General features: G+C 35.5%; 2 protein-coding genes across 2 annotated transcripts in view; one reads left to right on the top strand and one right to left on the bottom strand.

The window, feature by feature from the left end:
• LOC113309239 overlaps positions 1-462 on the bottom strand; it is a 1,379-nt gene extending 917 nt beyond the window's left edge. Inside the window, exon 1 of the mRNA XM_026557644.1 lies at positions 1-462. This exon is cut by the window's left edge and continues 917 nt beyond it. Within this exon, the coding sequence (XP_026413429.1) occupies positions 1-34 (34 nt within the window). The 5' untranslated portion in view covers positions 35-462.
• Positions 463-40,011: 39,549 nt separating this feature from the next.
• LOC113312719 lies at positions 40,012-42,085 on the top strand. The gene is made up of 3 exons (XM_026561455.1): positions 40,012-40,840; positions 41,026-41,731; positions 41,836-42,085. Exons 1-3 carry the CDS (start codon positions 40,012-40,014, stop codon positions 42,083-42,085), a joined length of 1,785 nt encoding a protein of 594 aa, XP_026417240.1.
• The last annotated feature ends 30,004 nt before the right edge of the window (positions 42,086-72,089 follow it).

Here is a 72,089-nt window from a genome sequence, read left to right as displayed (position 1 = left end):
CTTGTTCACTGAAACAAGAACCAATATCTCTCATTCTCGACAGAACAAAACAAGAAATCAGACGAGGATTTGTTTGGATTATCAAGAAAAGATCTGAAGATTTAGAGAAATGGGTTGTTCTGAAATCTGAATTCCTTACTTGGCTAGAAAATGGAGGAGAGGAAGAGAAATGAGAGAAAACTTGGTTTTAGAGAAACTCATGTGTATTAAATAAGATGCTCTATAGGCTTTAAGAAAATGGAGGTTTTGGAATGGAAATTAAGTGAGAAGAGAGAAAGATTGTAATAAAGGTTAAAACCTTTTCAAGGTTGTTAATTTACTTTGACAGTTCATAATCTTAGTGAGACTGTTGAGATATTAAGGCAAATATTTATCTGAAGTTGGACCAGGTCTGTTATCAATCAGATTTTCTTATTCGCTAATTCTAATTAATAAAGAAAGTTGAGTATTAATTTTGAGCTTCTAAAAACAAAAAAGATACAGACAAAAAATAAGAATTAGGGAGGGGGGGTGTTATTTATGGCGATTTTTATGGCGATTTTTAAATACGAAAGTGGGCATGACTTAGCAGAGTTCATTGTCATTAATGGCCTAAACAAAATTTATATTAATTAATTATGTATCTCTTTTTCTTTTTCTTTCTTCTGTAAAGGATCGTGTGCGGAGAGGAGATTCGTGGTGGGAATGGAATTGGGATCGGTAAAATTGAGAAGGATATTTGCTTAATAAAATGTTTATGTTTTAACTGCTGGGTATTCCCGTTTTGTCTGTTTACCCTTTCGTCCAGCATTTAGTTCTATATTACTATTTCTCGTCTTCTATGGCAGAAGTTCTATCTACCCGTCTTCTGTGGTACTTTACTAGAGCTGTCAAACGGGCGGGCCGGGGCTTGCCCGTTGCGGGTTCCACGGGTTCGGGTTAATACGGGTTGAAACCCGCGGGTTGAAATTCTTCACGGGTTGTTATTTCTTCAACCCGTGCCCGTAACGGGTTTAACCCGCGGGTTCACGGGTTAGCCCGCCCGTTTCAGAAATAAGTTAAGACACCACAGTGACCGCACGTGGTGGAGTTCGGAGATAACTCTTATTTTCTTTTCTATTTCTTCTTTATTCTTCTTTTCCTCTTTCTTCTCGTTTCTTCCTTCTTTTCTTCTGCTGATTTGAGAGACGACTGTGAGGTTTGATTTGAGAGTATCGATTGAGGAATTTGTATAATCAAAGAACTCGTGTTGATGTGTACGATGAGGTAGGTGGTGTTGTTGAATGTATTTGAACTCTGGAAGAAGAAGAAAGAAATCAGTTAATTAGGGTTACAGAATTGATTATGAGATTGAGTATAGAAATGTTGATGGACGAAGAATTATGGGTCTTTTACTTAATTAACGTTTTGATTCTTTTGAAGTTTTGAAGATGATCTGGTAGTGAATCGGGGAATTTGGGTTATGGTTCCGGAAAGATGAAATTCATTTAGGATTTGTGTAAAGATGGGGATAAAGTCGAGTAGTAGATGAGGGGTTTTCATTACTGGGAATTAAGAAGTGGAATTGATAGTTGATTTTCAGATTCGTGGAAGGTATGTAGAAATTAGGGTTTCTGTGATGAAATTGAGAATTAGGAATTCATGTAAAAGCTCAGGGAAGGATTTAAAGATGAAATTGATGTTTTAGGAGGGTGATTACTTCTTACTGTAAATTGGAGGAGTCTGCTCATGCTACAAAATCAGTAAGTTGATATAAAATTAATTCCTTATTGTTTCTTAATTTAGTTCTGTGATGGATTTATAAAAAAAAAATGTGGAAATTAGACTATTTATTCTTTTCAATTTCAATGAATTCTTTTTTGGAGAATCGGAATTGTTCACGGATGTATTTGATTGTTATCAGTAAAAATATTCAATAAGATATCGATTTTGTTAGCTCCGATCGAGTTCGATCGAGATTTTCTGATAAAATATGGAATTGGACCAACAACAAATTGATTGATTTTCTGGGTTGTAGAAATTGATTAAGAAAATGATTTTCATTTAACTTGATTCAATTTTTATGGCTTTTAAATGATGTCTCTGGGGTGCATACTCATGGTGTATCATAGTTTTGATAGTAGAGATTAATGGAGTTGAAGAATGGTTTTACTAAACTTTGACAGAGATATGAGATAGTGCACGGAGAATTGGAGATAGAGAAAGAGAATAGTCTTCACGGGTTTACGGGTTGTACCCGCGGGTTCACGGGACGGGACGGGTTAACCCGTTTACTCACAAGCCGACATTTCTCCAACCCGAACCCGGCTTGTTTTGAAACAAGCCGAGCCGGGTTCGGGTTTCCACGGGCCGGGCACGGGTTAACCCGCGGGTTTTGGCTTGTTTGCCAGCTCTATACTTTACCCTTGTAATGACTTGTTAAACCTAAACGGTAAATCATGTTGTGTACTTCCCTGCTTCTTTTGCTGATTTGTTCCTACAGAATACCAGAATAATTGGTAGAACTGCTTTCACCGTGTTTGACCATTTCTTACACAGAACAGTGCTATCCTATTCTGATTGGTGTCGGAATGGGTTTGAGTATGAACAAGCGCTATGCTATGGTGCTATTGTTTTTGGCCATTTCCTTACCATCTAGCCATGGAGAAAATCAATCACTATGGCCCTTGGCCATAAACATATATAGTGAGGGGATGTTGGCTGAGAACAAAAATGCAAGGTTGCTTTGCATTTTCTAAAAAACGCGAATAGCGCGATAATTGGCATCACTTGCTAAAAATCATGTGAATAAGGCCAATGTCAGAGACCCATATGCATCATATGGCCCGATGGTTTTTGGTCGTTTTTAGTTGGTGGAGCGATTTGTCTGGTTAATTTCGTTAACGAGTGAGACCTCAGCCTGTTAATTAGCTATGCGGAGGATTCCCTCCACGACCAGCTTCTTAGAGGGACTATGGTTGTTCAGGCCACGGAAGCTTGAGACAATCTGGTTTTTTTCCCCTTATTCGAAATAGAGATAATGGCCGACACAGTTACTCACTAACAAAGGTCGGAAATACAGAACTAAGATTAGCCTCATGCAAAACCATTGAATTACTATGCATCGAATTGGTGTGACCAGTAATGCTTGCAAACTCTAAAGTTTGAAATAAATACATCAAGTTTGGACATTTCCAAATTAAGTTTCCTAAAATGTTTTTGGAGGCTTCTAAGTCGGTCGGCTTAGATTTCCAAGCAAAAAAATAATTTCCTCAAAATATATATCATTCATTTGATGGAACCCCGGATCAAATTTGTCTTCCACTTCCATCTAGTACGGATCATCCTCGGCATGAAAGTTTATATTTGCTCTCTTCAATTCTTTGGCCCATGCTGACAGCTAACTCAACTCCTTTTCTTTGCATGGTTTCTGCTGCATCCATAGATTGTAAAGCTCCTTACTCTCACATAGTTTCCTGAGAAGGACATAAAAAATTAAGGCAAAGTTAGTACAAGGAATAAAAATAATATTGGCATTTCATATGATGGATCCATTGAACAGATGTTAATGGCGATGCCAAAATTCTCCTTATGATGCCTAGTAATATTTTCGCCGGTGTCATCGGTATGACTTTGATAATACATATTGTTAATAGACTTTGATTATGCACGACTCTGTCAAAGGAACAAATGTGTTGTCTGATGTTGTTAGCAGTAGTCACAACAGAAGAGTGATTTTCTAGAAGACCAAATCACAATTGACTTTCCAAAGATATGATAATCCTCTCCAAACAGCTGAGACCAAACAAAGGAAGCATAAGACAGAACATGAGGGTACGAAAGATGTCTCCAGTTACACTTTTGCAAAGAGTACATATGGGATCAATATAACTGAGAATGCTAGCAGTCTTGGCATTTGTAGGGAGGGTACCATGAGCACATTTCCATACGAACATTAGAATGAAGAGAGAAGTATCAAGCTTCCAAATATCTTTACAGGCAGAATTTGGGGTCTCATCCTTATATTTTTCTTGTATTTTTTTGTTATACAAAGATTTAACAGTGAACTCACTTTTGGCGAAGTAAGTTGGCGTACTGACGAAAAGAAAGAGTTGAAATCGGACTGAGTTGGGCTCTGCAAATCAGCGACTAACTCAGTTCAAAAAATTTCTCTCGATCTTCATCTTTCTTCATTAAATTCAAGCTAGTTTCAGGTGAATCAGATAGATCAGGTGAAAAATAGTCTCTACTTTCAAGATTGATTGGTAATAATGGATCTTCAATAATTATAATGGAAAGTGATATGGCAAAAGAAATTTTTGCAAGTGGTTCTAGGGTTGTTAACATCTCAGAACCATCTGAAAAATGTCCTTTGATTACTTTGATTGAGGATAACAATAATAACAGGTATGAATCATGGAAATTTTAATTGATTGGTAGATTAGATTTTCTTCGAATTAAATTTGTTGATGCAATGAAGATTTTAAGGAATCAGTGGAAGTTAACAGGAGATTATCATTTAATTCCTTTGGGTAAAGGTTTTTCACTATCAAATTATCTAATGAGGTTGATCAAAATTATATCAAAAATTATAGATGGGATGTTCAAGATCAAGTGTTGAGAATTCGTAATTGGATTCCTAATTTTAGACCTGAAAATCAAAGAACTTCTCATGCTTTGGTCTAGGTTTCTCTACCTGATTTAAGTTTAGAATACTAGGATGAAAAAACTTTGTTCACTATTTGTGATGCAATTGGTAATCCTGTTAAAGTTGATGAAGCTACTCTCAAGTACTCAAGTGGATATGCTGCAAAAGTTTTGGTTGAAGTAAACCTAGCAAATCAAATTCCACACAAGTTATGGATTATTACGAAATATGGAAGTTTTTCTTAGGGTGTTGTTCTTAATAATCATCCAAAATTTTGTTCTAAATGCAAAATAATTGGTCATTTTTTATCAGAATGCAGGTTTCAGAAGAATTCTTCTATGGATCATCCCACTGAATCTCCTCTAGAGAGTATAGAAAAATCAACTGATAAGTCTCAGGTGAACAATATTCAAGAACCTTTTGACATTTGTCCTCGTCCAGTAGCACCTAACATGATTAATCCAGCTACTGATAATGAAATTCTTATAACAAATGGAATATTTAGTTATTTACAAGATGAAAAAATGATTGTGGAGGATGTTAGTGGTGAAAAACAAGAACAAGAAATACTAACTCCTACAAAGATTCTAAAAGTGGTAGAGGATAATTCTATAGAAAAAAGTGAAGTCAAGTTCATTAATGGAAAGAATGGTACAGTTTCTTCTGAAAGGATTCCTGTAACTTCCTGGTCAAGAGTAGTGCAAAAACCTCCTTCTTCATCTACTATTTCAGGAGAAAAAGAGATCACAACTGGTCAGGTACCCTCTAATCAAGCTGCTTCTAGTTCTCAATTACCCAGTAAGTACAATTTTAGGAAAAATCAAGGAAAGGGAAGCACAAAAGGCCTCCAATCCAAACCATGAGAGTTTTATATTGGAACTTAAGAGGCCTTAGGAGAGCCATGTCTCAAAATAAATTATGGGCTCTAATAAATCAATTTAATCCTTCTTTTGTGTGGGTTGCAGAACCTAAAGTTTTTTGTTCTTCTTCATTTTGCAATAAATTGAACCTACCTGGTATGCAAAGTATGGTGATTCATAATTGAATCTCCAATAAAAAAGGAAATATATGGCTTTTTTGGAATAAGAAATTGTCTAATCCTACAATAGTGTCTATGTCAAGTCAAATGATAACTGTTGATTTTGGAGGGGTTCTTATATCTGGTATTCATGCTCATGTGAGTCTTGTTCAAAGAAGGTATTTGTGGTCTGAAATGGAAATGATAAGTGGTTTAAATCAACCATGGCTAGCTATTGGAAACTTTAATGCTATTACTTCAGCTGAAGAGAAGATTGGAGGTAAGAGTCCAAGTAGAATTTCAATGATGGATTTCAATAATTGCTTAGATACATGTGAACTAATACAAGCTCCTAGTACTGGTCTTCAACACTCTTGGTCTAATTGCCAACATGGAAATAAAAGGATTTTATGCAAGCTTGATAGAGCAGTTTTCAATCTTTTGTGGTTACAGAAATTTGAAGGTTGGATTTATAAAGTGGGATTAAGAATTGCATCTGATCATGCTCCTTTGCTGGGTGGTGGTGCTCAAATTTCTAAACCAAAAAATGCCCCTATGAGGTTTCAAAAGATGTGGATTTCACATCCAAATTTTATGGAAGTGGTACAAAAGTGCTGGCCTGAAGAAATAGTTGGTGATCCAGCTTTTATCTTGCAACAAAAACTAAAAAAATTAAAGAAGATTCTTAGAGATTGGAATTGGAATGTGTTTGGGAACATAAATGTACAAGTGAAGGAGGCAGAAGTAAAAGTACATGAAGCAATGGTCAACTCTGATAATAATTCATTTGATGAAGCAGCTCTCAACACTTTAGTGGAAGCCTAAAATTTATTTAATTCTAAAGAAGTACAACTCAACACTTTTCTAAAACAAAAATCTAGGACTAGATGGATAAAAGAAGGAGCAGCTAACACTGGTTTCTTGCATGCACAAATTAAAATCAGGCAAGCAAGAAACACGATAACTGAATTGAAATATGGTAATGGGAACATAATTGCTGATCAAGAGCATATTCAAAGTGAATTGGTGAAACATTTTGAAAATAAGTTTAAATACAAGGAAGTTGAGAATGTTGATCATATGCTAGAAGGCATACCAGAGGTAATTACACAAGAAGACCAAGATATGTTAGAGACAATTATAGATGCTGATGAAATAAAGAAAACCTTATTTGATATGGATCAAGATAGTGCCCTTCGACCTGATGGTTTTTCAGGTTGTTTCTACAGAGCATGTTGGGATATTATATATCAAGATGTAGTTGGAGCCATTCAGTTTTGCTGGAGAAGAAAATTCATTCCCAAAGACCTAAATTCCAACTTTTTAATACTTATTCCTAAAACTGGAGGAGCTAGAAATCCAAATCAATTTAGACAATTGGTCTAAGTAATGTCAGTTTCAAGATATTTACCAAAATTTTAGCTACAAGAATGGGTACATTGATGCACAAGTTGGTGTCTCCACAACAAGTAGCTTATGTTAAGGGCAGATGCATTCAAGATCAAATTTTATTAGCTTCAGAATTAGTGAATGAAATGACTAAAAAGAGAAGATGTGGAAATGTAGCTCTAAAATTGGATATTTCCCAAGCTTATGACTGTGTCAGCTGTGAGTTCTTGTTTAAAGTATTGCAGAAATTTGGTTTTTCAAAAAATTGGTGTGAATGGCTTCATATTCTATTTCAATCTGCAAAAATCTCAGTAATGGTGAATGGGGTCCTTGTGGTTTCTTGTCAGTGGGTAGAGGGTTGAGACAGGGTGATCCTCTGTCTCCCATCTTATTTATGTTAATGGAAGAAGCTTTGAGCAGAAGATTATCTCAAATGGTGCAAGAAGGCTTACTATGTCCAATGGTTGAAAGAAAATTGCAGATGATGTGTTTATCTTCATTAATGGTGCTAAGAAAAGTATTTTAAATCTTATGAAACTTCTTGAGGATTACCAAAAAAGCTCAGGTCAAATTATAAATAAGAGTAAAAGCAAGTTGTTCATAGATGGTACTTTAGATTTAAGGAAAAATCAGATAAAGGATATCATTCAGATGGAAAGAAGTGCATTTCCTGACAAGTATCTTGGAGTGATTCTTACAACTGGAAGGATAAAAGTATCAACTGTTTGGCCAATGGTAGAAATGATGCAAAGAAAGTTAGCCTCCTGGAAAGGTAAGTTACTGTCTTTTCAAGAAAGCTTAATTTTGATTAAGTCAGTACTTAGTAGTATCCCAGTGTATAATATGGCAGTTTATAAATGGCCTGCATCAGTCATTAAAAACTATGAAAGAATCATGAGGAACTTTCTTTGGTCAGAGGATGGAGATACTAGAAAGTACAATAAATTTTCTTGGAAAAAAGTTTGTACTCCCTTTAGTGAAGGTGGATTAGGCATTAAAAGACTTGTTGTTATTAACAGGGCTTTCCTTATGAAGATGATGTGGAAATTAGCACTTCAAAAGATGATTGGGCTTTATTTTTTATGCAAAGTAAAAGGATAAAAATGGTCAATGGAGCACTAAGTGGCAGAAATCTTCAGTTTGTCCAGGTTTAAAAGATACTAAAAATGGTCAATGGAGAACTACAATGGAGCACTACAATGGAGCACTTAAAGAAGATACTAGATGGATTATTGGTAATTGAAACAATATTTCTGTTTGGTTTGATTATTGGTTAGAAGAAGGTACACTTTTTGATAGATTCAAACATCATAGTTGCTTTACTGAGAATATAAACTTGAAAGTTTCAGATATATATTGTCAAATGGTGTGTGGTCTTATAATGATAAGCTTCATCAGATTTTTCATAATCTTAAATTGCCTGAAGTCCTTGGAGGTGAGGATATTCTAGTATGGACAAGAAACTTAAAAGGAGAATTCTTAATCTCAGATGCAGTGAACAAATTAAGACATAAAGAACAGTTAGTTAACTGGTCAAAGTACTTATGGACACATTTTCTTCATATGTGTGGAAGCTTATACAATGAATATATACCGATGACAAAACATGGTCAAGAATGGATATGAAATAGTCTCAAGATGCTGCATTTGTGAAACTGAAGAAGATAGCATGAATCACTTACTCTGGGAGTGTAATTTCAGTACTGGAGTTTGGAGATGGATATGTTCTATATTTCAGTTCAAAGTGCCAAAAGCTCTTGAAGACATATGGAAATGTACCTCTAGTTGCAGTCCACTAGTTAAACAGGTTTGGATTTCAGCAGCCTGTGTTATTCTAAAAGAGCTATGGTTCCAGAAGAACAAGAGATTTTTTGAAAACATTAAGCCTAATATGCAAGGATTCAAGTGCAGAGTGATGAAATTAGTGAATGAAGGTGGACTGAGAATTACTGGTACCAAGTGGAATCAAAATTATGACAGTGAGATTATTCAAAATTTTCAGTTGGGTCTTAGACATTCCAGGTTCCAGCAGATTAAAAAATGTCATTGGTTACCACCTGCACAAGACTTTGTAATGTTTTGTTGTGATGGCTCATCATTTGAAGACCCCGGGCCAAATGCATCTCACTATGCAAAGGAAGCTTTGGATGAAGCTTCATCTCAGGCCATGGCGCATCTTTTAGCATGCGCCATGCTAAAAACACGGGGTGTTACACTCTTCACCCCTTTAAAGAATTTCGTCCCCGAAATTCAAAACCAAACTATTGTGGACAATCTCTTCAGTTTGGATTTCCTGAGCAAAAGTCCCATACCAGATGCTCAGAAATCACGGGTTTCTTCAAGTTGTCATGAACAAAAATTTAGACCTTCTGATCACATGTCCCATACCACCTGCCCAGGAATCCAAAAGTGTCCACAACAATACCAAGAATCGCAACTAGCCAGTGCCAAGAGGATATCTCGACCAGGTGTCCTAGATGGCATTCCCATACTACCACCCAGGAATCCCTAAGGTTCACAAGTTTAAAGATGTCAACGAAATGACCACATTTTAGCACAGTACTGTGTGGAACAGTTTCCAGTTGCCCACCGTCCCTGACGGTCATCCAGGTTGCCACTCGTAAGTGGGATGCTAACCGGGTCTGACAACGCACACCATTGGCCAGTTGCCAATGTGTGGGGATGATCAGTCCCATCGTCCACCCACCTTCCCAGACGGTCTTCCGGATATCCAACTCGTAAGTGGGGTGCCACTTAGGCCAGGAAAACTCACAGTACTTGAACTAGCTCAACTCGATTCGCATAGTAACTGGAAAAGTAGTCCCATTCTCTTTTCGCGCAGAAGTTGGCCTACTCTCCAACTTTAAGTTTCCATTAAGGAAAATACTCTCCAATGAGTCCACTCCGCACAAGTCCCTAGAGTTTTGTCGGAACTTGCTCTGATACCAACTGTGACGGACCGGAAAATTACGCCTTTGGAGCGTTGCCCCGCAGGCCGTAACTTCCCTGGGTTTGCAGGTTTTGGTTTTGTAGTCAGAAATTCAGTTTGTCAGGTATTAGGTACCCTCTCTGGTGATATTGGTGTTGCTTCAAACTATCTAGATGAATCTTATGGTATTATGTGGGCATTGGAGCTGGCAGTTCAATGGAGTATGCAGAAGATAATTATTATGTCAGATTCAAAATCTGTTCTTGCAGAATATGCTCAGGGGAGAGTTCCATGGTTTCTAAAGGGCAGATGGCTTTTGGCTACAAGAAAAATCAAACAGATTAAGTATCAACATTGTTACAGGGAGATTAATTTTTCTGCAGATTGTATGGCAAAGAAGGGAGCATTATTAGCCGCAGGTGAAAGAAAAATCCATATGGGGAGACCTCAGTGTTTGCCAAGAGTTGAAATACCAAATGTTGATTGCTTTAGATTTGAGTGAAGCTTGTTTTATGTTTATTAATGGGCATGTTCTTTAACAAGTGTACGAGTCTGTAGTTTTGCTTTGAAAGTTTAAGTTTCCTTGTAATTGGGTTGTATCAATGTTGTAAATTTTAATAAAAGTTATGTGATTCAGAAAAAAAAAACTCACTTTTGGCAGTTAAATCCCCATATGATAGTGTCCTTCTATTGGAAATTAAAAGGAGTAGCATTAAGAGCTGCTTGATCTTATGCAGGAAACCAAAGGGATAAAACATCGGGGACCCATTCCCCTAAGTTGTTAAAGACTTGATTAACTGAATTCAGATCAAGTGCGCATAATATGGGTCTGACGAAAATAATATCCTTGACAACGATCCATCTACCCTTCCATATATGAATATTATGACCATTACCCACTTTCTATTTGTGATACTTTTGGATATTTCCATCCCTTTCGAGGATACCTTTCCAAATACGGAAATCAGTTTTTTTTAGATTGTTTGTCGGTTCTGATGACTTCCTGACCTTCAAAATGTTTAGTTTTCATAATTGAGTACAATGATAAATTAGATTCCTTAATGAATCTCCGTCCTATTATAGAGATGATAACATTTTTGAAGAATTCCACATCATAATCCTTAATGAATCTCCAAACTAACTCTTTGGAAATGTTTAGGTGGATATTTAGTTTTCGCGTAAATAGTACCTGACGGATACTGAGTTGCAGCCTAAGTCAAACGACCTTAATCAATTCTACAACATAAGATCTTTATCTTTTTTTATTCTTCCTCTTTACAATCGATTTTGAAGAAATTAATTAATTTAAAGAAGAAAAAAATTGGCTATGAATCACATCGTAACCTTCCCATTTCAACCGATAATAACACTCTTGATCTTTAAATCTACCTCTCTGTTTTTGTAATTTTTTAAAGTAATTAATCTTAGTGAAATTGGTAATATGTGATTGAGAAAGTTTTTTCTAACTTCTCCCCTCCATATAAAAAACTAGAGAAATCTTTGCTCAGATTTATTCCCAAAGTATTTTGAAGGTCAGGAAGTCAATGACCTCAATATAGACTAATCCAAATTATTCTGGAAGTCAATAATATAAAAAAGATAAGTCAAAAGACCTCAATATAGATGTTATCTTTTTAAAACATTACAAGGTCACACGATGTGCGAACAGTTTCATTGGATTACACAAACGAGAATTTATGAACATTAAGGTCATGTCGGAACATTTAAACGCAAAACAAGCCCGATTATAAATTTAACGTTCAAAAAAAATGATGGTGATATCTATGATTACTAATTTATGATCTTTCCATATATATTCTTTCTCTTCTCTCTCTTTTATATAAAATAAACATATACTCTCTCTTCTCTGAATATTCTCTCTGGTTAGCCTGATTTCCTACAGTTAGGCCTCTTTTCCTATATAGCGAAAAAACAAATCTGCCAGAAGTTCGTCGGAATTCTTTGAATAATTTTCTGATCATGGATACTGATGGGAATCACTTGATCTTCTACAATCAAAATAACAACTATAATCATCTGAATCACAATCACAACCACGTTCAAAATCACAATCACCTGAATCACAATCAAAATCACATTCAAAAATCAAAATCACCTGCTACATCTGGATCATTATAATCTCAACAACCAGCCTAAATCTTCAGACAAAATTTAACCCATAGGAAACACACTTCTTGCAACATTCACAAAAAAGGGAAACAAGTATCAAGGCATTCATATGATGATGATAGCTCTTGGCAGCCACTTAAAATCGTCTCATGGTTGGAGTTATGTTTGCACAAAATCCCTTAGTGATCCAAGATAGTATCTTGGCCAGTAATCTTAACTTTATAGAATCAAATTTCTAGAAGAGTCCTTAAATTTTAATGGAAAAATCCAAACCCTTGCTTACCTAAGATATTAATCATTACTTCATTGGATATATTTCTACAAAATGACCTAATTACCAGCATTCAACTCCACACAAAAGATTTACATTTATCAGAAATAATTGCCAAAATCCACCGCTTAAACAAAGTTAGACTAGCCATGGATTTTCTATCATTTGTTCTTTGTCATAACCAACTTGAAATCAAATGGAAACAAAAAATATATACTACCCACAATGATAAATCCCACACTTACAATGTTCATTATCAAACCCACAAAAAGACTGTCATATATCACCAACATGGAAAATAGGAACGTGAATCATACATGCTTGAAACGCTTATCCCAAAATAAGACACCCATTGCGTACTACCCTCTCAGAATGAATTCCTTGCCTTCCCTGGTTAAACTGGTATCACGAGATTTGACTCTAGGTACCCTGACTGACGGTGCGATCACGGCTTCTTTTCACATGTAATGGAGTTTTCTAGGGCCCGATTACATTAGCATAGGGTTGGGGTCGGATTGGAGTCTGAACCGGCTATGACTCTGGTGAATCATTGGCTCGGGAATACTCAACATCTGCATCTCCTGCAACAACTCGTGCTACGACTTGGCCAACAAAGGGACAAAGCAAATCAAGAATGGGGAAAATAATGTCTCACAAGGAAACCATGGATACAATGCAAAAAACCTTATGACAACTTTCACATCGGCCGAAAAGTTTAGTTATCAACTTGAATCCAATTTAATCACCATTTTCAACCGCGACACTTTCATGCACTTCAAAAGGATGGATGGATGTCAAAAAGATTTCATGCATCATCACCAAAGCCTGGTTGGGTTACTTTTGGACCATGATCAGGATAAGCGAAATGATGAGGGTACCAAGTACACCATAATCTTTTCAATATCAACCTATAAGTCTGATACCTTGTGTGATTGTCTATAGACAAAGAAGTCGAGACAATACAACAAAAATATAATCACTTGATAATAGTTATGGTACAAGACCGATTTAACTATAGAATCAAAATCAAGTTCCCATTTAACCTACAAGTGTAATTTACTTTATTATAACCCAACCAGAAATTATAATGCGGAAGTAAAACAAATTACACAACAATTATAATGCGGAAGTAAAGTAAATGACACAACAAAATTTTGTTAACGAAGAATCCGAAAATGGAGAAAACCCCCGGGACCTAGTCCAGTTTTAAATACTCTCAGAATTAATCTGCTATACAAAGACGTCAACTTCGTATAGTTGAGACCAAGTAAACTACACCTAGTTACCTAGTTTCCTCAGTATCTCTGCGCCTACAACCAATCTAGCCGACACACGAGATTCTTAAGATATAGTTCAATATCATAAGTTGTTTCAGCCTCTTTGAAGACTTTAAGCGTACTCAACCCTTTTGATTGTCTTCTAAATATTAAAGGACTAATATGTTTGGTAACCACTTTCCTACCTAAGGAAATCAATCAGAGATATGTATGTTGAGTGTGACAAAGGCTTTTGATTAAAATCAATTAAACTCCTCCGTCGGGTTTTGGATCTTTCAAGATTTTGATTAAGAAAGTTAACCACATCGAGTCAAACAGAACTACCAGATTCAGATACTGAAGAGTACCACCAAATAATAGCTTGTCGATCCAAATTACGACTAGCAATAACAAGTCTATCAAAATATAATCTATATCTAGTTGAATCCCAGACGATCAAGTTTGTGCACGAAACAAATCACGAAGATACAAAACCAATCAGAAAAATTTTCTTGTCTTTAATCTTCAATAGTCTTATGTACCTGCACAATAACAAACTTGATTCCTGACTTATGATCAGTCACGCGCAGAGCAGAGTCTGTTAACAATGGACGATTACAAGTCAACGTTAATCCCTTGATCGAGTACGAGTGACCTTATTTCAGAAGAGAAGTCTCTCAAGAATAATCAAACTAGGTGCAATGAAGAGTTAACAACCGTTAGTCAATTAAATCAATAATCAGAAACTAAAATAACAATGCAATTCTAGTTTCCCACCAACAGTACTAGTAGACGGTTCTTGATCCCAAAGAAGTCTTTAAACTAGCGGACGTAATAGATTTCTTCTAATTAGGTTACTTTCCTCTCCAAGATAGTATTATGAGAATACTATTAGTTGGCTACCCCAGAAACAATAAAGATGAAGTTTGCGTGGCTCAGGATAAGTTTGTAAAAAGAAAAAACTTAACTATTTATGGACCAAGTTAGTTTGGACACCAATGAATTTCCATAACCGAAGATATTCTTAAGATGTGCAAATAAAGCGCATGGATTCGGTTTTATAAATTCCAGCCAATATCCAACTGTGTAACCGAAATCTTCGTGGAAAACTCAATATTAGCTAGCACTTAACTAATATATCTTTCCAAATATATGTTTTGATTGCTGGTAAAACAAAACATATTAATTTCGAAAATCTCGAAAAGATTCTCTACTATTTCGGTTGAGAAAATTAGTATTTGGGTCTTAAGTTTTGGTACCATTTAGTGTTTGGGTCCTAAGTTTGCCCGTTGATGACTTTGAATTTCTTGATCGTGAGTTGGCCGGTCAACTTTTAACCTTTTTGACTGATTAATCTAAAATCATATCTAAACCAATCAAAGTTAACTCCATTCAAACCAACTGATGTATTCTTTCTTCTCAACGAGATTAATCTCCCTAAAATTATTAGGCATCATACCTGAAACCTTAAATTAAAAAGAAGTTCTTTCATAGTCTAATTCGATGATACGGGAATCAATTTTTCATGAATTACCCACAAAATCTCAGGTTGTTCACGATGATGAAATTGTTGCTAGTTCAGGGATTGGTATTAGAATTAATAGAGATAGGAGATTAAATAGGTTATGAATGTTGGATTCAAGAACTTAAAGTAACTACCAAGAAGAACCAGACATGTTAGAGATTTTGTATTGGATTTTTTTTTCATTTTTTCTTGATGATTTACATACTGTGGGATCTCATATTTTCTTGTTATTTTGGTAATTTTCCATCAGGAATTGAGATTTTTACTTTTATCAAATTTTCAAAACAGACTTTGTGAAATGGGTGTTCTTTAGAATTTTATTTGAATTATTGAAATCGAGGTACACAGTAGGAATTAGACTTGGTTGACATTTCCATTGGTACTTATTTTGATCATCTTGTTGTAGCTGAAAACGAATTTTTGTTTTTAACATTTATCTATTTCAATTTTGGGTAAAGGATAATATCATAATCGTACTATTACCGATTTGCTACAAAATTAATGATTTCTTGACGGAGTTAACTTGGTTAGGTTAGAAAGACATAATGGTGTCTTTATAAATAACTAGTCAAAATTGTTAACAGTTGACCGGTCATCTCATGGTCAAGCGACCCAAAACCATCAACGGACAAACTTAAGACCCAAACACTAAATTGTACCAAAACTTGGAACACTAATTTACTCATTTCGGTTTGGGATTTCACCTTGAGTATCAAGGAATATACTTGAAAAAAATAAGAAATAGGATTTCAGCACATGTTCAAATTACTCATTATGTCGACATCTTAACCTTTCCTATTTTGTAAACCCAGTTTCTAAATCATACAAACCCTAAAGCGTACGTGACTTAGAGAAATTGGTTTTGCCTACTGGGACTGGTTCTACGATAACTCCTAAAGCAAGTTAGGATAGGTTCTACCTTGACTCCAAATATAGGTAGGGATCCGTTCTACCTTGACTCCCAACATAAGCTAGGATATACTCTACTTTGATTCCCTATATAGGTTAGGATCGGTCCAAACTTAAGATCTTCAATGAAAACCGAACCATCAATCCTTTTGATTTCCTTTCGACTACGAAACAAGTTCGTACGTCTACTTCCTTAAACTCATGTAATTAAACATAATTTTCTAGGTACGAAATCAAATCGATGTTCACTACACAATTTAGTAACGAGTTAAAAAGATTATGTTGATGTCGCAGTTACGAAGTCCAAAAGATAAGTATTATATTTTGTAATTCAATATAGCAATATAAAGCACTTATCACTATTGATATAGATATTGTTCTTTGACACTATGATCACAATATGATGATCAAGTCTATTATACTAGAGTTTCATATATAATATATATATATATATATATATAACTTCGCATGATATGTTTTCAGTCAGAAACCACTTGAAAGCTTACGATATATATTTGGAAACAAGTTAAATCATGTATTATTAACCTCAAGTGGAAGGATGATGTATCGTTGATGTCGATACATCTTTGGAATCTTCAGGTCTTCAGAGTAATACTTGTATGTCTCAAAATTTCTAGACTTCATAGTCTAACCGAACGAAATTGACTCTAGTAATCTAATCAAGCGACTTATGAGTTTTGATACTAAAATATGACAACCAACATTTACGCACCAATACTTGGTGGGTTCAACCGAGTAAATCCCTAACAACAAAGATTTTGGTTTATTGGTGCTTTACCTTTGTCATAATCCTCTCTTCCTTTGCAATTCTGTCCTGGCTCATCACGGCCGATCCACTATCTCCCTCATTATCAACACCAACATCAATTCGGATGCTACCATCAACTTCATAGTTACTACTATGAATCTGAAATAGATGATTAGACAGTATAATCGTAGCCCTGGAATCCTTTACACAATTATCAGAATCTTCTTCAATTTGTCTTATCCTCAACAAAGGGTCAACAATTCATGGTGGACCTTCACTCATTCTCAACCCATCAATCTTCACCTCCTGATTATGTTTGAGTGTATCCCAACGCCAATTTCCAATAAACACATAATCAGATGATTCACAACCTTGAAGGAATGCAATCCCACAAGGCACCCATTTAATTGCAAACTCTTCTGGGAACCGATGGATTCAGGTTTATTTTAATTTATTTATGGAAAATCTTTCAAATTCTTGTTATTTAAGCTATTATTTCCTGCCACGTTTTGATGGGTTTGGAAGGAATTTGAGTTTAGTTGATCGATTTGTCCTAAATATTTCAGTTTTTGAAAGTCTGACGAGAGTTTATGAAAAGATGGAAGTTGAAATGGGATTTAAAAGAGAAATTAGGGTTGATGAGAAGTTTCTCTAGACTTAAACCTGTTCGAATGAATTCCCACAACAATGCAGTTGGTCTTGACTTTGCTCTCTTGACAGGTGGCCAAAAGAATGAAAAAAGAAGTACATGTGGGAGAACCTTATATCCCGCTGGACCTGTTGAAGTGGAAGAAAAATCCATAGAGGTCTACATTGATGGTCAAACCAGCGACCAGTTTGACCAAATTCAATCTCTTACATGTATAAACATCACACATGATTCCTGGTTATTGCATGACCTAACCCATAATGGGTCAGCTTATCACGTAAATTCATCTAGACTGGAGTTATTATCAGTGTTTTAATGCAATTATAGTGTCACGAGCCGCAAATGCACATCATGGTTAATAGGCCGACCAAACTATCTCATGCACATATGTTTGGATCGTTACCATGGAAGTTTGGCAAGACTCAAGTTACTACAGCTCTAACCATAATTATGTTATCTGGTAACAACCTTAGGATTATAAGCATGTTAACTCGAATGTGTACCAGTCACCCAGTATTCTTGTGCTTTTTTTGACTAGATTTTACAAGTACCATTCCATGATATGGTCAATTATCTCCACCAAGACAAACTGCACTTCTTAAATCCCTGTCAAGAGCAAAGTCAAGTCAAAAAGAAAGAATGCTTCTACATCCTGTGATACTAGAACCTGCATGAGATGGAATCACCTCATTGGCCATAAGCAATAGAAATCACGTGCCATCAGGAACCCTTTTTAGCTTACCACAACTAATGAACCCGGGATTCAAATTCAAATAAAAACAATATACTCAAAAACATCCGTCCACCATACTAGTTCACCAGACCAAAATCTTTCAAGACAACCCAGATCTGCAAGAAAATGAACAACTTTTATCGCTCAGAGACCAAAATCACGTCGAAGACCAACTTCTATCGCTCTACAAGAAAATAACCACCTTAACTCTATCCTAGATGTCATTAAAAAAATGTCATTTTCAGTATATAAGGTGACAAAAGCCTTGGTCCTAATGGCTTCTCACCAAACTTCTTTCAAGCCAATTGGGATATTGTTGGTGAAGATATTGTTTACATGGTTCAATATTTTTTCGAATCTGGTTAGATGATCACAAAAATGAATTCACTTTCATATCCCTCATTTCCGAAATTAATATACCTACCTCCTTAGGTCACTTCAAACCAATCAGTCTTTGTAAACCTACAAAATAATCTCAACTCCTTGCCAAAAGAATGAAAACCCTTTTAAACAAAATCATTTTTCCTTTCCAACCTGTTTTCATCTCAGGGAGACAAATTTCTGGTAATGTGGTTATTTCTCACGAGGTCATCCACAACATAAGCAGTAAGAGGGGTAAAAAAAAGAAGAGGAAAACGCATGATGGAATTAAAATCGACATAGCAAAGCCTTTGATAGAGTTCAATGGGAATTTCTTTTAGCCATTTTGATAAAAATGGTGTCAAAAAATTAAACAGTGTATTGTTACCACTAATCTAGCAGGGTTAGTAAATGGTGTGTCTGGAAAGTTTTTCAAACCATCTAGAGATCTCAGATAGGGAGACCTCTATCCCCTTATCTTTTTATTCTACATGGAATCCCTATCAAGAACTCTCGCACATGATGAAGAAATAGACAATGTAACTGGTATAACAATCTACAAAGAAGCTCCTTCAATATATCACTTACTTTTTGAAGATGATTGAATGGTTTTCTGTCAAGTCAACATGCGTAACTGATATAATCTGATGGAACTCTTCAAAATGCTTAGTAATACTTATGGTCAACTCATCAATTTCAATGTCTGTTATTTTCTTCAACAGAAATACTGATGAACAATCGAGTACTAGCAATAGCAATGCTATGGGAATCTAAATGACTGATACTATAAACAAATATCTGGGTACACTACTTTCCACCAATAGAAGAAAAATCATCGCATTCAAACCTTGTATGAACAAATTAAAAAATTGATTGGCCGGTTGGAAAACTAAACACCTTAACCTTGTAGGAAGAACTACTCGTATCGGCTCAGTTACTTCCACTTCATGCATATATCAAATGAAATGTTTCAAGCCTCCTAAGCAGACATGTCAAGAAATAAATAAGTTCTAGATAGATTTCTTACAGGGTAAGGGCCCTTAGAGCATCCACAGTGGGCGAGTATAACCAAATTTATGGGATGAGATCGTAACACAGTGGGGCGGAGTAAAGATCAAATTTGGACCAAAGATCAAATTCCAGACAAAATATGGTCGCGACCAAATACCAAATCCTAATATAGTCGGGCGTAAATTTAAAGTACGCTTGTTGCTGGACGGACACCCAACCATCCGCCCGTTCACTTACTCATCAGGCGGGCACCAAACCATCCGCCCCATTCAAAATGAAATTCATCAGGCGGACACCCAATCATCCTTCCGTTCACATTTCGTCAGGCGGACACCAAACCATCCGCCCCATTCAAAATGAAATTCATCAGGCGGACACCCAACCATCCGCCCGTTCACTTACTCATCAGGCGGACACCAAACCATCCGCCCCATTCAAATTTCGGGCGTAAACCAATTTTACGCCCCATTCAAGCGTACACCAAATTTACGCCCGTTTTCGTGCGGTGATTAATTTTACGCGCGACCAAATTTGGTCTTCTCCCCATAACGTCACAGTACAGATTAAACTCATATTTAGTCTTTTTTTTTGGTCTTTGATCTTTGAGTTTAGTCGTACCATTGCAGTCGCTCTTACAATCCAAAAGGTTACTATCCAAAAGCTTGGTATTCTATATGCAAACCAAAAGATTTAGGAAGTCTGGGATTCATGAATATGGAAGCTTTCGATAGTACTATGATCACAAAGATTGGATGGATATTCTCTCAAGATTATAAGTCTTTATGGTCTGTCATTATGTCTTCCAAATACATAAGAGACAATAATATACTAAATAGGGATATTAAACCACATGCAAGGGATTATTGGATCTGGAAAGGAATACTGAAAGGGATAGAAAAGTATCGAAAAGCATAGTTCTTGGCAGTTTGGATATGGTGGTGATATCGAAATCTGGGACTAAAATTGGATTGGAGATCCAAATATATAACTTACCAACCAGAAAATTACCCTGAAGATTGCATATTGGTGAAACATCTCATCCCTAATGAAGAAGATTGGGAGGATAGTAAATTTAAATTGAAGGAGTGGTTCATTCGGAGAGAAATTCCATCAACTAGGGATACTAAGATACACACAGGCGAGAATGGTCAAGTTAGATGAGATTTAACAAAAAATGAAAACTTTTAAGTAGAATCTCTCTATAATTTTAAAATGAAGGAAAAATAGGATCGGGATACCAAACTTGTAGATTGGAACATGTGAAAAATTGACATTGTTCCATCTTATAAAGCTCTTCTCTGGAAATGTGCTCATGGAATACTCCTCACAAACGCAAAGACAACAAGTATCCTGCATTATATTGATCTCATATGCAAATCTTGAGGTATATATGATGCATCTTTTGATTGAGTGCTCCTTTGTTGTCCACATGCAGCTTGGCCTATTAGATACAGTCGTCGTACCACTGGAGAAACTCCAACTACCCTCATTGATTGGCTAAACTCTTTGATAGGGAAAAAAAACAGCAAACTACAACCCATGCTACTACTTGCTGATACACTTTGAATACCAGATGTGATCTGATATTTGAATTTGCTACCGTTAATGTGAAGCAAACCCTTAAAACTATCAAGAGTCATCTCTGTGACCATAACAAGGTGCATAATATTCAGAACCATATTTTGAATGATCATTATTACAAGAGATATGACACTATAAAACCAATGATTCAACTAACTTGGGCACTATGGGATCAATATAAAGATCTGTAATTCTCTAAACACTAAGAATCACACTAACTATATTGCCTGAACTGCTTATGACTTTGCAGGACACTTTATTGAGTCTAGAGGATATTCAGGATACAGTTGAATGGATGTAACAAGCAGATGATCTCAATTAGCTTTGAATGGGTATAGGAAATGCAAAGAATAAATGTGACAATGGAAAGTGAAGAAATATATACCTTTGACAGTTTCAAACTTCTCTACCAGAATGTGGTGCAAGGGCGTTTCCAGTCTGCTACTACACTAGCTATCAAGGGAACATAGAAGAAAGATTGCACCAAGTTTCTTTTGTGCTTACAAATCTCCGGCTTATCCATGAAACAAACAATTCTGATACTTTAAAGTTAGCTTTATTATGTAATAAATTGAATTTTTAGGAGACTATTACTTGTACTTAAAACTTAGACTCCTTTCTTTTAAAATTTGGGAACCAAACTATTGATGGCAGGGAATTTATCCCTGAACCAACTCTACTTATGAACCAAGGTAATCCAAGTGCCTGACCTCTGTATAATTGAAACTACAAAAATAAAATAAAATATAATTTTACACAAAGAACCCATAAGGTGTACATAGTGATACCATAACTTGGTATGTATTCTTGGCTGATACCTTTCCTTATTAAAAAAATCAAATAATTTATGAAGTCATAAAATGAGGGAGGACCCATGGACACTCTTATATGCATACTATCATACATGATTTGTTTCATTTTCTCCATAAAACTTAAACGACAATGAATTTAAATCTAATATTTTGATTATATGTTCCTCTTATAAAACTTTATATTCCTCTTATAAAACTTTATATTCCTACCTCTTTGAAAATCGGTCTTTAAAAGGTAAGGGTTGTAATTAAGATCGGCAGATGGTGGGGTTTCGTATCTTGCATCATATTCATTTTTAGTAGGAATTTAAAATTTTATAAGATAAATGTATCATTAAAATATTAGATTTAAATTCATTGTCAGTTGAGTTTCATGAAAAAAAATGACACATATTGTATATGATAATGTGCATGTGAGAGTATCCAGGGATCCTCCATCATCATGAATAACTAGTTAAATTTATAAAATTTTACACCCAAGAGAAACCTATCTCCAGTCTCCACTCGTAATAGTCTGTTTCCTTGAGCACTATTAGATTTTGACCACGCTCGAGCGAATGGCCAGTACTTTCATCTAAATTCTAACGGTTAATTGGTTGTTTGGAGAGCCACGTTTCTCCACCGTTAGTTCATGTTCATGAAACCCTATGATTGAGAAAGCTCACACACCCAACTGCTAAAAGTTGATGAAACAGTTTTGTTTTCCTTTTTGTTGTTTTTTATATGTCTAGCAAAGGCGGGTTAGTGGGCCAACAAAGAGTGAAGCAAATGACGTTTTACAGGGGTGTTTTACATCATTTTCATTGAAATCAGCTTTGTAGCTCCTTAGCTAGTAATGGAAATATTGAAATCAGCTTTTTATCTACTTAATCAATCAGCTCCAAGAAAACTGATAAATTAGTGTTAAGATTGAGGAAAATGTACAAGCTAGCGTATAAAGTCTCGCAAGAGATTTGGAAGCCGATGATGAAAGTGATTGTCGGGACCAAAAATTAAAACCAACGAAGATAGAAAGACCCACCAACTCTCAACCTTACAAAGACCACTGATATATATGCACAACAAGAAGAATAATGTGATCAGCTAGAAATGACTTTTGTTCTTCTCCTTTATCTATCTTCTTTCAGTGCGATGGAGTAATATAGTATTTTGTAGGGTAATCTAATCTATATAGTAGTATATTGTTGGGTTGGGTATTCAAAACCAGTCTTCATCAATATTCTTTCACACATCCTTAAATACAAGCCAATCCATCATCATCTCTATAGAGTTTTTGTAGTTGGGAGAAGAAAAGAAAAGATATGAACAAACAATAAATTCATTTAAAATATAGCAGTAAGCAAAGTCCTTTCTTCTTTCTCCCCCAAAAACTCTATTTAAAGATCATGTGGGAGAATAAATGAAGTAGTCAATAAACATATACTGTAACAACTAACAAGTACAGAGTTAGCCATCTTATAAATCCTGTAAAAGCTTCTACAATATTAGAAGAAAAAACAGAGAAAAATGAATCAAAGTAAAGACTAAAGAGCATATTCAACTTTTAACATACTGTAAGTATCTGAATTAGTATCTCTACCTAAATCAAATGTACAGATAGAAAGCAATGGGGTCATATACTCAAATGAGCAGTGGGGAAAAAATGTAGAAATCTGTCACCAAAATGTGACTATGCTAAAGCAATAATAATACATTACTGAACAGCATCCTTCTACTTTTTCTTAAGTATCCACGAAGCTTTATCTTGAAATATGTGCAACGTCCCATATTTGGTTAATTTTGATTATCCTGAAAATGCTTGTGATAATTGCTCAAACCTGCTGGAACTTAATTAAACATATTTCGGAAACAAAAAAGATGGGGGAATCTCTGCTGTAACCGGAAAACACCACGAGTTTTTCAGCCCTACTGCATAAAAAATTTAGCGCACTTGTAGAAAAGAAATGAATCAAGAATTCGAAGAAAGATATGATTCCCCGATGCCTTTCATTTAGTGTAATTAAACAGGAAAACAGCATCTTCTGGTTCAACTTTTTGTCCATTTAACAAAGTATACGTTTGAGTTGTACTCTTTCAGATGGCAACTATGTTTTCGACTACTGACCCACTCTGTATGTATCTTTATGTAAAAGCTACTGTAAATTGATGAAAAATGTTGTAAGGGAAATGAGAAGGTGATCACCACATTTGAGTTCACAGCTCATAGATAAGGCCCCCTTGCATTTCCCTTGGTTATTTTTTATGGATACAAAGTTGATTTTGGATGGAAATAAATCCATGTAGCTTTTGCAACTTGCACCCGAGCTTATAAAACTAAATATGCCATGGCCAAAACCCAAATTTGTTTGGTTTGTTTTTACGGTGTTGGTGTTTATCCTAAATAATTGAGCATGTAACTTCTTGTCACGTTCTTGCACTATATCAGTATACTTGATCAATGACATCTGACCAAGAAAGATGTTTATTATGGTGCTGTTAGGCTTAGTCCTATGGGCTAGATATCTAGCTGTTAGATTGGTCATCCACGTCCGCATGGGCAACCTCCTAAGTCCTATGGATTATGTTGAGTTATACTCACATCTTTAGGATTCTTGGTATTGGTATGGTCTGAAAAGTTTGCTTTCGGTAGAACTATCTTGTTAAAGATGTTCGTACCACCAAAATGAGAAAGAAACTAGTTTCCTCCTATCTTGTTTTTTGACAAGATTGAGATTAAAAATTTTGGTGAACTTGATCATTATTGGAACAATTGCTGAAAATAGCCTGCAAAAAAATCATAACCAAACAAATAAAAAATATTATGGCTGAGTCACGACCAGGTCGCTCTCTTTAAGACGTTTCGCGGTTCTGCCCAAGATTGTGCAAGCAGTTCTTCCATGTCGCGTCGTCCCCAGGATAAAACAGCCGAGTTCGATCTCTTACACAATCACTCTTGCACGGTGAGAGGATGTGAAACATTTACACTTCATTCTTGCTCAGAAAATCTCTTAGAAAAACCAAGGATAATCGCACCCGTTTTTCTTTTTTAAAAAATCATTTTTCTTTTAGACTCAAAAGACATAGAAATGAAAAGCTCTCACCCTAGATAAAAATTGTTTCAACAATTCTCTAAAAAAACTTTTTCATAAAAATTCTTATCTTTTTTTTCTAATCAAGATTTCAATAGAGTTTAATGAAAAATTATTAAAGTGCAATTACCACCATTAACACAACAAAGTATGAAACGGTCAAAATCAATTATAGCAATAAATAATTTTCATTTAAGAAGAATTTTATTGTTACCAAAAATATTTTATTTGGGAAATAAATTTATGTTTTAAATATATATTCCCAACAATCCCCCACTTATATTTTTAAAACATTGAGCAAGATCATCTATATAGTGATGTGCAGAAGTAAAGGTATTTTTCGATTTTGAACCTTTACATAGTGTTATGCTCTCAAAAAATCAAACCATAGAGTGAACGTATGTCTTTGAACTCTAGGAGATAAGAAGATTGTCTAACACACACAAAAATATTCTAGTGTAAAGTCTAAAGCCAGCACATTACTGCCCTGTGCTTGAATCCCAGTTTAATGAATGATCTAGAGAACTGCCCATATTCTCATAGAAAGCGGCCACACTTTCACATTCATATAGGTGAGTCTATCAAGAGTAATGTTGTAGCTAAGTACCCCACTCTAAATAAGGATATAAACATCATTAAGAGTTTTAGAAACAAAAACTCAACCTTAACTCGCTTCAGGATATCATGCGTGGGATGAATTCTCAAAAGCATGATTATGTGTCTCAACATACTACTCATGACTTAGCCCCATTTGAACCTACATTTGGGGATTTCCATTCATAGATAAGGATTACCTTTTGAACCTACTTCTTGAATCTTGAGTTGTAGGTTGGGTGTCAATCACGAACAACTATGTCCATATCATTTGTGAATCGTTATTCCCTTTGAACCTAATTCTAGGTGGATATCCATCACAAATGACCCAATTCTCAATGGGCATCAAACATAAGATGTATTCACACAGTCTTATTAATCCTTTCGTCAAAGGATCAACGATAACTCTTTTCAGACCATATATAATCCACTCTCATAGCATGAAAAAAATGCTTTCTATCACTTTATATGTCGACTCTACCGTTGTAATTAACGGTTCTCAACTCTTGCAATAGGCGCGGTACTATCACATTGGATTAATATGTCTGTTCTTCCTCTATCTAGTAGAGGACTGAATCACTTCATCCCTTGGAGGATTCATTTGAGAGGATATCTCAATCAACATCGCAATAATATCCTTAAAGGATTGCGGTAAACATTTTTAGATAGTGTATTTCTAGGTTTAAGGTTCTTTTCAGACACCTCATAACCTTCTCAATATTTTACTAATTATCCATACATGGATTATTAGTAAATCTGCATATATGTAACCCCCACTACAGAAGTAATATGCATATAGTCCATCATGTAGCAAAAAACAATTCCATGCTGCCATACTCATTTTCATTTTCTAGTTCAATCACACACAATCACAAGCACTATAATACTAGAATGAAATGAGTGAAAACTAGTTTACAGTTAGACTATATATATATATTTGTATTTCTTTCCATTGTATTAAATATATTCAAGAGAAGAACAAATTCAATTCAAGCATATACACTATCTTGCCTCAAGTCTTTCATGTCAAATAGTAAACTAAGCATGTTCTCATCTTCATTAACATCATATAAGTTAGAATTTAAATTCCACAAATCACTTATGCATATACAACAACGAGCGTTAGTTCATTTTCAAAAAATCTGAAATTATTCAAACTAATCAAAAAATTAATTTTGTCTCATTCAATTGTTTCAAAGTTTGTTTCAGAATATATATGATGATGACTTATCTAACTTATATCCATTTTGTTCTTGTAGAAACTACTCAATTTTCATGCTTGGCCTACATAGATTCTCATCTTTAATACATTCCATATATTTTTCTACATATGATACACAACAAATCACGCATCGTAGAAACAACATCACCAATCAAGAATGTAAATCCAGCGACATGAAAGAAAGTATTAGAATTAATTACCTTTTTTTTTTCAAACTAAAATATTTAGTTCATAAAACCTTTTTCCAAAGATTAAACTTATGAGGAGCTAATTATCTCAAACAAGGTAATAATTAGCACTAAAATTCTTTTTAGTCTTACTACTTACACACCCGTTCTTAATGATCTTGTGATCTCCATTTCTAACTAGCTCTTCAATTTAAGTTTAGTGTTCAAACATACATAGGGTAAAGAACCCCCACTATTTCTCGACTCAAAAGAAATTTCAAATCAACACCAAAATATCTAAAATTGAGAAGTTACTTATGCAAATTGCATTTCTAGCCACGTTCATTCAAAAATTTCTATACACTTCGTTAGACGTCAGATTTTAGTGTTTAATACCAATTCAAAAACTAGAAAGTTTCTTCATTCATACAAAAAAATAGAAATAATTTTTAAGCGCAAATCATTTCTCTAAATTCATATTTTACGCGCTATGTGTTCTTGCTCATTACTAATAAAGTAATTATCCAATTTCAAAATCCTTTTAGGACAATATAAAGGACGACCAAACAAACATTTTTCATGAAGACATCATTTCATTATTCACTACTCAAAATATCAATTTTAGTCACCAAGTTAGACTTCGTGAAACACCAAAAATATCTTATAAAATTATCAAACATTTTATTTCATCCGATGCTTTTGTAAACTAGTAAGATTGGGAGTTTACATGCTTTGAAGACTTGGATAAAATTTGATACATGTAATTTTTTAAAATTCTTAGAAATTTTAGAGGAAAACACAATATGCTCATACTCATCACTAACTCAAAAATTCCATAGAAGCAAGATAAAATCACATATATCAAGAACTCCAAAGCTTCAGTCATATCATATAAATAATACAATATTGGGTTCAAACATTCCATTGATAACATTTTTATTGTAGTAGTGCAATGATCAAGTTCACCAAAAAAAATTAATCTCAATCTTGTTAAAAACAAGATAGGATGAAACTAGATTCTTTCTCATTTTAGTGGTATGAACATCATTAACAAGATAGTTCTACCGAGGAAAACTTTTGAGACCATACCAATACCAAGAGTCCTAGAGATGTGAATATAACTCAACACCACTTTCTTTCAAACGATTTGGTTCAACTTTTGAACCATAATCTATCAAAACAAATATGGTGTAAAACACCAATATATATCACCTCTCACCATATCCACAATTCACATTAACTTAGCTTGAAAAGCTTTGTTAACAATATTTTATATTCTTGCAATGCCGTGTATTGCAAACATATCAAATAAACTCATAATTAAAATTATGCTCATTTCTTGGTGAGAGTTGGTATTCATATTTGTTTGACTAGGTTTCTTATTCTTTCGGTTTTGGTTTGGTGTCAAATTCTATCTCATAAGTTCCGAACTTGTATGATCGAGTGACACATATATTGTCATAAACAATAATTCTCAATATCTAGTTTCCATATAACTCATTCTAAGACTGAACAATCAATTTATTTCAATCTAGAATGCATTCGTTTGATCATCACAATAACTACAAATAGTTCATCAAACATACCTCATTTGCTTTGGAAGCTCAATTGGTCATAAACCATTGTCCACTCTTTCGGCACCGACAAAGAAATCATCAAAACCATTGCTCGACAAATTGATTAATCCGCGCTCGCAATTTTTATTTCAGTGGAAAATAAAAACTTGCTCAAGTAAGTGAATTCTCACCTGTCATAATCATTTACATGTGAGTATTTGAAAGCAAAAAAATAAGTAAGGTATGCACTTACATAATTACTTAAAAATCAATACTCCAAGTTGCTCGTATGTGTCAATCAAAGATTCAAACTTCTATAGTTATAACTTTCTATCAAGCATATTATCAAACGCATGTGGAGCATTAGTTTGATTTCTAACAATGATCTTCTTTTTCATTTCCAAAACAAGTGTATGAAGTAAAAAATGAAAACTTGAATTTAATGTAATCTATTACATCTAAATCTCCAATCTCTAATGTCAAGTATCATTTCCTATTTGGACAAACATACACAACTATTTTGAAAGCACCACATCTCTCAATCTAAAAATCCAAACGGGAAATTTCAAAATGGGTTTCCAAGATATGCTCATGATTTAAAAGTTTCATGTTACACGCTAACCCAAAATATCATCACAAAGATCAGAAAAACTAGATTAATCAATACTAAATTTCTAATAGTCAGAAAATTTTTCAGCAACATTATTCAGTTTTGTGAAATACTCAAAAAATACTTTTCGGCCTCCAAAAATTATGAAATTTCGAAGAGATAATCCTCATGATGTCTTATATATGTGGTTAAAATTTCAAAACCCAATTCATTTCCGTGTAGGAGATAAAAATAAAACTCTACAACTTGTTAAAAACCAATTGTTTAACATCAACTTTTTTTTTTATATTTTACATATTCATGATGAAAAATATTATCCTTGTTACAATCCTAATCCATAAAAATCAGACATAAAATATACTTTAGGTATCAAGTAACCTAATTCCAAGCATCATGGTTTATCGCAAAAGTAAAATTATACTGTTAGATAATTCTATAAAACGAATCAAACAATGATACTTATCGGGTTTCAACAATCGTTTCTTTTGATATCCATGGCAGAATAAATCGTCTTAAAATTGTTGGAACAATTGCTGAAAATAGCCTGCAAAACAATCATAAACCAAACAAATAAAAAATGTTATGGTTGAGTCACGACCAGGTCGCTCTCTTTAAGACGTTTCGCGGCTCTACCCAAGATTGTGCAAACAGTTCTTCCATGTCGCGTCGTCCCCGGGATAAAACAACCGAGTTCGATCTCTTACACAATCACTCTTGTGTGTCGTCCCCGGGATAAAACAGCCGAGTTCGATCTCTTACACAATCACTCTTTCACGGTGAGAGGATGTGAAACATTTACACTTCATTCTTGCTCAGAAAATCTCTTAGAAAAACCAAGGATAATCGCACCCGTGTTTTTCTTTCTTAAAACATCATTTTTCTTTTAGACTCAAAAGACATAGAAATGAAAATCTCTCACCCTGGATAAAAATTGTTCCAACAATTCTCTAAAAAAAAAATTTCATAAAAATTCTTAAGATTTCAATAGAGTTTAATGAAAAATTATTAAAGTGCAATTAACACCATTAACACAACAAAGTATGAAACGGTCAAACTCAATTATAGCAATAAATAATTTTCATTTAAGAAGAATTTTATTGTTACCAAAAATATTTTATTTGGAAAATAAATTTATGTTTTAAATATATATTCCTAACAGATGGCTAATCTAGCAGCTAGATTAGCAGCGGGACCACCATATAACGCCGAACCGTTCGGCGCTCAGCGTTGAACGGTTCAACGCTTTAAATCTAAGCCGCTAGATCAGAAAATTTTCTCCCAGCGCTGAATGGTTCAGCGTTTAGACCACTTTTTGCTGAACGATTCAGCATTCCAATCTCGCCGATAGTTGAATTGCGAGCAGTTGATAGGAGAGAGAACTATCAACTAGCAGCGTAAAATTTTTTCCCACGCTTCATGATTTGCAACACTTTTTGGCCAATTTAGGAGTTCAATCTAGCCCATAGGGATTAGCCACTGTGAACTGTTGAGTCTTTCTATTTTTTTCTTTCAGTTCAGTCAAAGTCTAAACTCATGGACCAATGTTACCCATTAATGATCATCAGAAATCCAGAACATTTAGTACTGTTGCAGATTAACTGTTAATTACACCTACAATCATATAAGATAAGACAAAATAAATATTCCCACGATGTAAGAACTTCTCCAATGGAATGTATGTGAAGATAAATGTTTAAATCCACATAGGATAGACATTCATTTTTCTTAAAATCCTTCTCCAATCCCAACTTCTTAAATCCATGTGAAGATGACATGACTTAGTTTTTTATAGACATTGTCAAGGTGAATGTCTAAAACTTGACATTCACCTTGACAATGTCAAGCTATCCTAGTAAGCTTTTACTTCACTAAAATTAACTCTAATATACAAAATAACCATTTTTAGTTCTAATAAAATATTTAAATTACTAAAAATAAAATTTACATTTAATGAAAAAAGGATCACAAGCAACACCATTGGAGATGAATTCTTTTTTCACCTAAACTTAAGAAAAAATTGGAATGAAAATGGCTAAATGTATTGCCACCTAAGAATCACACACAACAACCATTGGAGAAGCTCTAAGGAATCATCAATCCTTCATGTTTACTAAGCTATACAGTATATACATTTTCCCTCGCAATTAAACGCTCTTTTGCCCTCCAAGTTCAACCACACTATACGCATTTCCAATATATGACCTAGTCACTTTGTTGTTCTCAGAATGACCCGCAGGTGGCCAAAACTAACGGTGTTCTCTTAGCTTTTCGTTTGGCAAAGGATTAGGGGTTCACAAGATTTGTTATTGAGGGCGACTATCAACAAATAATCAGTTTTCTCAACCCCGAAAGTTCTGCAATTCCTTGGAAAATTAGGCGCATTTATGAGGATATTCAAGCTCTTTCTTAAGAGTTCATTGCAGTTACATAGTCTTTCATTCAACCAGCTGCCAACGACATGGAGCCTGGGTAGCACGGACGCGTCTAAAATGATCACGTGTCCGTGTCAGACCGTATGGACGCGCGCGTCTGCAGGACAAACACATCGATGACATTACATGCACATGTCCCACACTATAATGATATAAATGTCTACTAAAAATACCTGGATTTTTTGTATATGTATTGTTTTATTAGTATATAGATTTATCTACGTTATGGAATACGGAATCCAAGAGGCAAAGATTTCTCAAGAACATGATGAGATGTTAATCAGTAAAGAAATGAAAACCCAATGAAAGAAATGTAATGAAAACCTAACCTATGAATCCGTTTCTTTTTTTAATAAGCAATTTATGACTCGCTTTTAAGACACAGAATCAATACGCACACAGTGGGACGCGATGGACGGCCAGCCATCGGATTAACAAAACCCAGTACGTTATTCGAGGAGGGGGAAGATCACAGCCAGTAGTTGGAAAATCCAACATATCCTGATCGCTGAGTGACACACCAAACCCTCCTGTTATATAACCATTGATAGGTTTATCTTTATATAAATTTGCTATTTACCGATAATTTATTAGCAATGTTGAGAAATTACATTTATAATATATATGATATCACTGGTTTCATAATGTGTCTGCATCCTAATTTTTTGAGAACTCATTCGTGTCCACGTCTGCATCGCGTCGTATCCACGTCAATGCAACCCAACATGGAACATGATCTCGCACAGCACGTGCTACTAAATCATCTTCCCACCGTGGAGACTCCTCCAAACCTTTTGTCCTTCATTACTACTCTTGCATGGAGCTAGTGTAGTGTTTTGTGTTTGTTTGTTTTTTGTTCCTTTGTTTTCTCTTTTGTGCTCCGGCTATCAATATATATGACTTCCTCTTCAAATCTGACCTCGTCGAAGGAGTTGAGGAAGGCAACGCCAAAGGCAAGCAAGCCAATGCAAATCTGAGTTCATGCAGAGACTTTTTATTAGCGATATTTGTCTTTATTGTCTCATTCTTTTCATGATAGCCAACAAGCGACATATGGGAGAATCTCATAGGAGTCCTTAAAAGTATAGGTATGCTACATTCATATTTTTTATTCTATTTTATTTTGATCATCGAAAGGAAGATTCGTCGAAAAAAGAAGCACTTAAAGGGGTATCTAACCCAATAAAATATCACCGAAACAAAAAAGAAATTGACATGAGAATCTCATATCACCCAGAAAAACGAAAAAGATACTCAAGAGCGGTAAAAGAGAACAAATCCTCTTGCTTCTCAATAAGGACAATAGATATTTGAATCCCATAAATAAATTATCATATTAGTCGTTAAACCTATCATCTTAGTGTTTGATTTCGTCCCAAAAAAAACTTGAATCTTGATATCTTGAATACCTGTTAAATTTTTTTTGTTGTTGTTAAAGATACTTGTATTTCTTTCCTTTCAAATGCACCACCATATCGTAACCGGAAGATTGCTCCAAATATTGAGCTGCTCATCACCCAATCCAAAGATTAAAGAGTTGTAGCAATGTGAGTACTCTCAACAGAAACTATGTTCTTCGACAAAACGATTCCAAATTTTTTTAATTCTCCCGTACTCATAAAACAAGTGAGAACATGTTTCATCTTCTTCTTTACAAAACTGACATAAGCTATCTACATCCACGCCTCTTCTAATAAGTTTATCCGTCGTCATCAACCTTTCATATGAAAGAAGCCATAAAGAGAAATTGTCTTTATAAGGATATAACACGAGTACCCCAAATAATTTCGTTTGAGAAATTTATATCACCCGACTCACTAAGAGAGATAACTCCATTCTTTACCGTAACTTACTATCATTCCCAACCATCCACATTTTAGAATTCATAACTCCTTATTGGATACTTGCCAGTATAAAGGAGAGTTTATAGAATCCAACCCCTCATTATAGCTTGTGGAAGAGGGTTTCTTTTTTCAGGATATATTTCTGATGTGCACAATTTTAGATGGGGGCGTGATGGACAAATATCAACCTGCCATATGTCTTTTTCCTGTTAACGGTTCTAACAATGATTATTCAATGGAAGGGTATTTTCATATGTTCAAAATACCCACGAAATCTGCTAAATTCGTTTAATTTTGACTCTAAAAAAACTTTCCTAAAACCTAAAACTCTCTTTTCATATCTTAATGAAAGGGTTTGGACTTTGGATTATATTTTCCATTAAAGCTCAGTTTTATTCTTTTAATCCTTTCTTTTCATGTCTTAATGTAGGAATCGCCATGTCGGAATCCTTTCAATGGCTTGAACCTCTCCGTTGATCCTTCATTTACCAAAACCGAAAGGTGGGAAGACGAGACACACCACTTTATCCAAGAAATCCATTTATCACCAAATCCATGCTTATGAAGAATGCGAAAAACATTATGCCAATTAATGTTATCGCAAGCTTTCTCCATATCAATTTTACAAGGATTCCATGTTTCTTCGACTTAAGTTTGCAATCAACACAGTCATTAGCAATTAAAACTCCATCTAAAATATGCTTTTCATGAATAAAAGCACCTTGGAAATCGTAAATAAGCTCTGGCATTACAGTCTTCAATCTTTTGGAAAGAACCTTAGAAAGAATTTTGTAAACACTTTCAATAAGACTTAGTGGTCTATAATCCTTTGGAGTGCACAAATCTTCTTTCTTCGGAATAAGAGTAAGAAAAGAACAATTTAGCCTCCAGTCTAAGAACCAAAATGATGAAAATCATTAAGCATATTCATGAAATCTACTTTGATAACATCCCAACACTTCTTATAGGATTCAAAGTGAAACCTTCTGGACCCGGGGCTTTATTAGAACCCATTTTCTTCAGACATCCCAAACTTCTTCCTCCGTAAAACTTCTCTTCATCCAAACTTTGTCATCTTCTCCCACCACCGGAAAGGCAAGTCATCTAAGGAAGATCTGATATCAGTATTAGTCGAGAAAAGATTACTATAATAATTCATTATCTCCTTTTTACTTAAATTATGATCCAAACAATCAACTCCATAGATTTGCAACTTGGCAGTTGTGTTCCTTTTCTTTCGCGCAGTTTCTATTCTGTGAAAGTACCCAGTGTTGGAGTCGCCCCATCTAAACCCATTTAGTTTCACCAGTAGCTGTCATTTCCTAGCTCCAATCGTTCGATATCCCGAAGCTTGGTCTTGCATGGCAATCTAGTCACTTGTTGATTGGGATCTAACACAACGGTTTCTTCAAGAATATTTAACTCCCCAATCTTCTCTGTTAAAACAAGCTTTTCTCGTTTTACACCTCCAAACTATTGTAAATCCCATTGTTTAATGAAGAACTTCAAATTTTACATTTTCAAAAAGAACACTGTACTCGCACCTCCTTGATACACCATTGTTTCCCACCACAACTTCACCTTCTTGTGGAAATCTTTATGATCAATTCAGCTTCGTTCCAATATAAAATATGGTTTGCTACTCACAGATGGGATACGTTATAACCATAAGAGGATTATGATCAGAGATCATTCTTGTGAGAGCTAATTGAAGAGCACCAGGGTAAGCTTCATGAAAACCAATATTGAAAATAAACTTGTCTAACCTACAAAGTAAAGGATCAGACAGATTGTTCGACCACGTATATGAGCCACCTATGAGAGGTTGGTCAGTCAGTTCTTGTTTCCGAATAAACTGATTCAAAAAGCTTGTATTCCTACTATCACCCACACCTTTATTTCTTTCATTATCGGATCTTATTGAATTAAAATCACCTGCCACTCACCAAGGGCCATTCCACCAGTGACCAATCTCAGCTAAATCCTCTGAAAACAAAGCTTTCGGATTATAATCGCAGGGGCTATATACATTTGTAATTTCCCACTTAAATCTGTCAGTTTTATTTAATAGAACTTTAGAGATATTGTTAAAGCCAAGTCTTTCATCCTCCTTCGTGAACCTACTGTTATCCCAAATAGTTAGTAAGCCACCATTGGCACCAACTGAAGGGATGTATGTCCAATCAAAATTTTCATCATACCATGATGCTTGATAAACCAACTAGTGATTCTCATCATATTTGTTTCTTGAACGAGGAAAATCGCACATCTCTGGCTAGCAATCAAATTCTTAAATGTTGTTATCTTATCAAAATCATTCAAGCCCCTCACATTCCAATATAATATTTTAATATCCATCATCACCATTCTGCTCCCGTACTTACCCAACATCCACATTATCCTTTTCACGATTCTGGTAACCGACAACTTCAACCTCATGTGGGCGATTATCACAGAAACTTCTTCCTCCACATCTTCACCATAACCCTCACACACCAATCCTGCATTCTCCTAATTGTCCAAATTCCGAAATATTTCTTTATATCTAAGCACCAGATCGGTCATCTTCTTCTTCAAAGAAGCAATTTCCTTATCACATAGATGGCCTTAACTACAGGCCAAGTTGACTAAGGAATCAACCGTCTTCACAACTACCGCCCCCCATCATCTTCGAAAGATTTAGCATCCGTTAAATTATGCATAATTGCATTCTCCATATCATTCATGTTAGTTCCACCAGGTGAGCCTTCGGAGTTGCTACTCGTTTCTATGTTATACAGACTCTCCTATAAATTGCTACTTGGGATTTCTTGATGGCCGAGGCTTGTGTCTTTCCGTAACTCTCCTGTATGAGTCTTTGAGATGTATATCTGATTCCCTTCTTCATCCTCCTAAATTACCTGACTTGATCCATGCATGATTAGGTCTTGAACTACATGTGCATTAACTACCCTTGGATTTGTTCCATCTTGGAATTCCACATCTCCCCTTAAACTTCTCGTAGAGGAAACAGATTTGGAAGTTTCCGTATTTTAAAAATCCGAGTCTCCTTAAATTGCTCATCAAAATCCTTGACTTGCCCAAGATATGAAGTATTCGTTAGCTGAGAATTCGGGTAATAATCTGTATCCCATTCAATTTTCAGCACTACCTTTTCACCATCAATCTCAGTCATCAACACCGCAAGCATACCTTCAAAGCCACAATCAATGGCTATACAGAAGAAGTGAAAGTTTCTTCTTGACTTGATTTGTAAAGTCTCCATGGATATCCTGACCATTCCCCCTAACTCATTTCCAATTTGTGTAAATGTTTTGGAATTCCACCATTTTAACGGTAAACCTTTTACCTTCAGCCACTTTTTGTTCAAGTTAAAGGAATCCACAGGAAAAAATTTCTCCGTCAGTTCTTCTCTTCTAATCTCGTTCTTTTCCTTATGAATAATACCATTTTCTCAAATACATCTGCATATTTTGATTATGATACCATTATGAACCCGAATAATTGGTGACCATAGTCTTTTCACTCCTCCTCTTCTAGAATAATTGATGTAGTAAGAATTTTAACTTTCTTGAACTCCAGATATCTTCTAGTTTGTAGCTTCCCCTTAATCACACCCGCCAGCCTGTTCCAATTTGTCTGATGGGATATCTTTACCAACCCTGTTCTGACTTCCGTGTAATCTTTAGAGTGTAGTCTTGGATAGTCCTTTTCAGAGGAAAAAGAGACTAGTTCATTATTGACAACTGTAGTTTCTGTGAAGTCTTCAAGAACTTCTGCCATATTAGCCCAACATTCTCTTTTTTCTCCACTAGGTAAACAAATGTTGTACTTCTTGCCATCTCCATCTCTTCTGAATCTTGAAATCCTCATATATTCTCCTGCATCATTAGCTTTAATCTGAGATAAATAGACATCTTCACCCAATCTTTCTGATTGTTTGTTCTTCCCGTCTCCGTTAGCATCTGCGTTTTCCAAGGTACTCCTTAGCCATTCCATTATCTTTGGACTCAAAGCTAACCACGATCTGAAACCTTCGTTCCCTCTCTCTATTAACTTAATGATTTTTATGTTTCCGACATAATCTTCTTCGATGAAAAGTGATTTCCTCTCTAACTGAACTATTCTTCTCAGAGGCTGCATAACTCCATTATTGTTTCTTCCTTCTCCGGTGTTAGATCTAAATTTAGAAACCTTTGCGCTTTCCTTAGATTGTGATATGTCCAACCCCTTCATCATCTGATAAGGTTTTGAACGGATCTACCGGTAATCATGGTAAGAATAATCAAAAATAATCAAAATCTAACCTAGGCGAAAAGCTATAACTCCACTAAGCAATAAATCTCGGCCCCAAGAGGAAGGATCAACCATCCGTCCTTGGACAGCGAAGAAGTTCAATTAGCATTCTTACAAAATGAATTAAAATCCTAAGATTGAAACGATTGTGAGGCTGAGTTGGCAAAGGAAAACCGTCATGAGAGAGAAAATAAGATAACCATAAATGGAAAGGTTTAGCATGTATGGTTTCCAGTTAAAAAGACCAAAATCAACAATTCCTGGGTGAAATGGACAATTAGATTTTGATACTGTTTAAATGGACAAAAATGTAAAAATAGGCAGAATGTAACCAGTTTCATCGTGCCCATTTTCTAATATTTTTTCTTATTTTTAATTTACACAGGATGTATCCAATTTCATCCTTGCTATTTTTTGGCTATTTCACCCAAACTATTTTTTACTTGTCCATTTGAACCGTGATTTAAAAATATTTGGACAAATGACCCATTTTCCGATTTGTAAAAGTGTCTCGGCTATTTAGTCACGAGAAGGCCTGCATTGTAAATTAAGCTTTTGATAATACGAAATTTTCGTCTTCTCTATGTTGTCGCTTTACAAGCCAATCATAAAGTAATTTATTCATTCATAATGACTAGAGTGCACGTCTAAACTTAGTTTCCAAACACCATGTTGGATGGGAAAAGAGCTTCACAAAATTGGTCAAAAAGACCAAAACACAAAATTCCTGGGTCATATAGATTCTTAGCTTTTGATACTGTTTATATAGCCAAAAATCAGAAATATTCTGTTTATATAGCCAATTTGGATATTTGGCCCAGGAAAATTAAAAAAAAAAGTCTCTTACCTAAAATACCCCCTAACCTTTTAAACCCTTCTTTTCAAAGAGAATTTATTTCTCTTCCCTTCCCGCAGAGCTCTGCAGAACCTCCTCTTCCCTTCCCGCAGAGCTCTGCAGAAATCGGCAATTCAGAGCTCGTTTTTTTTCTTCAGATCTCGTTTATCAATCATGATGATTAGCGATTGTTTAATACGTTTGTAGAATCCAAGTTTCATCTAATCGAAGTTTCATCAATTGGAGTTTCATCTAATCGAAGTTTCTGAGTTGGTTTTGAAGCAATTGAAGTTTCTATAATAGCATCGAATCGGTAAGTTTCAATTTGTCCAATTGAAGTTTCTCTGTCGATTTTGAAGCAATTTTTAGTTGTTGATGATTAATTTTTGATTTTAGTTGTTGATTTTGAATATCCAGGGTTTAGTTGATTATGTGACTGGTAAATTTTTCAATTTGTCCATTATTTCGGTTTGTCTCGAATCATGTTTTCTAGGGTTTAGTAATCTAATTTTCAATGCAATATACACAAATGTGAAGTTTGTGTGTTCAATTGTGATGTGAACTGAATTAGTATGTACTGCTGTTAATTTGTTTACATATTATCAATTGAATACATCCAGATTCAGAAGATTTGTTTTTATATATTCCTTTTGAAGATGGATCGTCATTTTCTCTGTGTGGTTATCCGGGGTACCGATGCGTGTCCATACCAAGTTACTACGAAGTCAATAGTTGATGAGTTGAAGGCGCATGTCTGTTCTTATTGGAATAGCATTTTACCGGACTCAATTCAGTTTTTATTTGACTATGAGGGGAGAAGCAATGTTGTTGACAGTGATGTGAAGCTCTGTTCTTTCTTGTCATTGTGTATTGTTAACCAGTTGTCTTTCTTGGAGCTTCGTTTATTTGAACGTGTTCCTCTTCGTGCTCCTGATTTTGTTCGTGAACCTACTACGAGCGAGTTTAGTTTAGCACCAGACCCTAGTAGAGATCAGTTGGTTAATCCTTGTCATCTTCCGAGCAGCAGTAGAATGAGCGAGTTTAGTTTAGCACCAGACCCTAATAGAGATCAGTTGGTTAATCCTTGTCATCTTCCGAGCAGCAGTAGAATGAGCGAGTTTTGTTTAGCACCAGACCCTAGCAGATCTCAGTTGGTTAATCCTTGTCATCTTCCAAGCAGCAGTAGAATGAGCGAGTTTCGTTTAGCACCAGACCCTAGCAGAGCTCAGTTGGTTAATCCTTGTCATCTTCCGAGCAGCAGTAGAATGAGCGAGTTTCGTTTAGCACCAGACCCTAGAAGAGCTCAGATGGTTAATCCTTGTCATCTTACGAGCAGCAGTAAAATGAGCGAGTTTCATTTATCACCAGACCCTAGCATAGCTCAGTTGGTTGATCCTTGTCATCTTCCGAGCAGCAGTAAAGTTACTCTTACACCTACAATGACGGAGTTGCTTTTAGCTCAGTCACCTATTCCTTCCTCTCAAGAGCTTGTTTCTTCTCAAGATATGCCCATGTCTCAAGAACGTACATACAATGGAAAGTTGGCAATTAAAATATCTTGCAAGGCGGCTGAATGGGAGTTTATTATAAAAGGTGTTGGTCAAGATTTTTATGGAGGACGAGATGAAGCTCGTCTTGTTGTTGAGAAATATAACCATTTTTTTGGTCGCAGGGTGAGAGTCGTCAAGAGCAATCCAGAACGATATACGGTGGAATGTTATTACAAGGAGAAATTGGAATGCGACTGGATGTTCCATGCAGCTCCCAATACTTCCAATGTGAAGGGTCACTTATTCCTCAAGGCCTATAACGGGGAACATAAATGTTGTGCTGGTTATAGTGATGGAACAAAGGCTGATCCGGTTACGCGCGAACTTATCAAGAGTTTGATATTTGAGCAGATTGAACAGAATCCCAACAAGAAAGCCAGGGATATTGTTAGAGAATTCAAAAGTGATTATGGGTTGGAAGTGAGCTACGATCAGGCGCATGCCGGGAAAGAATTATGTTTCAAGGAATTGTATGGCGAGGACATTAAATCATACACTGACTTGAGATGGTGGTGTGAAGCCGTGAAGAAACACGATCCAGGTAGTAGGGCTGATTTAGTTGTTGAAGGTGGCGAGTTTAAGAGTTTGTTCTTAGCCTTCGATGCTTGCATCTCTAGTTTCGAATATTATCGCCCGGTACTGTTCTTGGATGCAACTTTCCTAACTGGAAAATTTAGGGGTTGTCTTATGGCGGCTACCGGGAAGAATGCGAATAATGGTACGTCTTCTTTTATTTTTGATGTCATAAAAAAAAAATTATGTCAGATTATCACTGGATGAAACCGGTTTCATCCTTAACTGGTGAAGTCATACTAGAGAATGAAACTAGTTTTATTCTGTACAATAGCAGTTTCAGTCAGTTTGATATGATTTTTTCTTTTTGTGTTTGTTTTGTTTCTATAGGAATATTTCCTATGGCATATGGTATCGTATCAGCTGAAACTGTTGAAAATTGGCATTGGTTCTTGAAGAAACTAGAATCTATCTTGGGTCCTCGTGTACTAACTTTTATTTCGGATCGCCATGAGGTTTTGATCCAAGGGATTCGTGATGTTTTCCCAACTTTCTATCATGCTTGGTGTTACCAGCATTTGAAGAATAATGTCCGCAGTAAGACCAACAAGAAAAAGGGAGAGCATTGTGCTGCGATGGGTTTGTTCAAAGAATGTTTCTATTCATCGACTCATGAAGGCTTTGATCAGGGTATGCAAAAGTTGAAGGATATGGGATGTGATGGTCTTCACAAATTCTTGAGTGAGATTCCAGTGGAATGTTGGTCCAATGCATATAGTCTGGGCTGTCGTTACGGCGACATGTGTTCAAACATTGCAGAGTCCTTCAACTCTTGGATCAAGGAAGCAAAAGGTATGCCTATTGCAACACTTGTTAACTGGATCAGGCTTAAAATTATGGAACAGATGAGTACAAGGAAGAGGAAGGGGGCGACATATAAAGGATTCATTTGTCCCAGGCTAGAGAAAAAAGTGTTGGCTTCCATTCGTGCTGGTGTCCAGTGGAGAATAACCAAGTCTGGTGACATGGATGGGAAGTTTTTGATGGAAAGCACGTGCATGCTGTTAATATTGCGAGGTTTCAGTGCAACTGTAGGGTTTGGTTTACTGAGAAGTTCCCTTGTGATCACGCTATTACGTGTATGCATTCAAATAACATCAATGTTTACGAGTACATTAATCTGTATTTCAACATTGCTAGCTTCCGTGCTTCGTATGATCGTCCTATCAAGCCCATTCCTGATTACGACAAGCCTATTGATGTTGCTACTGGAGATCTCGTGAACCCACCAACTGTCGTAGGAAAAAAACATGGTAGGCCGAAGAAGAAGCGGATTCCTAACACAGGTAGTGCAAGTTTCAAGAGACCAATTACGTGTGGTAACTGCCATACTCAGGCACATCATAACAAGACGACGTGTCCTCATCCTCCTGCGAAAAAGCAACGTTAAGTACCTGCTTAAGAACATCTCCAGCCTTCATTTCTTCTGTGCATCTTTTTACCATGATATCTTTTATTAGCTTTTTACCATGATATCTTTATTAGTTTATTCTTCTCTGCAGCCTCTTGTTGCACATTTAAGATTCATTTACCTTGGATTGTTTCTTTTTTTCATGAAAATATATCTTATGGAATTATTTTTTCAAGTATTTCTCTTCATTTTTATAGTATATATCTTTTAGTCTTATGTTGATTGTTTAATTTTACATTCCCTTCAGTTTTTCACTGTAAAATTTGAATGTTTGCGAAGATTCAAATTTAATTGTACAGGATGTAACCAGTTTCATCCTGCCTATTCTGGAAAAAATGAGATTTTTGGCCAGGATGAAACTGGATTTCATCCATCACATATGGACAGAAAAAACTATTTTTTGTCAACCTGCACACTCTGAAAACAGTTTTTATACATGCTTTGATGTAACCAGTTTCATCCAAGCCTGGTTACAATCTGACAAAAAAATTGAAGTTTTATACAGGCTAGGATGTAACCAGTTTCATCCAAGCCTGGTTACATTTTCAACCTGCAAATTTAATCATTTCTGGCTAACATATTCAAACACAACCATCATGAAATTGAAGTATAGACATTTTTCAGTAAAAGAGTTCATATTTTAATTAAGACGAATCCACGGATCACAACTGTATGCGAAGACATAGTTCAAAAAAAAAAAGAGTACTACCAAATGAACTACATTAATAAAAAAGTTCTAAACAACCTAAACACATCAAACTTTCCAGAATCTATTCTCATCAGTTAGGATTTCATATTCCAGATTGATTCGTCTTGTGCCCATCTCCTCTCCAATAGTATCTTTGCCTTCAAAAGAGTAACCGTCTGTCATTGCCCATTCCATGTAGTGGATAACATACATCATCGAATCATCACTGCAAGACAAATGAATATGTAATGTCAGTTTAACGATTTGGAAAAAAAATGTAATGTCGGTTCAAACTTCGTTTCAGTTTGTATGTTATAATCTCAGTTCAAAGAGTTAACGACCTACGTTTCGCACTGTTGTGGACAATCTGATTGAACGACGACATCAACGTCATCCATACTAGTACTTTAAATTTGAACTTGAAAGAGATGATTTATTCTTTCCGCCATCATCTGAGCTTCTTTTAAATAGTTTGAAGAACCTAGGCGAGAATTGTAGTGTGTCCAAGTTCTTCCATGGATGTCAAGGTGAAGCAATGTGAAATGTTCTTTCTCATTCAGCATTGGGATGAACAAGTGTTGCATTTCGACATCAATCTTTTGCAGTTCAGCATTTATCATTTTTGCAGCGTCCAACTCATCTCCCGCAATGACATCAGCCTGAATACAAATTTGAATCAAAACCAGTTAATCCATATTTTTTATATGGATGAAACTCAATTACATCCTGTCATTAATGCTAGATGAAAACCAGCTTCTGCAGGTATCATATGAAACCCAGTTACATCCTATATATAATAGCTAGATGAAACTCAGTTTTATCCTACACTAGTGAGAGAATTATATTTCAAGCAACAGATGCAAGCCAGGTACATCCTACACTAACTTAAAAGTTATATGAAAACAAATTGCAGACCTAAGTTCATTCATTTTAAAATGTAGTATTCAAAATGTTTACCCATGCAAGCGCGCTGAGAAAGATTGACTTGGAGTATCCTTTGGTATCACCGCCATATTGAAACAATTGTCTCCATTTTTTGATTTTAAACTCCAAAATAGTGTTCACCAATGGCTGATTGAAAACAAGTTGCTGGATGTGTTCTCCACTGATACATACACCTCCATTGGACTTCCAAACGCAGTCGCTGCATTTAAAAAAGTTCATATAATTTAGTATAAACTTAGCAGTACTTTTACAGAAATAAGAAAAGTAGAATGAAAAAAAAAACAGCAAAAGAATGCGGATACATACCTTACTTTTCCAGTTACAAAGTACTCATTTATTAACTTCTATTCAGCTTGTCTTATTCCGCTCATCAAGTAATTTTTCCAAAACTTTTTGTTCCTTGTTAACTTCCTCAACTTATCGTCCTTTTATATACGTATTTCACTCTATTCTCAAGCGATCCAATAACTGCCAGAGGTTCTGTTGCGACAATTTCTTCTTGGTTGATTTCTGATGCAGGAACTGGTGCTAGAGGTTCTGCTCGAGGAACTGGTGTTACAGGTTCTGCTTCGGGAATATTGTCAGCTTCCTCCACAGGTTTGTTCATCTCTTGAGTGATGTCGTCTTTAGGAACATCCTCCTCCACAGGTTTGTTCATCTCTTGAGTGATGTTAAGGTTGAAATAGTCTTCAGGTGTGGTGTAAAGAACAATCTCTTGAGAGGAAGCTTGTTGAGTTCCCGGTTGAGGCTTAGTTGCGCTTTCAAGGCTTCCACTTCACTTTGGAAGTCTGAGATTGTCTTATCCTTTGCTTCAGACTCAGCCTCCTTTGCTTCCAACTCTGTATTCATTGCTTCCAAATCGTCATTCAAGTGACGGATAATCTTGTCCTTCTCAGCTAGTTCATTCTTCAACTTGGAAACATCATCTTCATCTGTGTTTTCTTCTTCATCACCAAACAAGAATAGTTGTTTCTCCTCTTGACTCCAGCTACCAACAAAGTCAACAACCTGCAAACACATAAAATTTATCATAACACATGATGTAACTGGTTTCATCTTATCATAACACATGATGTAACTGGGTTTCATCCACTAATAACACAGGATGAAACTTGGTAGATAATGGGTTTCATCATTTTATAACATAAGATGTAACTGGTTTCATCCAGTTATAATAGGGGATAGAATTTTAAAAATGAATCTAAACAACATCAACACAAGATGTAACTGGATTCATCCAGTTATAATAACAACAAGATTTTTACCTCACTGCTTGAAAGAGTTTCAAGCTTCCCCTCAATTTCGCAAGATACTTTATACAAGTCCCATCTTGCAAACCTTGGCCATGAATCACTGTTGTCTTTCCTGTTAATGCCTTTCATTTGCTCAAAAATCCATAACTGCAAAAACAAAAATATATTCGAAAGATAATATATAAGATGTTACTCACTGCATGATACATTTAACATAAGAAAAAAAATATATTCAAAAGATAGAAGACGATACTCACCAGCAAATAGAAGCTGCAACCATTGATAGAGTATGGTGTCTCGTATACAACTTTAACACTTTGCATTAAATGCTCGTGAATGAGATCGGGCCAAGATACTTTGTTAATGGTGTCGATTGACTGTAGGCAGTTCAAATACTTGTAGTGGACATACATACCTCCAGTGTTTATGAAGAATATTGTACAGAACATGAACATCAACAAAAGTTTCGCCAAGTCTTCTTCTGTTCCTTCTTCATTCATAGCAGTATGTATTCCTTCGGCAATGTATTTCTTATCCAACTTGTCCCCAGTATTCTTCTATTTCCTTTTCTTCTCTTTGGCTCCAGCCTTCTTCTTTTCATCTTTCTTTTTCTCCTCTTCATCCCTTCTCTTTGGCTCAAGAAAGTACTTTTTGTAAAATTCAGAAGTTTTCAAACTTGGGTCTTCTTTTGGTCCATAAAGTTTCTTATCTTGTTCACTCATACGTATTCTCTGCATTTTGAAAATAACAGCAAGATGATTTGCATCGGTCTTGAAAACTTGATCACCAATCTTGAATGCCAACTCTTTCGGGTCAAAATTTCTTATGATGAACTCTAACGCCCTTGGAGCTTTGCTACATTCAGCCTTGCCCACCTTACCTTGTTTGATCGCCTCAATAAAGTTCCAGAATTTAGTCTTCCTTAACACGGCCTCTTGTGCTTCAGTAAATACCAGTTTTTCCAGCACTTCAACTGTCAGTTTCAGGTTTGATCGGAACGTTTTCTTCCCTTCCTTTTTTTCTAACTTGTCTTCATCCATTTCGGCATCCACAAGTTACATATCCCCTGTGCTAGACTCTCCGCCCACTTTCACATCATGCTTATTCTTGGATGTAATTTCAGCAGCAGCACTCTTCTTACTTTTCTTGCTACCGCTTCCTGCAACAATTTGGATGAAACCAAGTTTCAGCAGGTTTCAGAATAACTGATTTATGGCATGAAGCTAAAATAGGACCTAACTTTAATACAGATCTTCAAAAGTTAACTTTAAAAAGTAGCAAAATCCTGGATGTATCTGATTTCATCCAGTCTTAGTCTGCTGAAACAACATACACTGCAAACTAAACCTAGATGAAATCAGTTTCATAATAGTGTAAACCTGCTGAAACAGTTGATATAACCAGATTCAAGCCAAGATGAAAACCAAATTACATCCAATCTCACTTCAAGCAATTTAACAATTAAAAACAATTAAATAACAAGATGCAAACCCATTTAATCATTAATTTAATACCACCAACATGTCATTTACATTCTAACTTAAAATTTGATGAAAACCAGTTTCAAACACCTGCTGAGCATCACTTCGTAGCCAAATGCAAACCCAATTTCGTTCAATCCATAACATAGATTTTCATACATCCCATTCACAACATACTAATAGTCTTATATTAACCGCAGATGTATCTTTAAACCTGAACGAAACTGGTTTCATCCAGTGTTAATCTGCTTGAAACAATATACACTGCAGATTAACAAAAGATGAAACCAGTTAAATCCTGGTTTAAACCCTGCTGAAACAAATCAGATACCCAGATCCAATTTCACTTCAACCAATTTCACAGTGAAACAAATCAGTTACATCCCGTTTTAAACTGGTTTAATACTTAATGAAACCAGATGCAAACCAGTTTCATCTAATTGAAATTTAAAATAAAACAAGCAATTCAACTCATAAATCAACTAAAATGAAAATTAAAACAACCAATTCAAAAATTTAATCATGCAATTCTGAAATTAATAACAAAAAAGAGTTAGGGTTTGAAAACTTACGAGTTATAGGAGACATTCTGTGGAAACTTATTGAAACACTAACTCTCCAAATACACTGAAACAGATCGATTGAAACCCTAAAATCTCCCAATACACTGAAATTATTGAAACCCTAATTCACTGAAACCATTGTTGTAGTGTTGATTGTGTATTAGAGACGGAGGATGAAAACAGTTTCTAGCATTGTTGATGGTGGTGTTGACGGTGGATGAAACTGATTCCCCTCAATTTGTTATGAGACAGTGGATGAAAACGATGAAATTGAAGAGAAGATGAAAACGATTTCTGGTAACTGGGCATGAAGATGAAGATGATGAAAACGATTTCTGGTGTGGGGATGAAGATGAAGGACGGTGGGGGTGAAAACGTGGGGATGAAGGACGTTGTGGTTTTAGTGAAGAGAGAGGGAGATCGTGGGTGGTTTTGATGAAAACGTGGGGTTAGAACGGTTACAAAAGGGTAGTAATGTCTCTCCGCACTAAAAAGATTCCATTGGCTATTTGACCCAGGCCAAATTCTAAATGTCCATTTGGCCCAGAAAAAGAGCCTTTTTGGCTATATGACCCATTTTCTGAAAGAGCTTTCGTCTACCGTGCTTCCTTTCACAAAATTGGTTAAAAAGACCAAAATCAACAATTCCTGGGTGAAATGGACAATTAGATTTTGATACTGTTTAAATGGACAAAAATGTAAAAATATGCAGGATGTAACCAGTTTCAGCGTGTCCATTTTCAAATATTTTTTCTTATTTTTAATTTACACAGGATGTATCCAGTTTCATCCTTGATATTTTTTAAATTTAAGCTAAGGATGAAATTACTATTTTCTTTTTGACCATTTCACCCAAACTATTTTTTACTCGTTCATTTGAACCATGATTTAAAAATATTTCGAAAAATGACCCATTTTCCGGCTTCCTTTCTTGTTTCAAAACATCGAAATGTTTTGGATTTTGACATTTTACATTGAGCGAGTCTCACTATAGTTCGGTTTCTAGTTTCTAACTACCGACACTAAAACACTCATAAAACTAATTTCACGCGATTGAGCTGTACATTACATTTTCTAAGCAAAGTAGACTCGATTAAACGAATCGGTAATGATTTTACTTAACAAGTATGGGAGCTTAAAATGTGATTAGCTAGCATGTAATATCATTAATGAACAATGTAGAGTCAATGTATATTAAAATCTTAAATTACGATTTTGTTGCTTCCTAGAACTTATCGAGTACTATAGTAGGGGACAGGAGTTGCATTTATAAGTGAAATAAGATCTGAATTCTATTAATAAATTTCATTAAATCCCCTAACCGTTTTTTGTCTTATTCTTCCTTCTTATGTCAGTAAAACTTAGGAGTACTATGGCAACAAAAAATCAGATCCCAAACCTAGTTGAGCTGACCTTCTCAATCAGAACAAAAATAATAAGAACATTTAAAAATCCACGTGACTTGATAATTATTAATAGTTTAAGGTGAACTCCTTAGACTTATGTCAAATCATAATAAGTAACTCACCCATTGCTTGCTAGGTTCGTGTTGTATTCCTAGGCAAGACCTCTAGTCTAGTCCATACAAAAGCGGGATAATTTTTCAATAGACACGATAGCTGAGTCAACTGTCGATAAGATCAGAAGATGGCCGTGGAACCTTAATTCGCTACTTGTGAAAATATTCATGGCTTTCACATCTTTTGAACTCTCGTTCGTTTATATTATACTCTTAAAACCATAAATGGTGGTCCGACTCCTAACTCAGAGACTATGCAGGCCATTTCTAAGACGTGTGACCCAGGAAATTACATCAATGACTTATTACAGATTTAATTTTATGTTTTTTCTCTCTCTTTAAGAAGTGGTAATAGCTAATAAGGTTCTAACAATTTTAATATTCGTAGCTAACATGTTTTTTTAGCAGATCTTTATTACGGGCTATACGTACATTACAGACGAGTCGTTGTACAATGCACATGCATTATCGGTTTCGCCCGTTTCACTCTCTAGTCTAGTCTCTATGCAGTTTCACACTTTCACTTGTTCAGTAGGCGGGAACATTCTGATAATTGATGAAAGAAAAATGTACAAAACAGTCCTAGTATTAGGACCGGATTCACAAAAGTATTCTACTGTTATAAACTATTAACAAAATGATCATACTTCCGTTAAAAAGAGAGTTAAGTGCTGACTTACAGTTAAACATGTGAATAGAATTAACTATATGTCCTTCATATTTATCCCTCCATACACAATTTTAACTTTTGCTTTCATTATAAATTTTCTAACGGTGGTGCTATTCGTAGGTGGTGGTGATACCGCTTACATATCGTTACACCGCATTCAGGTTCATTACACCACATTCAGGATCGTTACACCGCATTCACCTAAAGGATTCACCATTTCCCCTTCGGGGTTTAGCAGATTCTTAAGCTTCTACCATCACCACCGCCGCTTCATCACCACCACTTCAACCAATTAGTTAACTAGGAAGGGTATTTTGAGAAAGGTATTTTCGGAAAAGATAACACCATTTTATTCAAAAATATTAAATCGGATGGGAAGAGACCATTTCGTAAATAAATTACAAAAATATGATCATTTTGTGATCGAATTACAAAAAATATGACCATTCTGTAATTGACCCTTGATAAACCACGAAGGAGATACCAAGTGGCCCTATAAATCTGTGTTCCATCATGATATAATGCATGGACTATTATATGTGGTGCTCTAATAAGTCCAAAGGGGGTTTCTGCAAGTAATGTAAAGCTAGTTTAGTTTTACACATCGAGAATCTCAACCGTCATTTTACTCACGACGATGACCAGTTAAAGCTCCACTGCATATTTGAAAAGGGTGCATCTTGCAAATCCAGTGAGAGTTGTATTACTCATATTTCAAAAGAATAATTTGCTTGTCTCGATTTGGATCTATGAATGTGTCACTACTTTAAGGAATTATCTGCTGCCATTCCTCTATTATTTATGGATAGTCTAAAATTTTCAAAACAGATCCCTTAGATATGATGTCCACTGTTGATGTTTTTTGTCTTGGTCTTTGATTTGGATCTCATTGAGGTGTCGCTTAGATCCCTGCTCAAGGGGGCCTAATAAACAAGATAACACCCACATGTACACGTCTAGCTAAATCTATTTATAATAATCAGGTACTGAAAGAGGCTCCGGATGTTTAATGGATTTATAAATGTCAAGCTGTGTGACTGATTTGTGCTGGAGTTTTGTAACAATGATTGACAATGTTAGATGCATCACAGTAGTGTATAAAGAAGTGAATCAGAATAATTTTTGTCACAGACAACTTGACGAGGACAAAACTACAGTGTCAACAAATTGTTCTTAACACATTACTTCGCGGATATATTCAAGAATGAGCAATACTAAATCCTAACATGTGAAGATGTGTCCAAGATAAGACTGCTCGATACATTTTTGTTAGAGCATAGCTTTGTTGAACTCACTAAGCATTGATACGTCAAGTTTGGTTGTCATATTTTAATATCAAATTTCATTTAGAGTCGCTTGATTAAATACTAGAGTCAACTTCGTTTAGGATAGACAAGAAAGTCTAGGAATGTTGAGACATATAAGTATTACTCCAAAGACCTGAAAAATGTGAAGAAGTAACGAACTACAACGACGACATCATCCTTCAACTTGAGGCTAGTAATATTGACTTGAACTGTTTCATTCCTAGCATATCTTTCAAGTCGTGCTATATTGAAAACATAACTACGAAGCTGTATATACTGTCCATATTGTATAATAGTCTAGTGATGTGACATGATCATAATAGTATGATCATGGTATTAGGTTATTAGTTTACAAAGTATAACGCTTATCTTTTGAACTTCGTAGATATGACATCGACATAATCTTGTATATATTGTTATGATTATGTGAATGGGTTGTGGTGAAGATTTCATCCTAGGAAACAATGTTTTACATTTGTTTAAAGGAAGTACATTCATGAACTTGTTTCGTGAATCGAAAGGGAAATAATCATTAGGCTTATTGGTCCGACTATTCATTGAAAATCTTTGGATGACCAATATGTGTGAGGTGGTAGAACCGATCTCAACTTAGGTTATGTATCTTGGTATAACTAATCGCAATGCCTGACTTATGATTTGGTATGACCGGTTTTTGTTAATTGGTGTAACCGATCCTAAGTAACCACCATGTGATGGTATGATCGATCCTTGTAATTGGTGTGACCGATCCTAGTAATTGGTGTGACCGATCATGAGTGTATGTGACTGATCCTTGTAATTGGTGTAACCGGTCCTGGTAACTGGTGTGACCGATCACAAGTAATACCATGCGTAGATGGAACAAATCCTTGTAACTGGTGTAACCTGAAAAAGCGGGGGTCTAACAATCACACCTAATAATTTGTTCGGCAATCTGTATGGATTAAGTCCAATTTGGAAATGCAAACTTACTAATTTTTCCAAAATTTGGACACCAGTTACAAGGAATTAGGAAAACCGATCACCAGTTGCATATCTTGAGAATATTTTCGGTTTTGGAAATTCCTTGGTGTCCAAACATCCTTGGTATATAAATACCTAAGTTTGCATTTCTAGCAAACTATCCTAAGAGCCAAGCAAACTTCATTTCTTGTTGTTTCTAGTGGAGCCGTCTATTCAGGGAGGAAAGTATCCTAATTGGGTGAAATCTCTTACGCCCACTCGTTTAAAGACTTATATGGGATCAAGAAGCTCTACGAGTACCGTTTGTGGGAAACTAGATAATTGTATTGTTATTAGTTTTCGATTGATTTGATTGACTAATGGTTGTTGATACTTTGATCGCACCTAGTTTGTTTATATTTGAGAATCTTCTCTTCTGATATAAGATTCACTCAAACTAGATCGAAGTATCGACGGGATCTATAGAACTGTTGTTAGATCTAAAGACATCTTGTGATAATCCATTGTTAACAGACTCTGTTCTGTGTATGATTGATCACAAGAGATTCAAGTGGTGTTGTGCAGGTTATTATTGAATATTAAAGAAGATTTAAACATGAAGAAGACTTCTTATTAGTACTCATATCTTTGTGTATGCACAAACCTTGATCGGCTGGGATCCAACTACAATCGGATTTATTCGATTGATTAGTTGCATGAGATCGGCATCACTTTATAGTTCCTTGTCGAGATATGAAAAAGCGGGGGTCTAACAACCACACCCAATATTTCGTTTAGGAAGTCTGTATGGACTAACTCCAACATAATTCCAAGAGAATCAACTAGACAGTCAGACTCAATCAAGGAAAATATATCCAAGAGTTATATCTCAATTTCTCAAATCAATCTGCAATCGAACAGATAAGAATCTGTGAGCCGGATCAATATGAGAAATAACTTGGATGGTACCAAATACCAATATCCAAGCGTCAATCAATTTCAATTAACAACCAAAGGTTAGATTTACCAATTGATTGAACTACGCACAACCTGTGATATTTCAATTATATAGAAAATATAATGCGAAAAAGAAATAACACAGACACCAAAAGTTTTGTTAACGAGGAAACCGCAAATGCAGAAAAACCCCGGGACCTAGTTCAGATTTGAACACCACACGGTATTAAGCCGCTACAGACTGTAGCCTACTACAAGTTAACTTCGGACTGGAATGTAAGATTCACTCAAACTAGATCAAAGTATCGACGGGATCTTTAAAACTGTTGTTAGATCTAAAGATATCTTGTGATAATCCATTGTTAACATACTCCATTCTGTGCATGATTGATCACAAGAGATTCAAGTGGTGTCGTGCAGGTTATTGAAGATTAAAGAAGATTTGAAGACGAAGAAGATTTCTTATTGGTTTTCGTATCTTGTGAATTGTGTGCACAAACCTTCATCGGCTGGGTCCAACTAGAATCGGATTTATATGATTGATTAGTTGTGTGAGATCGACATTCTTTATATATCTCTTTGAGATCTATATTGATTGAGTGCGAATCTATACTTGACTATTCCGGTAGTTAAAGTTAGATTGATCTAACCGGACAAAGGAGTTTATTAGATTGAACGGAAGATCCTTTGTCAACGACTCATCTAAATCTTATAGCAAGATTGATTAGAGTGGTTACCAAACAGATTCTTCCTTTGTTGTTTGGAATACGATCCAAAGGACTTGCTATTCACGTGCGAGACTCTAGAAGTCGAAGGCGCAGGGATACTGATAAAACTAAGTAGCTAGGGGTAGTCTGCTTGGTCTCAACTATACGAAGTTGGTATTAGATTTTGTATAGCGGCTTAATTCTGAGAATATTCAAAACTGGACTAGGTCCCGGGGTTTTTCTGCATTTGCGGTTTCCTCGTTAACAAAATCTTGTTGTGTCTTTTACTTTGATTTCCGCATTATAATTGTTTATTATAATTATAATAAAGTAAAATACACATATACGTTAACTCTGCATTACTTAATAGTGATCCTATAGAGTTTGGTTATTACCGAACATATTATCAAGTAACACACTTTTTTGTAGTATTGTCTCGATCTTGTATCCGTAGTCAATCACACAAGTTATCTTGTTGTTGTTTTTGAAAATGCGAGGGTCTAACACCCACACCCAATAATTCGTTTGGCAATCTGAGAGGACTTAATCCAATACACTTTCTAGAGAATCAACTAGACAGTCAGACTCAATCTAGAGTAAAGTATATCAAAGAGTTTAATATGTCTAACTCTTAATTCAATCTGCAATTAGCAAATAGAAATCTGCGAGCCCGATTGAATATAAGAGGAGTTACTTGAACGGTACCAAAGACTAATGTTCAAGTGTCAATCAATGTATATCAACAAACAAAGGTTGGATATTCTAATTGATTGATCTTAGTGCACAACCTGTGATATTTCAATTATATAACAAAATAAAATGCAGAAAAGAAATAACACAGACACCAGAATTTTGTTAACGATGAAACCGCAAATGCAGAAAAACCCCTGTACCTAGTCCAGATTGAACACCACACTGTATTAAGCCGCTACAGACTCTAGCCTATTACCAATTAACTTTGGACTGGACTGTAGTTGAACCCTAATCAATCTCACACTGATTCAAGGTACAGTTGCGTTACTTATGTCTCTGATCCCAGCAGGATACTACGCACTTGATTCCCTTAGTTGATCTTACCCACAACCAAGAGTTGCTACGACCCAAAGTCGAAGACTTGATAAACAAATCTGTCTCACACAGAAAGTCTATAGATTGAATAAATCTGTCTCCCACAGAAATACCCAGGAGTTTTTGTTCCGTCTTTTGATAAATTAAGGTGAACATGAACCAATTGATAAACCAGACTTATATTCCCGAAGAACAACCTAGTATTATCAATCACCTCACAATAATCTTAATCTACTAGCAAAACAAAATATCGTGGAATCACAAGCGATGAGACGAAGATGTTTGTGATTACTTTTATCTTTCTTATCCGAGAAATTAATCTCGAGTCAATTATTTCAATTGTACTTAATACGATAGAATCGAGCAAGATCAGAACACGCAACTACAAAGAAAATAGTTGGGTATGGATTCACAATCCCAATGAAGTCTTTGAAGTCGTTAACCTACAGGGTCTCAATAGAAACCTAAGGTAAAAGGAGAATCGACTCTAGTTATGCAACTAGTAACACACAGTAGGTGTGGGGATTAGGTTTCCCAGTTACTAGAGTTCTCCTTTATATAGTTTTCAAATCAGGATTTGCAATCCAAGTTACCTTGGTAGCAAAGCATTCAATATTCACCGTTAGATGAAAAACCTGATTCAACCAACCTAATATCTTTCAACCGTTAGATCGAACTTAGGTTGTTACACACAAATGAAATGTTCCCTCATTTAGGTTTATGTAACCGTACCTAAACGTGTACACCATATTGGTTCACAAATAGTTAACCGAGGTTAGCCATATGATTACTCTCATATCAACCTTATTCATCTTAACTATAACTAGTTCAAATGACTTAAATAAAACTAGTTAAAGAGTTGTTTAATTGTTATATTCTCATAGAATTATACAAGAACACAATTGAAGCAAAATCGGTTGATCCACTCGAATTAATCATGAATATTATAGCCACCGTTTGCAAAGATTGCATTCCTTATTATATAAATGTTTATGTTCATGTTTAAGACCGATTTTAGAACTTTAACCTTCAAGTATGCAAATGGGTAAGCATACTTGAAATACCCGGACTAAGATTGAGTTACGCCAGTATGCAAACGGGTACGCAAACTTCAAATCCCAGCAGAAATTCTCGGACATGAACCTGTACGCCAGTACGCAAACGGGTACGCATACTTAGGTTCCCGGATTTCTCAAACCAACAGGTATGCAAACGGGTGCGCATACTATGGTTCCTGGACATGGATTACATATGTGCAAGAGTGCACAACATGACATATCCAATAATGGTTATGTGTTCTTAACTCTTATTTCAATCATTGAAACTTTCTTAGAGGATGACAATAGCCGTTTTTCACACATTATTAGCATCAAAGCAATTTTCATGTTATTGAAATAATCATTAAGAAACATTCCAAGACAACACCAAATGATTGTATCACACAAACCATGTAAGATGTTACTCGGCAATTTTCACATGATATAAGATGAACTTGGTCGAAGAGAAATCTTGTCAATTCATATTTCGAGAAATATGTAAGCGAGTTAAACTCAGCTCGAAATCTCAAATGTGTATATAGATAACTATATCGTAATACGACTTATGTTTCAATATAGGAGATAGAGTAGAAATAGACTTTCCAAGTGATAGATGAGTTTAAGTCACCACATACCTTTTGTCGATGAAGTTCGACAAGCTCGCCTTAGTAGTTCTTCGTCTTCAAATGATGAACGCCGTGAAAAATAAGCTCAACTACACAATCTATGCCCTAGTCCGAGACATCTATAAATAGGCTAGAAATCAAGACTTATAGTTTTGATCACTAACATTGGCAAACATGCTTGAGATAGCAACGCATGCGAGTTCAACCGAGCAGTTCTCTAACAATCTCCCCCTTTGTTAATTTTAGTGACAATACTATTAATACATATGGATTACAAAATAAATAAAAAATTGTAGCTTCTCATCTAAATGCTTGATCTCCTTGGAATCTTCAACACGACTCGAAAACTTCGTCACTTCCAAGTACTCCATGATTCTAAACGTGTTCAACTCAGCATCATAGTTGTTGAAGATCCGTAGCGATAACAATGAGAAAACAAATGCTCTCAATCATTGTTACACAGTTTCATAGTATTATACAGCATCAAAGTTCAATTGTATCACAAATTTGACAAGAATACTATGGTGATATATATCACTCCCCCTTATCAATACTTCATCTCGACATGAAAACCACTCCCACTTACATAATGATCTGTAAACCTATGTATTTGTAGTATGAAGTTACATATTAATTCTCCCCCTTTTTGTCAATATAAATTGGCAAAGTTACGAAAACTAGTGGGATCCTCATGAAATTTTCATAGAGATACTTCATGACCAAAAGAGAATAACATACCAACTAATTTAGATGCAATCATAAAGCCGAAGCTAAATGCATTCATCATGGAGTTAATAAATATACAAGATAACCCCTATAATATTCCAAAGTTGCACTCCCCACAAAGATTTGGCAATTAAGCACAAGTTCAAAAAGAACTCCCCCCGATTAAAATGTCATTCTCGAAAGAACAACAAAGGTGACCTTGCTTTTACAAGAAAAGAAGGATTTCTTTGGGCATAACCAAATTACATGAAAACATGAATTTGTATCTAAAAATATCAATTGAATCAACCACAAAAAATGATCAACTCAATTGGTCATGCTCGACATAAGAGAACTTACGGAGCAACACAATATGTGCACAAAAATATGGATCGGAGATCGACCAATACTGCGTAATACACAAGGATTCATTCTATTTTCCATCACTATTTGCACAATGACATACAATAGACATAATCCTTGTAAACAAAAGTGTTATCCTTTCTTCCATCAAATAATAACATAAAAGGCTTTAACTTTTGTAAGTCAAAAGTTCATTCTATCTTTTATCAATACTTTCATACCGACATAATAGAGATAACTTTTGAACAAGTATGGGAGAGTCACAGGTTCATGGATGTAAACAACATATTACATAACAATTTGCAATATATAAAATCATAAAGATTAAAATTGCAAATATCATCTTCTAAAAACTTAGAATTTAAATAAATAAATCTAAAAACATGAAGATGAAAACGTTGGACATAGCTATGTGTACTCACAATAATGGCTATTCCAAACCCTAGTTATTCTTCTAAAAACACAAAAAATAAATTATCATAAGAAGATTTACTAGACAAAACCAAAAACAACTCAGACGAGATCAGCAACCATGGAACGGACAAGGGAGAGTTCATCAGTTGCTCTCTTTAGCTCCTCCTTAAAAAACACTAGGTTCTTTGATGCAATCTCAAGAAGTTCACGCACGACCTCAAAATCTTGAAGAAGATTTCCAACCAATTAAATAGACATCTGGATTTGAAGTTCTTTTTCATGATCAATTGTATTAAAGAAAATAACAGGGATGGGATCATCATCAAGTTCAAAGGTTATAAGTTGTCTTCCTTTTTGCTTCCTTCCATTGTGCACTTTCTCAATCAAACCTAGAAGAGCTCTTGGTGTTACCTTACCAGTATATATATGTATCAAAACTTGATACATATTTTTGGGGGGGGGGGGGGGATTCCACAAGAGAAACCTAGGGTTTCTTGTATACGTTTGGTAACGGACCGGGCGTACAGATTAATGGTTAAGACCCAAGGCGAGGTCGATTAACCGAAGAAGTAAACAAGTTTTGAGTTAATAACAGGAATCTTTGATACAAAGTGACTCTAATGTCATTCTAGGAAGAAAAACTAGTGTATACTAAGAAGGCATTAGATAAACAATTTTAAAAAAAAAAACTGTTTAGAGCAAATTACAGTAAAAGAGATCAAAGTCATCAAAATACAACACAGACCATTTGTCAAGAAGAAAGTATCTTCATTGAGGGTTATGTGTATCTTCTCATTGGTCCATAAAGAGGATACACATACGGAATTAGTCAAGTTGTATGTTGATGAACATGAAGTTCATCAGTGGTATTGACACACTCCTTTGCACTTCCTTGACCTATAACTGAATTCTTATGCACATTTTCAAAAGAAATATCAGGAGACAGATAAGAGTTACCTGAATCAGCTGCTTTCCTCGCTTTTTGATCTTGCGCTTGAGACCGTTGATACTGGTCTTCAGTTCTGAAACACGATTATTGATGTGGATGTAATCAGGAACGCTTATTTTAGAAGCAAGATCATTGTTGAGGGAAAGTGAGGGTTTTGAAGAATTTTTCTTTCTTCGATATCTTTTTCTCCTTACAGATCTTTCAGAATTATCAGTCATCCATATAACATGGTTCCTTTTACCATTGTAAGTGGAAAGGATGTTATATTCATAATCAGGAAATGGCCAATTGGAGCGCTTTTCTTGATTTTGGAATGAATTTCTAACTGAACACTAAGGCACAAGTTTGATAACTTCTTTAGACATCCACATGAGAATGTTGTGAAGTTTTTCATTCCGTAGATGAAGATGACATCTTCTTTCAATGTGATCTTTCTTTCCGCAATAAAAACAGTTGACAGGAAGGTTTTTATCCATTCTCAGCTGAGTCGTCCTTGTAGACTTACGTACTTTATTTCCAGATACATCTACAGTTGTACATTGAAAAAGGTCATTTGCCTTAACAAAATTCATCTGAACAGTACTTGGAGATTCTATACCTTTATAGCCAAGACCACGTGTATCACGATGTTCTTTACATGCTTCAAGCATAGAAGATAGTTTTGTAGAGCTAGAATTGATTTTTTTTCAAATTCTCTTCTAAAGCTTTGACCTTTTAAAGCGCCGTACTAAGATCAGTCTCCAATTGTTTTTCTCGGGTGAGAAATGCCTTTTCTCTGACATTAAAACATTCTTGTTGAGAGACATATATTGTTTTGATTTCTAGAAGTCTTTCTTTCAACACAAGAAGGTTTTGATGAAGATCATCACATTCAGAATTCTTTGAACATACATCTTCGTTACGATCTTTAAGAGTAGCTTGTAATAAGCTATACCCAGAATCATACCCCTTAAAGAGTTTTCTCACTTTTTTGTTTTCAACGCAGAGAGGAGTTAAAAATTCATCCAAGCAGGATGTTGACCTATTTTTCTTGAGGAGATGATCAAAGAGAATGATGTACTAAAAAACTTTTTCTTCGACATTTTGTCATTCTTCTGAATAACTTTCATCAGAAAGTTCATCTAACTGTTCATAAAGACGAGCTTCCCAGCTAAGTAAGGATTTATAAGAAGACATCGAAACCGAATTCTCAGCAGAATCAGGACACTTGACCAAGTTGGAATATCCGCAAGCTGGTGGTGCGTGATCAGAGATGTTCTTGTCCATATCAGATCACTACAAACACAGACTTATGAGGTCTTTAATGTGTTTGCCTGCTCTGATACCAATTGAAAATGCGGGGGTCTAACAACCACACCCAACAATTCGTTTGGCAATATGAGAGGACTTACTCCAATACACTTTCTACAGAATCAACTAGACAGACAAACTCAATCTATAGTAAATTATATCAAAGAGTTTAATATCTCTAACTCTTAATTCAATCCCCAATCAGCAAATAGAAATCTGGGAGCCCGATTGAATATAAGAGGAGTTACTTGAACGGAACCAAAGACCAATGTTCAAGTGTCAAACAATGTAAATCAACAACCAAAGGTTGGATATTCTAATTAATTGATCTTAACGCACAACCTGTGATATTTCAATTATATAACAAAATATAATGCGAAAAAAGAAATAACACAGACACCAGAATTTTGTTAACGAGGAAACCGCAAATACAGAAAAATCCCGGGACCTAGTCCAGATTGAACACCACACTGTATTAAGCCGCTACAGACTCTAGCCTACTACCAATTAACTTCGGACTGGACTACAGTTGAACCCTAATCAATCTCACGCTGATTCAAGGTACAGTTGCGTTCCTTACGTCTCTGATCCCAGCAGGATACTACACACTTGATTTCCTTAGTTGATTTTACCCACAACCAAGAGTTGCTACGACCCAAAGTCGAAGACTTGATAAACAAATCTGTCTCACACTGAAAAGTCTATAAATTGAATAAATCTATCTCCCACAGAAATACCTAAGAGTTTTTGTTCCGTCTTTTGATAAATCAAGGTGAAAAGGAACCAATTGATAAACCATACTTATTTTCCCGAAGAACAGCCTAGTATTATCAATCACCTCACAATAATCTTAATCAACTAGTGAAACAAGATATTGTGGAATCACAAACGATGAGACGAAGATGTTTGTGATTACTTTTATCTTGCCTATCGGAGAAATTAATCTCGAGTAAATTATTTCAATTGTACTCAATACGATAAAATCGGGAAAGATCTGAACACGCAACTGCAAAGAAAATAGTTGGGTCTGGCTTCACAATCCCAATGAAGTCTTTGAAGTCGTTAACCTATAGGGTCTCGATAGAATCCTAAGGTTAAAGGAGAGTCGACTCTAGTTATGCAAGTAGTAACACACAAGAGGTGTGGAGATTAGGTTTCCCAGTTGCTAGAGTTCTCCTTTATATAGTTTTCAAATCAGGGTTTGCAATCCAAGTTACCTTGGTAACAAAGCATGCAATATTCACCGTTAGATGAAAAACCTGATTCAACCAAGCTAATATCTTTCAACCGTTATATCGAACTTAGTTTGTTACACACAAATGAAATGTACCCTCATTTAGGTTTATGTAACCGTACCTAAACGTGTGCACCATGTTGGTTCACAAATAGTTAACCGAGGTTAGCCATATGATTACTCTCATATCAACCTTATTCATCTTAACCATAACTAGTTCAAATGACTCAAATGAAACTAGTTAAAGAGTTGTTCAATTGCAATATTCTCATAGAATTATACAAGAACACAATTGAAGAAAAATCGTTTTCATTCACTCGAATAAATCATGAACATTATAGCCACGGTTTGTAAAGATTGCATTCCTTATTATATAAATGTTTATGTTCATGTTTAAGACCGATTTTAGAACTTTAACCTTCAAGTATGCAAACGGGTACGCACACTTGAAATACCTGGACTAAGATTGAGTTACGCCAGAACGCAAACGGGTACGCAAACTTCAAATCCCAGCAAAAATTCTCGGACATGAACCTGTATGCCAGTATGCAAACGGGTACGCATGCTTAGGTTCCCGGATTTCTCAAACTAACAGGTACGTAAACGGGTGCGCATACTATGGTTCCCGGGCGTGGATTACATATGTGCAAGAGTGCACAACATGACATATCCAATAATGGTTAAGTGTTCTAAACTCTTATTTCAATCATTGAAACTTTCTTAGAGGATGACAATAGCCGTTTTTCACACACTATTAGCATCAAAGCAATTTTCAAATTATTGAAATAATCATTACGAAACATTCCAAGACAACACCAAATGATTGTATCACACAAACCATGTAAGATGTTACTCGGAAATTTTCACATGATATAAGATGAACTTGGTCGAAGCGAAAGCATGCCAACACATATTTCGAGAAATATGTAAGCGAGTTACACTCAGCTCGAATATCAAATGTGTATATAGAAAACTATATCGTAATACGACTTATGTATCAATATAGAAGATAAAGTAGAAATAGACTTTCCAAGTGATAGATGAGTTTAAGTCTCCACATATCTTTTGTCGATGAAGTTTCACAATCTCCCCTTAGTAGTTCTTCGTCTTCAAATGATGAACGCCGTGAAAACTAAGCTCAACTACACAATCTATGTCCTAGTCTGAGACATCTATAAATAGGCTAGAAATAAAGACTTATAATTTTGATCACTAACATTGACAAACATGCTTGAGATAGCAACACATGCGAGTTCGACCGAGCAGTGCTCTAACAGTTTTGTTTCGGTATCGTATCCATAGATAATCACACGAAGCGTGAACCGAATTGTCGTATTGTCTCGACTTTGTCCATAGAATATCACATTCGGTAGAGGACTTATAGGTTGAAACAAAAATATTGTGGTGTATTTGGATACCCTACTCTTTTCAATTGGTATTAGAGCGGGCAAACACGAAAAGATCTATCAATCTGTGATTTATGTGATCCAACCTATAAGACATGAGTCGAAATAAGAAAAGTAAAGCTAAACTTATAAATGACTCGGTTAGTGTACAACAAGATTTAGAGGATAAAACCTCTAAACAAACCAGGAGGTGTCGGTCGAATATCCCTTCCATATGAAAATCAAGTATAGAGTATCTCTCTGATAAAGTCTTGAATGAGTTATCTTCTCAACTAATTGACAAAGGAAGGATTTATCCAAAACAAGTAAAATAGATTGATTCAGTTTTGGAACCGATATCCACTAAAAGACGTAAAAATCATTCAATTTAATCTAAGGATAATACTATCCAAATACCCCAATCTACCTTGGTCGACATAAATATCTTGGAAGATTTTTCGATAAAATCAATAGAATGTCAAAACCAAGTAGTCCCATTAACTGTCTGGAAGATGTCGTCAAACTTGTTCATCAACTGCAAGCTAAGATGTGTAATCTATTTCAAAAATTACTGCAGTCTCAATATAATGATACAATAATTATTCAGAGGCTATTGCTTTGTTCTTGGAAAATACAGATTTACGAAGGAAGGTCAAAAGTCTTAAATAAAAGCGTTATGAAGAAATTCATTGTGATTTACTACTTGTTAAATCGCTTAATGATACAATGTGTATCTTCCTTTCCCTGGGAACTAGTGATCCTCAAGAGGATAGAATCCTATATTAGGAAGGATTCCTTGTTTAGGAAGGAGTATTGTTTTGAGCAGTATTCTTAGTTTAGGTAATATACCTAGAAAGGGAATTAGTCCTGCAAAAGGAAATAGATTCCTAAGACGTTTGGGAAACCAAACCAAGCCTATAAATAGGGATTTTTAGCTCATAACTAAACACATATAGTTAGTGTGTTATTGATATTGACGCACCTACACACAGATTCTAGGCACAGAAAACCTAGCAAACAGTTTAAGGTTGATCCACTGTTTAGAGAAGATTGTGAACGTAACAAAGAGAGAATTGTAATCGTTTTCTTGTTCATAATCTAGAGAAGATATTTTGTTTGAATTACTACTTGTGTTCTCTGTTCTTCTAAGTTTCTCGTCTATTATTATTTTGAATTCCGACTTTATAGTAATAGTTACCAAGGTGTAAAGATAATACGTATCAAGTTGGCATCACAAGCAAGGTTAGTTTCTAGGGTAAATCCATGTGGTTTATGGTTTTCACTAGATGTCTCTACATAAAGCTTGGTGAGGTACTTGAGAAGCTAGAAGACGTTAAGAAAACAAGGGGATAAAGGATGACAAAGTCAGATGATGATCCTAAGGAAGGCGAACCACAAATTATGGAAGAAAAGGTGGCTACGCTGCAGACAGGCATGAAATCAATTCAAGTTACCCTTAAGGAACTGAGCGAATGTATTCGTTCTCATACACCCAAGTCGAAAACGAAAAAAAAGGTTACACCTTCATCTGCAGCTTCGGAAAAAGATGATTCGGAAGAAGACGAGGCGGAAGAAGAAGAAGAGGAAGAAGATGAGGATGAGGATGAAAAGGAGAAAAACGAGCTTCCTAAAGGTCCTACAACAACTAAACCTCATGGTAAGAATCTGAAAATTGATTTTCGTGTTGATATTCCACTTTACGATGGGAGTGTCGATGTAAAAAAATTGGATGATTGGATTGAACGTCTAGTGACGTATTTCTCTTTCGTTGAATATGGTTCAAAGGAAAAGATAGCTTTCGCGGCATTGAAGCTACAAAAGCATACTCTAACCTGGTGGAAATCTTATCAAAGACAAAACCTAGGTAAGAGAGTATTGTCGTAGAAAATATTCAAGGCAGTTGTAAGGAAACAGTTTTATCCGGTTGGCTACCTTGAGGAGAGTGGTTCAAGTGGTACAACTTGAAGCAGACTTACAACCAAACCGTGCAGGAATATACTACGGTATTTCAGAATCAAGCTATGGTTTTGGATTTAGACTTGGAAGGTCATGCTATCTATATGAAGTATATTTCCGGGTTCCATGAGTATATACGGAAGGAGTTGAAGATGTTTTCGGTGGATACTATCTCCGAAGCAAGCATAAAATCTAATGCCATCGAAGGCAGGATGAAGAAAACTGATGTTGAGGGAAACGTCAAAGGAAAGTCTGGAAGTTTCATCGCTAAAGGAGATGAAAGGATCAAAGAGAAAGGAAAGTCTAACGACCAAGAAGGTTTAGTTTGTAAACATTGCAAACAAACATGCATGTTGTTGATAAGTGTTGGATGAAGTATCCTAATCTAAAACCAAAAGGGTTGCAGAAGAAAGAAGCCATGATGGAAACACTAGTCACACAAGTTCCAAAAGAAGTCAAAGGACTAACAGAACCTAATCAAACGCTCTTTCTAATGGCAGGAGGCGTAGAAGAACTTATGTAGGACGATCCTAGGGAACGACTCTTCACGGTTAAGATGCAGGTTAAGACAACACTAATAGATGTTGTTATTGACCCGGGAAGTCAGAAGAATTTACTTTCACATTATTTGGTAGAAAAGTTGGGTTTGAAAACTTTCAAACATCCGAAACCCTATCCTTTAGGTGGCTTCAATAGGAAGGTGGTCTACAGGTTGCAGAGCAGTGCAAGTTCAAGTTTTCTTTAGATGAGTCATACATTGACGAGGTTACATGCGACGTGGTTACATTGGATGTTTGTCAAGTTGTACTTGGTAGTCCTTACTTGTGGGATCGAGATGCGGTTTTACATAGGAGGGAGCAAAAGTATACCTTTACCAAAGATGGGAAAGTTTTTGTAATACGAGCTTTTAACTCTCCTCTTGAGGGAGCAAGCTTGATTACAGCCACTCAGCTTAAGCGGTTGGTGAATGCTAGTACAAAATTCATTCTACTTGTGATTCGTTCTCTTGACGAGAAGCCGAGTAGAGTTTGTTTGGAAGTTCTAACAAAACAAAAAGAAGAAGACCTAGGAAGGTTGAAGATGTTTGAACCACCATTACTAGAAGATGATGGAGATGACAAGACGATCTTGCCACATGTGGAGGACTTGTGGTTTGATAGAGAAGAACCGCTCGAGGAATATTGCATTACGGAGCGAAGAGTGACTAAGACAAGACAAGAAGATAAGGACGCTTTTCTAATTGGAAGTCAAAGTCAAGTTTCCAGCAAGGAGAAATGGTTCAGCAAGGTGAAAGGAACTCACGAGTTCCCTAACCTACAAATATAACTTTCACAGGAGTTCAAGTTCTTGGGGGGGGGGGGGGGGGAACATGCCACATGTGTATCTTCCTTTCCATGGGAACTAGTGATCCTCAAGAGGATAGAATCCTATATTAGGAAGGATTCCTTGTTTAGGATAAATTCCTAGTTTAGGAAGGAGTATTGTTTTGAGCAGTATTCTTAGTTTAGGTAATATACCTAGAAAGGGAATTATTCCTACAAAAGGAAATAGATTCCTAAGACGTTTGGGAAACCAAACCAAGCCTATAAATAGGGATGTTTAGCTCATAACTAAACACATCTAGTTAGTGTGTTATTGATATTGACGCACCTACACACAGATTCTAGGCACAGGAAACCTAGCAAACAGTTTAAGGTTGATCCACTGTTTAGAGAAGATTTTGAACGTAACAAAGAGAGAATTGTAATCGTTTTCTTGTTCATAATCTAGAGAAGATATTTTGTTTGAATTACTACTTGTGTTCTCTGTTCTTCTAAGTTTCTCGTCTATTATTATTTTGAATTCCGCCTTTATAGTAATAGTTACCAAGGTATAGAGATCATACATATCCCTTAAGACTCAAAATACGACACCTTATGTGACTATAAGGATGATCTTAAATCAAGGATTACCTTGTTGGAAGAAGTATATGGTCAACCTCATGAAAAAGAAAAGAAGGAGAAATCCCTTTTGATTTGAAAAATACTACCGATGCAATTGAAAAAGTGGGGGTCTAACAACACCACCCAATATTTCGCTTGCAATCTGTATGGACTAACTCTGAAATACTTTGCTAGAGAATCAAGTAGACAGTCAGACTCAATCTAGATAAAAGTATCTCAAGGAGTTAATATCTCTCTCTTGATTTGATTTTTACTCAAGATAAAATCAATAGCGAGTTTTTATCAAATACAAGGAATAACTTGGACGGCACCAAAGACCAATGTCCAAGGATCAATCAATATCAATCAACAGCCAAAGGTTGGATTTCCAATTGATGATCACGAACGCACAACCTGTATTATTTCAATTATATAAAATATAATGCGGAGAAGAAATAACACAGACACCAGAGGTTTTGTTAACGAGGAAACCGCAAATACAGAAAAACCCCAGGACCTAGTCCAGATTGAATACACATTGTATTAAGACGCTACAGACACTAGCCTACTACAAGCTAACTTCGGAATGGACTATATTTGAACCCAATCAGTCTCCGACCGATCCAAGGTACAATTGTACTCCTGCGCCTCTGATCCCAGCAGGATACTGCGCACTTGATTCCCTTAGCTGATCTCACCCACAACCAAGAGTTGCTGCAACCCAAAATCGCAGTCTTGATAATAAACAAATCTGTCTCACACAAAAAAGTCTATCAAAGGATAAATTTGTCTCTCACAGATAAACCCTAGGTTTTTTTCCGTCTTAAGATATGAAATCAAGGTGAACAGGAACCAATTGATAATCCGATCTTATATTCCCGAAGAACAACCTAGATTAATCAATCACCTCTCTACAATCCTTCTTGACTACACAGGCGGTTTGTCGAGGAATCATAAACAGTGAGACGAAGATGTTTGTGACTTCTTTATCTTGCCTATCAGAGAACTCTTAGGATCTCAAGCCAATCAAAGATTGTACTCGTACGATAGAAGATGCAATATCAGATCACACAACTACGATAAAAGTAGTATCTGTCTGGCTTTACAATCCCAATGAAGTCTTTAAGTCGTTAACCGGGTTTTAGAGAAGAAAACCAAAGGTTAAAAGAGAATTGACTCTTGCGAGCGCACTAGTATCACACAGACGTGTGGGGATTAGTTTTGCACAATGCTAGATGTCTCCTTTATATAGTCTTCAAATCAGGGTTTTGCCTTAGTTACAAAGCAAACCATATTCACCGTTAGATGAAAACCTGATTTAGATTCAAGCTAATATTTCTCAACCGTTAGATCGAAAACTTAGCTTGTCGCACACACTTGGGTAGACGTTTACTGGGTTTGTGAAAACCATGCCCAAACGTGTACGTGTATGTTGGTTCAACATAGTAACCCAAAAGGTTAACCATATGAGCATTTCATATTAACCTTGTTCTTCTTCACCATAACTAGTTCAATTGACTCAAAATGAACTAGTTAAAGAGTTGTTTAATTGCTATGAGATTTTATGTAACCACACAAGACACAATTGAAACAAAGATGATTCGATTCGATTCGATTGAATTGGATCATGAACTTTATAGCCACGGTTTGCATAAAGCATTCCTTAGTAATTTAAGTTTCATCTTCAGAGCACATCTTTAGATCATAACATCTTAAGATCACAAACAAGTTCGCGGACTTAAGACAACCGGTGGAATTTTCCAAACTCAACAGAAAATCTCGGCAAAGAGAATTTCGCCAGTTCGCGGACTGAGTTCGCGGACTTACACGCAAACGAGTTTTTGTAAAATCCCAGCAGAAATTCTCGGTACAAGAACTTCCGTCAGTTCGCGGACTGAGTTCGCGAACTTGGAAAAGCCAATTCCTCCGATTTCTCTCAATCAACAAAGTTCGAAAACTTCGGATTAAGTAATACATGGTTATTTAATCTAAACTCTCATTCCAGTCATTAAGACATTCTCAGAGGACGTTATATAGTCGTTATTCACAGACCGTTTCGTCAGAGCAATTCTCAAAGTGATTGAAACTTTTCATGACTTTCGTCACTAGGTGAAGATAAACTTGATCAAAGCGAAACGCTTTACCAACACATGATTTCGAGATATAGATAGGCGAGATATACTCGGCTCGAAATATCAAATGTGTATGATCCAGTCTATATAGCATACGGCTTTTGTCTCATAAGAAGTAGGAGATAGAAGAGATAGACTTTTGAGTGATAGATAAGTTCAAGTCTCCACATACCTTTTTGTTGATGAAGTTCCACGGTTCCTTGAGTTGATCTTCGTCGTTGTATGATGAATCTCCATGAAGTCCTTGAGATCAACTACACTTTTCTATCCTAGTCCGAGACTTAACTATGTAGGCTAGAAATCAAGACTTATAGTTTTGATCACTAATATTGATAAACATGCTTGAGATAGTAACGCATGCGAGGTCGACCGAGTTTTCTCTAACAATCTCCCCCTTTGTCAATTTTAGTGACAAAATTATTAATACATATGGAATACAAAGAAGATTAACTTTAGTGGCTCATATTCCATAGTCCAATCTTCAACGTTCCCTGAAATCTTCGTCCTTTCAAGTACTCCAATGATCCCAAAGGTTGTAAGTTTAGCATCACCGTTGTTGAAGATCCGTAGCTATAACAATGAGAGAAATCGAGATTCTCGATCATTATTATACAGTGTCATAGTATTATTATGTAACATCAAATCCCAATTATATCACGACTTTAACAATAATACTATGGTGATATGTATCACTCCCCCCTTAGTCAATACTCCATCTCGATCATGGAAACCATTCCCCCTTACACAATGATCCATATGTATTTGTAGTGTGAACTACAATATTTCTCCACCTTTTTGTCAATAAAATTGGCAAAGGTACAAGAACGGGATCATAATGAAATTTCCACAAGAGACACTTCATAGACTAAAAGAAAAATACATACCAACTTAATTTAGATGCAATCATAAAGCCGAAGCTAAATGCATTCATCAAGGAGTTTTAAGATACAAGATAACCCCTATAAAATTCCACAGCCGCACACCCCCCAAGATATTACCATTAAGCACAAGTTCAAAAGAACTCTCCCCATTTGATGTCATTCACGAAAGAACAACAAGAGCGACCTTAATTTCGAAAGAAAAGAAGGATTTTTAATTGGACACCAAAAACCATAAAAATGATTTTCTATATTCAAAACTCAACCAAATTAATCACAAGAAAAGCATTGTTTAATTTAATTGGAATATGCAACTAAATCAAACCACAAAAGTGATCAATTTAATTGAAGGTGCTCAACATAAGAAAATTCACGGAGCTACGACTAAGATAATCATACGGAGACGACTAACTTAATCGTTCACATACTCAACATAAGGAAAAACCTTACGAAATATACGACTACATCAACCAATAGAACATGATTAGTATAGTCTTTCATATACTCAACACAAGAACTTGTGGAATATATGAAAACTCAACTAGACTAATTACAAGAGAACTTATAATTAATCTAATTGGAATACAAACAACCAAACTAATCACAAAAGTAATCAATTTAATTGTCAAAGGATTTGCTCGACAAAGGAAGACTTTCAGAGCAAATAACTAAATAACCAAGCAAGATGATTAATTTAGTTCATAATGCTCATCATATAGCATCTTATGGAATAACCAACAAGGCCAATATTAATCGACATAGTTGTAAGGTGCTCAACATAAGATACACAATGGATCCTTCATGGTAAAACATAACAAAATGGATCAATGAAGATCAATACCGTGGATAACATACAAGGATCTATTCTATTTTTCCATCACTATTTGCATAACGACATAATAGACTTTATCCTTGTCACACAAAAGATTTTACCCTATTTTCCATCAAATAAATGACTGCATAGGTATAAATTTTGTATTTGCCAAAAGTCCATTCGTCCTTTCATCAATACGAATACTAATTTATGAACGACTTTACTTTTGACAACATATGGGACCTTCAAGTTCACGGACGCAAACAATACATATCCCATAAAAATATTGCAATACTTTAAAATCAAACAGATTAATACTGCAAAAGTCATCTCCCAAAAAGTTTTAGAATTTAAACAAATAAATCTAAAAACATGAAGATGAAAACGTTGGACATAGATATGTGTAATCACAATATTTGCTATTCCAAACTCTAGTAATCCTTCTCAAAAACAAGAATAAATTCTCATAAGAAGTTTCCTAGGCATCAAGACAAACTCGTAATGCAAATATAAGATGATTTGTCCTTATAGAGTAGAATCAATATTTTTCGCCCGGATTTATACCAAAAATAGCTACCGAAGGCGTATAAAAAAAATTCTTAACAAAGAAAAATATACAAAGTCAATAACGACCATGCACCATAGTTCACATAGGGTGATTATGAACATTCAAGAATTCCTTAGCACTGTGTACTACTTTCCATTCTTGAACTTCCTTCTTTGTGATTCACCAACAACATTCTTGTAAAATCTACAAATTATCTTAGAAGAGTAGTACTCCAAGAGTCCAAGTGCCCAAGTTCAAGAGAAGTGGAACAAGTGCAACGAAACAGAGCAAAATACTCAAAAACAAGATACAGGACAAATACCAATCTTAACTCATCCAAATTCAAGGATTCTCATCTCCATTTTGAAGAGAATTCAAATAGGAAGATAGTGCAAAAATAATTAGGTCAATCCGAGTTTGGACGAAGAAGTTACGACCAAAAAAAGTTTACCGAATATCGACGTCAAGTATGCATACGGGTTTGCAAACGAATTTTCGTATCCTGGAGCAGTCTGCAGACGGGGTTTGCGAACTTAAACCCTTGGATTTTGGTTTTAAATGATGTTATGCATACTTGGTATGTGTACCATGAAGTCCAAACATCCCGAACTAATATTTTCAAACCTAAACATTTAAGAACCTTAAACACAGATCAAGTTAGGTAGAAATGAACGATAAGCAAGGTACATGGATCATTATAAGTACTCAAACGAGTAATAAAAACATAAAACTTGCTCAATTTTATAGACATACCTTTTTAGAAAAGTCCAATTGAATTATACAGCCTTACCGAATATAATCTGTGCGCCCCAATTGTTGTGTTTCCCTCACCGTATACATATCAGGGCATTTCTGGGTGAGGATCCACTTTCAACACAAACAAGTTTTGTTGAGGTGAACAATGTCTTGCTCACCATGGAACCAAGAAAGATTTTCTTTCCAACAACTCTTAAATCTTATAGTGTTGAGAAACACCCAAGGAACTGTTTTTATAAGTCTATCAAAGAACTTCAAGAGAACCCAAAAAGATTTGTATTTCTGATTTCTTGTTTTCCAACTTATAAAAAACAGTTTCTGCAGATAGTTTTTAGTACTGCGAAGGGAAACTCTTTTGATAAAAAGAGACGTCCTAGATTCTTCATAAAAGAAGACAATACTACTATCTTGACAGGAAGTATCAGGAATTGAGCAACGAATCAATTCATGCTTTGAGGTGATACACTCAGATAACTGAGATTCAAACTCCTCTTGTAATTCGTTTAGTTTATCACAACTAATTGTATTACGCAGAGGAGGAGTGTTAATCTCACTGATTAGCAAATCAATATCAACCTCAACATGAATATTATTCATTATAACTTGATTTAGCCTGTCAAGAGATTCTTGCTCTTTCTGGAGGTATAACTCAACATCAAGAGATAAGCTCTCAAGCTTCTTTTCAAGCCCTGAAAACACTTCAAGGGATTTTAAACCTGGTGGAGGTTTAGATAGAATTTCTTCCACAAATTTTATTAAATCAGTCATGGAAGAGAATTCTGAAATCCCTGGATCTGGTGGTGCATTTATTGAGATAGCACTACTGTCCATAGAGTCAGATCGCTACAAACATAGACTTGTAAGGTCTTGAACGT

The sequence above is a fragment of the Papaver somniferum genome, chromosome 9 (genome assembly GCF_003573695.1).
Source record: "Papaver somniferum cultivar HN1 chromosome 9, ASM357369v1, whole genome shotgun sequence".
Lineage (NCBI taxonomy): Eukaryota > Viridiplantae > Streptophyta > Magnoliopsida > Ranunculales > Papaveraceae > Papaver > Papaver somniferum.
The sequence above is the reverse complement of the archived record's forward strand: the minus strand, read 5'-3'. Positions and strand labels throughout refer to the sequence as shown.

Bases quoted from the DNA above. Each gene is read 5' to 3' on its own strand.
- LOC113312719 (XM_026561455.1), top strand. From the start codon at position 40,012: ATGACGGAGTTGCTTTTAGCTCAGTCACCTATTCCTTCCTCTCAAGAG. The intron at 40,841-41,025 runs GTACGTCTTCTT...TTGTTTCTATAG, and splicing joins CGGGAAGAATGCGAATAATG to GAATATTTCCTATGGCATAT. The intron at 41,732-41,835 runs GTTTGGTTTACT...CAACATTGCTAG, and splicing joins GGTTTCAGTGCAACTGTAGG to CTTCCGTGCTTCGTATGATC.